This window comes from Coptis chinensis, chromosome 2 (genome assembly GCF_015680905.1).
Source record: "Coptis chinensis isolate HL-2020 chromosome 2, ASM1568090v1, whole genome shotgun sequence".
Taxonomy (NCBI): Eukaryota; Viridiplantae; Streptophyta; class Magnoliopsida; order Ranunculales; family Ranunculaceae; genus Coptis; species Coptis chinensis.
Window position 1 is genome coordinate 19335577 of NC_141457.1, and position 62725 is coordinate 19398301.

At 37.9% G+C, this 62725-nt stretch overlaps 1 protein-coding gene and 4 long non-coding RNA genes across 9 annotated transcripts; 3 read left to right on the plus strand and 2 right to left on the minus strand.

Annotated features, from left to right (window-relative positions):
• Positions 1-9157: 9157 nt before the first annotated feature.
• Positions 9158-10140, minus strand: LOC147515244 (uncharacterized). The gene is made up of 3 exons (XR_015213399.1): positions 10028-10140; positions 9594-9651; positions 9158-9483 (listed from the first exon to the last, which is right to left on the minus strand). It is a non-coding gene; the product is annotated as an uncharacterized LOC147515244 (long non-coding RNA).
• A 4034-nt stretch (positions 10141-14174) lies between these two features.
• LOC147515245 (uncharacterized) lies at positions 14175-15463 on the plus strand. Of its 2 annotated transcripts, none has more exons than XR_015213401.1 (2): positions 14175-14417; positions 15033-15463. It is a non-coding gene; the product is annotated as an uncharacterized LOC147515245 (long non-coding RNA). The 2 variants fall into 2 exon arrangements; XR_015213400.1 differs by lacking the exon at positions 14175-14417 and adding an exon at positions 14428-14959.
• A 7024-nt stretch (positions 15464-22487) lies between these two features.
• LOC147515246 (uncharacterized) lies at positions 22488-25397 on the plus strand. 2 transcript variants are annotated; one of them, XR_015213403.1, is made up of 4 exons: positions 22488-22701; positions 23573-23702; positions 24344-24396; positions 24985-25397. It is a non-coding gene; the product is annotated as an uncharacterized LOC147515246 (long non-coding RNA). The 2 variants fall into 2 exon arrangements; XR_015213402.1 differs by having other exon boundaries at positions 23654-23702.
• Positions 24960-46203, minus strand: LOC147515247 (uncharacterized). The gene is made up of 2 exons (XR_015213404.1): positions 45925-46203; positions 24960-25119 (listed from the first exon to the last, which is right to left on the minus strand). It is a non-coding gene; the product is annotated as an uncharacterized LOC147515247 (long non-coding RNA).
• On the plus strand, positions 25749-29743 carry LOC147515248 (ATPase GET3B-like). 3 transcript variants are annotated; one of them, XR_015210020.1, is made up of 7 exons: positions 25749-25997; positions 26128-26170; positions 27005-27376; positions 27485-27595; positions 28679-28736; positions 29256-29341; positions 29441-29743. XR_015210020.1 is itself a non-coding variant. In XM_086586373.1 (6 exons), the coding sequence occupies exons 3-6, from the start codon at positions 27329-27331 to the stop codon at positions 29273-29275; spliced, it is 237 nt and encodes a 78-aa protein (XP_086442499.1). In that variant the 5' UTR covers positions 25749-25997; positions 26128-26170; positions 27005-27328; the 3' UTR covers positions 29276-29743. The 3 variants fall into 3 exon arrangements, 2 of the variants coding, with proteins under 2 accessions (XP_086442499.1, XP_086442498.1); XM_086586373.1 differs by having other exon boundaries at positions 29256-29743; XM_086586372.1 differs by lacking the exon at positions 29256-29341 and having other exon boundaries at positions 25779-25997.
• Positions 46204-62725: the final 16522 nt, after the last annotated feature.

Here is a 62725-nt window from a genome sequence, read left to right on the forward strand (position 1 = left end):
AATTACACTACTTAATCAGTTAATAGATTATAGAAGTGTGAAACATGTGGAAATAACTTTTTAAACAAGAAATGGCTTTGTTCTTGTGTCAAATGTGTTTGTTTCCCCCTATTTGTATACTTTGTAACTATGCATTTCTGCATAACGGCATGAATGCTTTAGACCAATTCTAGTGTCTAATGTTACCCAGAGTTTGATTTTCCTTTAAGGTGCATTTGCAGACTACTTGAGATTACGTGCTCTGAATCACTGTAGTCCAGAAGCACCTAAGTTATAACTTGTAGACAACATAGGAACTCTTAGCTTTTTCTCCCTTTCGATTTCCATAGAAAACCAATAAGTAGAGTAAGCTCGGCCTGTAAGTGATTCCAAAATATATACAATGGCAAGTACCTATAGACTCTGTGCTGCAATAGCCCTTCTTGTGTATTCTCTATGGTGAGACTTGATGTGTTATATCCAAAAAACATTTTTGGAAAAGAGACCTGAACGTTCTAGTATTTTCTATACATCCTCCATGCCTGGTTTGAAAAAATGAGACCCTATATTAATTGGTCTGCTGGGGCAATAATGAGATCTAGTGTAGTGCTTTTTTGTTTTCGTCTTTTCAGCATTATTATACAAATTTTGCATTTAAAGAAAGAGGGTTAAAGTATCTAAACTCTATGCTCTGTTTGGTTCGATGTATTTACATGCAATTGTACCTAATTCCATGTAACCACCCACAAAACAGTGTTTGGTAGCAAAATGCAAATAGGCGGTTGATGCAACAAGTTGCAATTATATGCACTATATAAGTAGTTTCCATGACATCCACTTGCAGCCAAAAAAGTTGTGTAAATAGATGCAAACACAATAGAGGTACTTTCTCTTATTTAAGATGTGAAAAAAAGTAGTGGGATAATATAACTAACTTTATAAGATGTGAAAAAAAGTAGTGGGATAATATAACCAATTTTACATCCTTTTGTCTTGGGTTTACCAAACACAAGTAAATTGGATGCAATACAATCAGATGCAATACAATCACATGCCATTTGCAACTATTTGTCATTTGCAAGTCGGTACACCGAACCAAACAGAGCATCTAGTGTCATGAATTGGTATAAGTGTACAAGTCGATGAATCTGATAGATAAAGTAACTAACAGGACTACAGGAGTGAAACATGTCATACTAGTCGGATTTATTATTTTATCCAAAGATGACGACGTTGAGTTAATTGCATTTTCACTCCATGAACCCATCAAAATGTTTGATACTTGTGCATTGTTTCACTTTGTAGGATCACCACACCATAACAGCCTTTTTGTGACATTGGGTTTTTTTTCATTATGTGTGCCATTTTAGCGTCACTATATTGCTAAAATCATCACCAATAATTTGATAATTATGTCAATTAAAATTTGAAGACTTTTGAGAAATATAGTGACGGCAAGAGAGCGTCAAGGTGCCTAAGAATGCAAGAAATTACAACTAAGGGACCATGTCTTCTCTTTGAATAAATTTCAACTCAAAAAATCAGTTCTTATCTCTCCCAGTTATGTACATATTTTTAGTTTTAGTTTTATTTATTTCTTTTATATATATATATATATATATATATATATATATATATATATATATATATATATATATATATATATCGGTTTGTCTAGAGTGCCACTCTTATAGTGACACTCTTATCTCACAGTCCTCTTGAACCATCGGATCCACCTCAAGATCTCATGATCTAACACTCCAAATTCTAACCAATCAAGTGAGGGTAAAAATGTCTTTTCCTTCTCATCTTCTCAAAAACAAAAGAAAAAAAAACCAGATCTACAAATATAAATCAGTTCCTTAAGCTTTCCACCCCGGAATTGTTATTAAGGTTTGGTCGTGGATTTGTTTAGTACCGGTTATTAATCTTTGGTGTTGTGGCGGTATTCAAGCAAGAATACATATCTTGCTTTGTCAGATTTGATTTCCATCTCGTGCGACTCTTCTTTTGTTGCATGCCTTCACTGGGTATGTGAACTTACTGGTCTAATTCACCACATCTAATTTAAGAAATGTTTTCCGTTTATGTTGTTAGGTTCTAAAAGGTTATTTTTTTGTTGCGGTGGTATATTTGGTGGCTCAAGATGATTTCGCTATGAAATCAAAAGGATGGAAGCGAAGATCGATACTTCCTTTTTTCGATAGCATTTCATATATCTTTAACTTATATTAAACTGAACCTTGTAAGTAATAAAATTAAACCAAGTAATATTCTTTTTGTTTTAAGAATGAAAATTTGCTTATGAAGTGGATGTGATTCTTTGTTTAAGCCCTTTCTCTTTCTTTGCTTTCTTGTATTATTTGGAAGATCCAAATGCAATATGACTAGAAGCAACAACTAACCTATCCAATATCCTTGAATACTTGACACCACCCCTATTTGTATTAGCTTTAGAGTCGTTTTAACTGCTTTAAATGTGCAGCTACTCTTATGCTTAGCAGTTCAAGGAGCTAAATGTGTTTGATTATGTGTTGCTGCAAGTCCAGTTCAAGGAGCTAAATGTGTTTAATTAGGTGTTAGCATATTCGGTGAACTCTGTCAGAGTTTGGTGAACTCTATCAGAGTTTTGAACTCTGTCAGAGTTCGGTGAAGTAGCATATTCGGTGAACTCTGTCAGAGTTCGGTGAAGTAGCATATTCGGTGAACTCTGTCAGAGTTTTGAACTCTTTCAGAGTTCGGTGAACTCTGTCAGAGTTCAGTGAAGTAGCATATTCGGTGAACTCTGTCAGAGTTCGGTGAACTCTATCAGAGTTCGGTGAAGTAGCATATTCGGTGAACTCTGCCAAAGTTCGGTGAACTCTATCAGAGTTTTGAACTCTTTCAAAGTTTTGAACTCTGTCAGAGTTCGGTGATAAACACATATTCGGTGAACTCTGTCAGAGTTCGGTGAACTCTATCAGAGTTTTGAACTCTGTCAGAGTTTTGATGTTTAAGTTATTTACACTGTTTATGTACATTGGGATTTTTGACTGTTTAAGTTATTTATATTTTTAATTTTTTCGATTTATAGAAATGGAGACAGAGACATCAATGTTATGTTTATCCAAGTTCAAAATAAATAAATCATTAAATCAAGCAATGAAGTTATGAACTTATTGTCTCTCCTGTTGATATCACTAGATTTTTATTTGAGGCCATATCGACTGGAGTACTACTTGCTTGATTCAAAATAAATATATAGCTCGCTTTTCGTAAGCTTTCTATCTTTCTATTTTTTTTTTTTTTTTTTTTTTTATAATGTTATGTTTGATTCAATTCTTTTGAATTCTAGACACCCATTTTGTACATGCAAATCATAGTAGGAGTGCTTTAACTTAACTAAACTAATTAAGGTCCCGACTACCTACCGATCTACCCAGTACGGTCTCTGCATGGTCGTAAAGGCTTCTTTCCAACTAAGAATTTGCCATGAAGATCATGCAAGTACAAAAGATTAAAAGTTTTTGGCATTTTAGTTTATGTTGGACGTCCCAAACTAGCAAGAGAGACGCCAAAATTCATTAATGTGTATCGCCGACACTGTACTTGCGTCAAACTCAAGACCACGTGGCTGCATTTAACTTGCATCTATGCCATATGCTCGAATCCAACTTAATAACTGATAGCAATTTTTCTATAATGCCTCCTGATATATATATATATATATATATATATATATATATATATATATATGCAAAGTAGATGCATTCGACTCTACAGTTTTCTCTGACTTCTTGATCTTGATGTGTTATGTATACAAATATGACTTTAATAGCTTCTACACTCAGTTCATATTCATTAGTTTTTGAGTTAGAGACTTAAGATCGAGTATTGACAGTTGTTCCCCTTTGATGTTGGTCTTTCTTCGTTCCTCCACTCGTGAGATTATGGCCCTTTCATTTTCCCCATCGAGCTTCAGCTCTTATATTGTCTTTTTCTTATGCCGCATCGACTATTTTCGTTTTACAAATGTGCTTCTTTTTTCGATGTTCATTATCTCCATGGCGGCTTTAAAGTTTTACATGAGTCGTTTTCGCAAAGTTTTCCTAGTCGATTTCGCATGTTTGAATTAGATTGGGTTTTTTTTGTTAGTGTGTGGAGGGGGGATTTAATAGAGGAGTATAGTTTGCCTAGATAGCATGCACACCTTAGATATAGATTGGCATGCACACCGCCTTATTTCGTTCTTTGTTTTTTCACGTTGGTATTGCAACAATTTGAATTAGTTGAATGTCTTATCTTTAACTCCTATTTATTTTGTAGCAATGCCTTGAACAAAGAATGTGAATGTGAAGAATGCAGCAAAAAGTGTTTTCACGGGTGCTAAGAAGTTGTTAGGTGGGGGGAGTAGTAGTTCGGGTCGCGATGAGGAGCCTGAGAAAAAGAGAGGAAGGAGAACAACCACTTCGCATCGGTTAAGTAGAGGGATCGGAAAGCAGATGATCCCAGTAATGTTGTAAGTGGTGTAGAGTTAGGAAATCAAAAAAGAAGAAAGGGGACAGTTCTGAGTGATGTAGATGTAGATGTAGATGTATATGTAGATGTATATGTAGATGTAGATTTAGATTTAGATGTAGATGACGATGACGTAAATATGGATCGTGGGAAGAGTGTAGTTCTAAGTCATGCTGATAGTGAAGAAGAGGGTGTTGATGATACAGAAGAGGAGACTGACGAGGAGGAAGAGGACGCGGAGGAGGAGGAGGATGATGAGGAAGTCCATGTACCTGTACCTCCAGTGAATATTGTGAGAAAGTCTAACAATGACATGGAGTTCAAGAGAGGTGTTTATGGAGGTGGCCCTTGTGTGTCACATCTGTTGTATGACTATGCACGATTTGCGTGGCTCGCGATGTTTGGGAGGGGCAGGTAATATTATCATATAGTGTCTATTAGTATTTAAATTTTGTATTACGAAACTTGTGCATACATTAATACTAAGTTTTTGTTGTTTTAGGCGGAGCGAGGGGTGTTGAGTGCCATGGGCACCTAAACAAGTTGGTACAATGGGATATCATCGGAGAGTGTTCAGACTATTTTACTTTTCACGTGGAGCTTCAAAGGATCGGCTTATGTGCTCTGGTCTTAGGTGTATACAGGCATCAAGATCCTGTGTTGGTCTCTGCGTTTGTGGAGAGGTGGCATCCAGAGACCAACACGTTTCATATGCCGTGGGGCAAGATGACAATCACATTGGACGATATTTCCCAACTCGTAGGAGTTCCGATCAGAGGCAAAGCAGTGACTGGGGACACTGATTTGACCTTGGAACAGACAAAAAGACTCCTCCACAAAGATCTTGGCATACCCATGGATAAGATAGATGCGGAGATGAAATCCAATAAGTTCACTTCCAAAGTTAGGATGGATTTCTTGATGAAGCAGTTTGCTGGGAAGGTAACAGATGAAGATTTACGTGATGAAAATGGGGTTATTGTGAAGAAGGCGTCAACCCAAAAAGAGGTGCAGTTTGCTGTGAGAGCTTATATGTTACTTTTCTTTGGATGTACTGCTTTCACCGACACGTCTGGAACTGCAGTTCCCGTTTGTTATCTGAGACTGCTTTCGAAATTTGCCGAGATTAGAGACTATGCGTGGGGTGCAACCTTACTGGCTTACTTGTACAGGGGTCTTGGGACTGCCACAAGTGCGAAGGTGAAGGGTGTTTCAGGTTATTTCACTCTCCTACAGGTATTAGTTTTTTTGTTTTTCTTTTCAATGTCAATTTTATCTATCTATTACAATATTAACTGGGTGTCTATATTAATGTAGGTATAGATTTATGAGTACTTCCCAGTGTTCAGGCCATACCCAAATGAGGACTATCATTTGAGCATGTCCCGTGCTCATAGGTACTTCGATTATTTCGATCTTTTATGCTAGCACAACAGCTGCATTGAAGCATACCCGAGCCACCATTGATAATATGACTTGTACCGATGTAAGCATTTTTGTATGTAAATAGTTTTATTTATTAATTGATATTATTAGTATGTGGTTAATGATTAATTTCCTCGATCATATGCTATTTGACAGGTTAAATGGTATCCCTATGTTGAAGTCCGAGCTACACGGCCGGTGGATGAAATAACATTTTTCGAGGGATTTATATGCTTTCTTGATAATGTCGAGTAGTACAATATTTCGAGGGTTGTGCGTCAGTTGGGTCATATGCAGTTTGTACCTTCAGATCCCCCAAGACCAAAGACCTCGACGCGAACTACTTCCAGACGCGGGTATGATGTGAAATTTAATATTGTGTCTTCCTACTGGAGTAAATGGCAGAATCACTTAATTTAACTTGAACAATGAGGACCCATTCCGTCTTATCCATGGGAGTGTGTTAGTAGATACATGAGTTGGTACGAAAACAATAGTCATATTCGAATGATAAACCCTGATCATCTTAGTCACTACTCCCTACAGAGTCTTCCATATCATAATCTGGTGAGTTAATATCTTACAGTGTTAATTTTTGTTTTGTTTTGTTTTGGTATTTTATAAATGTAAATGTATATACTAATGTAGTTTTTCGTTTTAATTTTGACAAAGACCCGTCCGTCGATGAAATTTCTCGCTTGCTCAATCAAGGCCGCGCAATTGGGTGGATCATGCGATTCAGACGATATTTAACGAAGTTCATGGAGGCATACAATTTAACCTGGTGCAAGTTCATTGGCGGACGATATCGTGAAGGAGCATATGATTTAAGTATGTTGAGTTTTGTTAGTTTATGGTTTAGTGGTTAGTTTGGTCAGTTTACCTACTTTTATCTTGTGTTGGGACGAGTGTTGGAAATAGAAATGGTTTGTTTGTCAGTTATCAATGGTTTATCAGTTCTCAATAGTGTTTATAAGTTCTCAATAGTGTTTATCAGTTCTTGTATTATTTTTTTAGAGTTTTAAGTGGGGAAGTGGGAAGTGAGGGTGGTTTTGTTTTTTGTCTGGTAGATAAAAATGCTCATGCATTATTACCTGCGATCTTCTGAGTTTATTGCGACTTGGAAATGAGGGGTATTGATTCCAAGATTCTTTCTTTCTTAACTCGATTCTTTAGCAGACTGAGAGTTGTAAGTGTACCTGTGTGTCTTGGAGCTAAAGAAAGAGTTAGGAGATCATTTTAGTTGGAATTTGTGTTTGTTTTTTGGTGGGTTTTGCTTTACTTTTCAGTTTGTGTTAGTTGAGATGATGCGGGGGAGTGTTTATTGGCATTTGAGATGATCTTTGGTTTTGCTTTTACTTTTCAGTTTGTGTTAGTTGAGATGATGGGGAGTGTTTATTGGCATTTGAGATGATCACGGGTTTTGCTTTACTTTTCAGGTTTGTGTTAGTTGAGATGATGCGGGAGTGTTTAATGGCATTTGAGATGATGCGGGTTTTGCTTTACTTTTCAGTTTGTGTTAGTTGAGATGATGGGGGAGTGCTTCTGAGTTGTATACTTTTTGTTTGAGATGATCACGGGGAGTGTTTATTGGCATTTGTCTTTCTTTTTGTTCTTTTGAGAGTTGATCATGACTTAAGTTCAAGAGTTTTCCAATCAATGAGGTTTCTAGATTTGGTGTTGGATTTGACATATGTGGTAGTATTTATCTTGATTCATGTGTTTTTATTGGGGGGTAATTAGGCAAATGGTGGTGGCGGAAGATGGTGAACATGAGGAAGCAAGTGGAGAGGTTAGTTTTTCATGGGACCTTAATAAAGCGGTTTGATTTAACTTTGCTTGGTGATCTGTTTATTCAATTTTTGTTTTTGCAGGGAAGGAGATAAAGAACAAAGAGTTAGATATACAACTAAAGTCAGAAAGTTAAATTGGAAATCTCTTTGTAGTCAAAAAATGTTATGTTAGGACTCTTTTGTAAGTGCAAGTTATTGATATGTAGCAATTTAGCTTTATGTTCAGTAATTCAGACAATGTATTTCACATGGTGTCACATTGTTGAAATATGAAATGATAGTGATCTTGCTTTGGACTTGTCATTCTTTTGATGTTCACCTAAGATCCTAGGGTTTTTTGGTGCAAGATCTAGTAAAACGGCATGCCAAAGAATGCCCTTTGGTTATGTTTCCGCTATTAGCAGGCATTGATTTTAATAGGACGTCTGCTGTCAGTGGAGTAAACAGTTATACTACTTACCAGGGCTGCGCGTCTGTGCTTTGCTTAGATCTCAGTTTATATCCATTCAATGGCTCTTCTTGTGCTCTCCGACAACTTGCGCATTTTAATTTGTCACAGCGAAGTATCTCTATTAATAATCTAATGCAGAACACAAAAATCCCAATGTTATCAACAAAAATCCCAATGTTATTTGCCAAAACACAAAAATCTAATGCAGTACGCAATGTTTTTGCCAAAACACAAAAGATCTGTTTTTTTGCCTCTTGAACGGTGTGGTCACACCATTTGGGACTAAGTCCAAACGGTGTGGCCACACCGTTTGGGACTAAGTCCAAACAGAGGCCACACCGTTTGGACTTAGTCCCAAACAGACACGTCATTTTTTTATGCAAGTTCAAATCCAAACGATATGGCCGCACCGTTTGGACTAAGTCCAAACGGTGCGGCCATATCGTTTGGATTTGAACTTGATAAAAAATGGCATGTCTGTTTGGACTTAGTCCCAAACGGCATGGCCACACCGTTTCGGGTTTTTTATGCAAGTTCAAATCCAAACGATATGGCCGTACCGTTTGGACTTAGTCCCAAACGGTGTGGCCATGCCGTTTGGGACTAAGTCCAACTCCGAAACGGTGTAGCCATGCCGTTTGGGACTAAGTCCAAACAGACACGCCATTTTTTTTTATCCAAGTTCAAATCCAAACGATATGGCCACACCGTTTGGGACTAAGTCCAAACGGTTAGTCCCAAACGGTGCGGCCATATCGTTTGGATTTGAACTTGCATAAAAAAATGACGTGTCTGTTTTTTTGCCCCTTGGCCACACTGGTCAAGAGGCAAAAAAACAGAAGTTTCGTGTTTTGGCAATTTATCAGTTGAGCTAAATTTTGTTGATGTTGATTGATGATCATATGAGTTGAGGTAAATTTGTTGTTGACAAACGTTGGCATTATACTGGTGGTATAGTATCTGCATCAATGCATCATATCAACTTACGGAACAAAATTGCAAGTGGGTGCGCTTGTGTAACAACAGTAACATTTATAATAAGCACATCAAAATGCTTTATGCAATCCCAAATATTATTGTTCTGTATTACAACATTTAAGCACATCAGAATGAATTAGCAACAAGTATAGCCTGCCTGCACCTAGCTTTGGCTTGTTCAAGCCTTTCACTCCAAGTTTCAGCTCTCTTCAACTTCTCCACCTTCTTTCAACACTTCTGCTTCTTCTCTCGCTCTTTCCACGACAATTTCTCCCGTTGTAGCTAATAACTCAATTTTGACGCACTTTCTTCGAATGGTGCATAGTCAAGGTGGCAGTGATACTGTGGCATCTTGTGGAACTGTAGCAGTCAGAAACATAACCGCAGAGAATGATGAAAAGACTGAAGATCGACTGATGCAAAGTCGAGGGGCTGGAAACGAAACGAGATGAGTAGGCAGATATTTTTACCTAAAGCAAAGCTTTGCCTCCAGATTCTCCATTTCTCCTTGAGCCATACTTCTCTTTTCTACAACATCAATGAGATTAGAACTCAGTCTAATTAAACTCCCCAAAAGTAACCTAAACTAGCAATATTGAACTTTGAAAATAAAAAGGGAGAAAGAAGTTATCAAAAAAAGCACCGGTCTATCATTATGATGTTTCCTATCTAGAGCCTAGCAAGCAACATTAGATACTATCCAATGGACATAATGATGCAATAATAGAACACAACCCTCGACACAGTTCAACTTAACAACACTTGATAAAACTCTAACAAGGCTGCCATATCTAAACCACTCTTAACAAGTCCAGACATCAATGAAGTCCATGATGCGCAGATAAAATATCATTAGAACTAGTGAACAAATGAATCAAAGAGTTTTGAATAAAGCTATACTTACAATCGACAGATTACGTATTATTTTTCTCCGGACAATTTCTCGAGTCATGGTTAGCAATCTGTCCACATCTGTGACACTTTCTTCCTGAATTGTTTAGGGCTATCTCTTTGGGGATTTCCATCTATCCGCTTTCTTCTTCCCCTCCCTTTTGTTTGAGAAATGTTGGGATTCAAAATCAATAGATGAAATAAAGACCGAATTAAAATAAATATTTATATCAAATTAAACACCGAATTAAACACTAAATTTATATCAAATTAAACATTCAAATAAAAAACTTGTGATGTATTAACCGAAGGTATCAAGGCTCTGCGAATTGGAGGCTCGCAATTTTCTGCGTCTCCTTCAGTAGGAAGTCTCATTAAACTTTGAAATTTCAATAGCCATTTCACCAATCTTTTCAATAAAATATGAATAACCCTCAAAAGTATCACGGCGCGATCGTAAGCCACTTGAGAAGCAACCTTGATAGAATGAGCCACTCTCAAAGGTTCATTTGAGACATTCAGGACCACAAATCCGATTATCAAACTCCGCTCTATAAGTGTTAGCCTTTTGCATCCACCGCGTCATTCTAAAATGGTTTGGAATCTCTTCAATCTCAGTAAGATAAAAAACCTTTAAGATATGACCACAAAGCAAACCCATAAACTGAAAGTACTTGCATTCGCTAGATCTCCCTCTAAGGTTCCTCTATCGAAAACTCACTCTCCAAACAGAATTCTTCAGCCCGGGTCTCTCCATTTCACCATGTAGCTTCCGGTTCCATACTGTCAATCTGTTCCCCATCAATTTTTACTCCATCTTTGCCTTTTCTAGTTGCTCTTTAAATTTATTGAATATTGAGATCATTATAGACCTTCCTCAGCGGCATGCATAAGGAGGAAAGCATCGTTAGGCACAATCCGTGAACTATGCTCGGTCGCGGTAATCGAATCTCTTTCTTTCCTAGCAAGCAAAGCCAAAGACTTCTCATTACCATGTACAAACTGCATAAAGCGTGAGTCGCCGAATTGACAAATTGGTCATAATGAGCATTCATTGATTCACTTCGATTCGTGTGCATACCCAAAAAAAGGTGCCACTGAGATAACAAGGAACCCATTCCTCCCGCATTGAATATATCTCTGTCAACCAAGGATTTTCAGACAACTCATACTTCTCAATGATTATACACCATCTTCTCTCAAAATCAACAATCCTATACGAAAAAGAAATAGTGTTCTTCAACTCAGTTACCAATGTCTCAAATTTGGTAAATGACATCTTCTCTTGGAATTTTTGCATAATATGCCAAAGACAGTAACGATGACGAGTACTAGGAAACACTTTGAATTGGCAATGGCTGCAGTCATCTCTCTATCTTGGTCAGTGATGATTGCAGTTGGCGCACGACCACCCATGGCTGCAAGCCAGGCCTTAAATAGCCATATGAATGTATCTTCTGTCTCATCAAGCAACAATGCGCAACCAAACTGAATCGACTGATAATGATGGTTGACTCCAGTAAAAGGGGCAAAAGGCATGGAATATGCATTGGTACGATATGTGGTATCAAAAGACACAACATCCCTGAAATAGTCATACTGGCATCGAGACCTCCCATGAACTCAGAAAAAGTTCACCGCAGTCCCATTTTCATCTAAATCAATAGCGTAGTAGAACCGGGGATCTTTGGACTCTTCTGCATAAAATATTGCAGCACGGCAGTTGCATCACCTTCTTTAGGCATCTTTCTGGTCAAACCACAATAATGGTTCCAACAATCTTTCTGTGTAAACCCAACTTCCTCTCCATGGAAAATAGATGCCACTTTCCCAACAGATAAACTGTTATCACTAAATATCTCGGTCAAGCACTTCGCTGCTTCAGGCATATGTTTGTTAGTTTTCATGCAAATTCTCTTCAATGGGGTCACCAGACCGTGACTATGGTCATTATGAGCAACGCTGACCTCATATATCTCTTCATGTATTCTTTTCTTAATACGAATTCTAGCTTGGCAACCACACCGGATAGTTGATGTATTTCTTGATCGGACTTCATCTCTCTTGTTAACCCCTTCACGTGAGCAAACCAGTAAACAACCACTAACCAAATCCACCTGATTTTGTTGCTTGGAAGTCTTCCGAACACAAGTCTCAAATCCCTCTTGTTGACCATACTCTTTGTAATAAGTCTTTGCCTCGTCAACACATGTAAAAGTCATTCCTATTTAAGGAGCAGCTAATGTTTGCGTGCCTTGAACAGGGGCTTTAGTAGACGAAGACCCAACTACGTCTTCTTCGATATTGATTGATGCCTCTGTCTCCATTTCTATAAATTGAAAAAATTAAAAATATAAATAACTTAAACAGTCAAAAATCCCAATGTACATAAGCAGTGTAAATAACTTAAACATCAAAACTCTGACAGAGTTCAAAACTCTGAAAGAATTCAAAACTCTGATAGAGTTCACCGAACTCTGACAGAGTTCACCGAATATGCTACTTCACCGAACTCTGACAGAGTTCAAAACTCTGATATAGTTCACCGAACTCTGACAGAGTTCACCGAATATGCTAGTTCACCGAACTCTGACAGAGTTCAAAACTCTAATAAAGTTCACCGAACTCTAACAGAGTTCAAAACTCTGAAAGAGTTCAAAACTCTGATAGAGTTCACCGAAATTGTCGCCGTCTTTAAACGAGGGTATCAATCATAACTATAATCATAGCAACCTAAATTAAATCAAAATTCAAGTTTTTATGGTATAATGACAATCCAAGTGTCAATTAAAACGTTCCAATAGGCAAGCACCATAACCAAAAGTGCATTATAGTAATTACATATCTATCAATTCTATCCACAAAGACAGTCAAAAGAAGTTTAAATTTGAATTGATGCAACTGGTAGTTGAATTGCCAAATGATACCTGTCCCTTCTCTGGCTTGCTGCTGGTGTAATTGAGATGTAACGACACTCCAAAAGCAAAGCAAGGTTGGTTGTTTTGTTGGAACTATCCCATTTGGACTTTGGTTTGCATGTAAAGGTCTGAATTGCCGAACTCGTGATTCAATAGTGTCTTTTCGTTCTAATTAGTTGAACTTGCATCTAAGAACAAAAACTGATCTTTCTCATGCTCGTTAAAATTGGAAAAAGAAGGTTCCCTCAGATTAGTCGATCCCTCTCTTTTTTTTGTAGATCTGGTTTTTTTTTCTTTTGTTTTTGAGAAGATGAGAAGAAAAAGACATTTTTACCCCCACTTGATTGGTTAGAATTTGGAGTGTTAGATCATGAGATCTTGAGGTGGATCTGACGGTTCAAGAGGAGTGTGAGATAAGAGTATCACTCTAGACAAACCGTATATATATATATATATATATATATATATATATATATATATAAGTTTCATCATCTTTTTTCTTTTTCTTTTAATGTTGGCTCCCCTGATTTAAGCTTAGTTACATTGACACGCACACGTGTATCCGTATGTATACGACATAGATTATTTTAAAATATTGCGTGTCAATGTAACATAACATAGGATAAGTCAAGATGGTGAACAGTTCAGTGGACTTTTACTAACAGTTACTAAAAGAGTGCATTGCTTAGCTGTGCTCTAATATGACGATATTTAATTATTTTCGAGCATATATTTGGTTTTGTTACTCAGTAAATGACATTGGTCCTTGGTCAGCATACTGCGGTTTGTCTAATGAAAATTGCTGCTGTGCTTTGAACTAATTATTACTATTATTTCTCTTTAATGCTACTCTACATCAAACCATTATATTTTGCACTGCCTTCACTATCACCATACCATGATCTAGACTAGTATTAATAACAAAAACTAAGTGATGCCCTAATGAAGGAGCATTCCCGCTTACCCAGATACCCTCATTTTAATTGAAGAGTATTTTGTTTTTATGTATACCTCTCTTACCTTATTTTGGCATTTCCTTACTAGTCATATATTTTGTTTGAGTGGCTATCCAGTTTATTTCCCTCCATCACAAGCTACAAGCTAGGCCTTAGAGTCTGAGTCTAATTATTATATTTTGATTTTTGATTTTGATTTGTGTAATGTGAAACGGGGACTTTATCCGCTGTCCTTCCATCCCATTATTTTTCATTTTTTTGTCTCTGGCATTGTATTTAACTTGAATTATTTTCTTACATTTTTGGCTTCGTGATTCTAATTAGGTTTTAATGCTTGCAGGGCCCAAATGCTGGAAAGTTTAGTGGAGTTGCCAGGCCAGCAGTTAATTTGACTGCATGGAGACAAAGTCACAGCTGTCAAGCTTGCTGAGCACGTTGTGGACTACATCCATAAAGATGGACTGCAGTTGAGCAGGAAAATACCTTGAGAGAACCAGACACATCTAAATGTGATCTAGAAGAACTTCAGGTACACAGTGTTTCTGTCAAATTGTTGAATGCACTTGGAAGCATGCACACCTCTCCAGCTCTCCTAGGCCAGAGTATCAGTGCCCGACACGTATAGAACATTGACACTCCGACTCGCATTTTAAGTGTAGTAGATTGTTATTGCTTAAAAAAATCCAAACACATTGACACATGACACTCTGCCTATTGGTTTGATCATTCAGCTCTCCTTTCCCAGATTTAACACCCCAAAACCTTTTTCTTTTTCTTTTCGTTTTCGTTTTCTTGTTTAATTAATTTTTTTTCTCTTTGGTTTTACTTTACACGTTAATTCACTTAATTAATTCTACTGGGTGATTTAAAGCTGAAATTACTACTAGAGAAAAAAGAAAAATTGAATCTACAATTTTTCTAGCTGGGTATATATTTTTTTGTTTTGTATTTCTTTTTCTTTAGTGTTTATTTAGATTTCAGGTTGATTTAGTTTCAGGAAATGAATTAAAGTTTGGTTTTGGTGTTGGGTTAGTAAAAGCTTTGACCTTTGGTTAATCTCTCCTCACGTTGGTTAGTTCTCTTTGAGGATAAATTTAATTAATCGACTGTTTGGCATCTAATTCTTACATCTATGGTTTTTTAGGTCATTTAACCTGGTTGACTAGCTGTTCATCGATGGCCATGCCTTAAGAGGTATGTAAAAGAAAGGGAGAACGAAGTGAAGGCAGTTGCAAATATGCACAAGCGGAAAGCTGAGATTGCTAGGCAGTCAGATGCCCCTATTGGCTTATCTGGATAGTGGAAACTCATTGAAACGTTTACTGAACATTCGACTCAAATCTGTCATGGTCTTCAATTTTTCTAGTTAGTTTTATTGGATAGATAGGTTTGAAGTTATTGAAAGGTTAAGCTATTGTGTATGTGGGTGGTTGGAACTTGGAAGTCTGTGGGTTGAATAGAAAGCTATTGTGCATATAGTTTTTCTGTCAATAAGATTCATTTGTATGAACATTAAGGTGGAGGAAGTTTTTATGCTTGAAGTGGTTCACCTATGAACTGTCATTTAGTTTCCTTTGGGTTCGAGTTCACTAGCACTTTACTAGGGAGTGTTGTGGCACATAGATTAATTAATCTTTTTACAAGAGGCGTTGTCTAGATATGAATATTGTTAGAATAGTTGTATGAACACAAAGAACTAAAAGTAGAAGCGAAGGAACGATGAGCAATAAAGAAACAAGGACGCTGATGAATCGGGAATAACCAAGGCGCGGATTAGTTTGTCCTTAAGGAAAGATTTAGCCCTTCCAATGGTGCGAAAAGGCAACGGTGGCGTCTTCCTCACAGGATTCAATGGTTAAAGAGGCGACTTTGCACTAGAACGGACTACCCTCTAGAAACGAATATAACTCTCTCGGGCGGGCCGGTAAGAAGAGAAGAAGAAAAGAACTGGTTTGAGTTTTCGTTTCTCCGAGTTGAGTTTCGATCAAGTCCATTTTTTCTATAGACTCACAAGTCCTATTTATAGAGGTTAGGAGAAAGAGAGACCAACTCCTAATAGAACACCTGAAACTTGTTTGCTTTCAAGAAAAAGGCAAAACAAGTTTAAGGCTATTGGTCAAACCACTACCCACAACAAGAAGCCCAAGCCGGGGCCCGAACCCTACCCGATGTGGTGGATAACCAATGTGGGACTATCTACTATGCACTAAAGTGGAGAGAACACATATGGTTCATCTCCTCCACTTTGCACACACTCACAAGTATTTCAAATACACTTAGAGATTCCAACAATCCCCACTATTTCAAAATATTAATAGTCCCCACTATTTTGGAATAGGATATTACAAAAGAAATGGGTTAACGAAAAATGCCGAGAGAATCGAAAAAACAATGCATAAGATAATCGGGTGCTTTTCGGGCTTGAACCAGTCATAGGGTAACATGTCTTATAATACGTGAAAGTGGTGGATTAAAAATCTTTGAACCAACATTCCCTTGTAGTAAAATAGAGGACATGCACCCACATTGCTCTTTCATTATATGCCTGTTCTGCGATGTTGCGCTTTTTGGCCCTTGCGCTGCCTGTGTTATGTGAATGCTCTAGAGTACTTGCCTGAATACTCATAAGAACCGACCCAGTTCTACATTCACGTAGGTGGATATCCATCAAGTGTACATAGCAGTTAAAATACACTATCTCATAAAAATAATGGACTATGGATTCCATTAAGAGTAAAATAACTCATCCTTTTCTCATTGCTATTCAAGTTATACAAAGTATATACAATAATGCTATCTAGTCAGGGGGGGACGCCTCAAAGAAAGACAATAGCATACCCGGGCGGCGAGGTGACTTGTTTTTCCCTTTGAACCTACTTCATGGGATCTCCAATCACATAGGTGGGGTTGCGTTGTCGCCGATTAAGCCCTCTATCTAAGGCAAAAGTCCCATCCCCTCGACGATAACCACTTGCCTCCAAAGAAGTGGTGCGGTTAGACATGTGGCCAAACTAAGTCCAACCTAACATAATCTCTAGCATTTGCTTGATTAAGTTATATCTCAACTTACATGTATTCTTTTCCCATTGCACATAAGTTAACATGTCTTAGCTATTGCAATGAGGCGGTGCAAAGCATATACACATCGAGGCATTTTAGAGCCAATGGGAAGATTTGCCAAGAGGTTGCTAACCCACTCAAAGATCATCACATGCCTTTTCTAAGGCGATTAGCTGGATGATATCCAAGACACTCAATTTCCACCAAAGGTAAACACATAAACATTATTGGATCCGGTTTATAACATATTACCCTTCTAACAATGATGGAAATCTACTAAATATCATCCATAATCAATGGCTCTGCTATAGTACTTGGATAATCTGACAATATACATCAAAGTTCCTTATAAGGACACAATGGGTTATCAGCTCAGTATGCCATTAATGTAGGCAATGTCATGTCTCACATACATTATCCATCAAGTACAATTGGCTACCAATGATATTGACTTATTTAGTATGAGAAAACACAATGAGATTATTTTTCATAAGATGGATATTTGCCACAAAAGGTGTTAACACATGCTTACTATCATAATATCCATACTTTTCAATGAAAAATATTTCTACTAAGTGCTATAACAATATAATGAGACCAACATGAGTTTTAATTCCTATATTCACCAGTCATTCAATTCTGTAGTGCCCGAAATTCCCCTATACCATCCGGCCGGTCCGGTTTAAGGATGCTGTAAGTGCTTTCAACCATATTCAAACGCCAACATCTTGACAACCTGAATATAGCAGTTACAGAAATGAGTTTAACAACATAATAAACTATCATTTTCAATGACGGTTTATGATGTGTTTCAAATAGGAATTTCTCTGTCTCATACACATTCTCAATGCTAGCACTCATGATATTAAATCATCTAAACAAAGAGAGATTAACACATATGTCTTGCTTTTGCTCTAAAGAAAATACACATTTTTATCAACAACGGTGCTTTGACATCCATATGACACTAATATGTTGTTGAATTGCTCATGCCATTTATAGGCTTGAATCAACTCATACAAAGATTTAACTAAATTGTATACCTCAAATTTCATCACCGGTACTACTTGGTATTGTAGTTCCAAGACAACTACTCAACTAGAGTCTTTAGAATTTCGTAGAAGAAATTCTAGTTATATGAGCAAGGTTTCAAAATAGTATAAATCTTGTCTCGATTGAAACCCCTTGGCTATTATTATTAGCATTGTATGTTGCAATACAACTATCACGTTTTAGTTTTCTTTTTGAAGATCCAATTCAACCTATAGATCCCCCAATAAATCAAGAGTCCGGTTTAGAGGAGTTGTATCCTTCAAAAAGGACACTTCTCATGTATTGCACAACTTCCTTATAGGTTAATGAATCTTCCTCAAGAAACATATAAACATCATCACCGTGAATGGTGGAAATACTCATTGATAGTCTTCCAAATTTCTTGTGCAGAAATAATGGGATTATCTTATGCAGTTCATTATGAACATTCAACCACTCTATGCCAATTTCTCAGAAAGCACAACCTCAAATAAAATTAGCATATAAGACATTCAATAATAGTGTGGTATCTACAAAATTGTTATCACTCATGACAACTGAAAACAAACATCACTATTATGAGTTTCACCAATGAATATCTACTAGATAATTCTAGGTCTCAAAAAGACTTCTTTTAGATTCATTCACAATAGCCTTGGCAAGACACCCCCCACATTTTGAAACATTTTTGGATAGGCCCAAGACCTTTCCATACTTTATAGTTCAGTGTCTTTCCAATTATCTTGTGAGATGAACTATGGTAAAACAGTGTTATGCATATGGGTCACCACCCCCCACAGTTCAATAGTTACTCAACCTAATCAAACTTACATGCAAAACACATTATACCGCTACAAACACTAAAAGAAACAACAACAATAAAATGCACTCTTATGACAAGAATGTATTTTACTCAAGTCTATGATTCTGGATCATATAAACATAGTCATATTATGTTCATGTTATCTATATGAAAGGAAATCCACAAAAGATTCTAATGAATCTTAAAGAATAGAAGAATCAGATGAAAAGGGTTTTACCCGAGATAATATCATTATCATCCTTCTTTTCATCATTCAACATTCCAACTATCATAGGGAGACAATCCACGCACTTGTACATCACCTTAGCTATTTATCCATAGTCATAGGAGGATAATGCCTAATAAGACAATCCACAAGCGTTACATCTCTTTGTCTAAAATAGTCACTGGAGGATATTGTCTAAGAAGACAATCCATAACCTTACATCTCCTTGACTAAATTAGGTTTAGGAGGATATGATTGTTTCCCATATTGTTTCCTCTCGTAGACAACGATACTCATTACTTAATAATATATGACATGGTTAAACTTCATGTCAATGTTAAATAATGCATTCATGCCAAACATGGTAAATATCATATCATAGGTTCAGGAAAAGTAAACTTTAACTGTACCCCTCACAACAAAAAGTATACGATATTTAAGCAAATCTAGCCACTGAATATGCAAAACAACTGAGGACTTCACCTCCTCTTTTTACATGAGCTCAAGCAAGATAGGATACCCTATTAACAAGACCTCAAGTACTACCACAACATCTAATGGCTCAACCCATTAATGTCTTCAACTAGAAAATTTTACCAATAAACTATTATCAAGTTTAAATTAAATCCATCCACGATGATTAATATCCAAAACTAGCATGCTACACAACTTTAACATATGCTATATTGGATATATGCTACAAGTTACTTCATCTAACATGTATTTTCACAACAGTACAATTATACCCATCGTCTAACAACACGTTCACTCAATAAAGGTAAGCAATTTATGCATTGAATACATTATAATTACTATCTAAGATTTGAGTGTGGTTGATATTAAATATCTTAAGGTCACTCTTAGACCATCTACATACATCTACATATGTACCAAGAAAATAATATCAAACTACTTCTAGTCAAACCAATTAATTCCTCGATAAAAACGATAATTATAATTTGTTGACTAGGTTATTAAAGAAGTTTAAGCTTAGGGATTTCCCTCCTAAGAAAAACTAGCATGCAACTCAAGGCAAGAATATTACCATATAATCAAACCAAAAGAATTGCAATGAGTGAAAGAATACGATACCTAACCGATTGAAAAATCGGATTACCATATTTTCCTCCTTCTAGAAAAAAACAGTTCAAAAGAACTGTAATTCTGAACCAGCTCAGGACGAATTGGGTATCAAGCCTTATACCACTGGAAAGCTCTTTGAATCAGCTATCCAACACAAGAAGCGGATTGCAAAACCGAGCTCTGAGCTGAAAGTTATAGCAGTTTCCGTAACGAGTGACGCAGCTGTCAAAAAGACGAACTTTGACGTTTTTCTTGATAGAAATCTCATATTTGACTCCCACAAACGTAGGAGAAAAGTCTACAACCATATAGGGTTTGATAAACCACAAAAGATCAATAAATATTCAATCTTTAATTGGTTTCCCTATCAAAAACGAAATTATTAGAAAATTTCTAAAGTCATAACCCAATAACACAAACAATAACTCAAAGTAAAAGACTTATCTTTTGATTGTCGTATTAAAGCACTCTCCTTTGTTCTACTACAAAACTCTTTCCTTAAGATTGTTAGAATAGTTGTATGAACACAAGAACTAAAAGTAGAAATGACGAATGAAAGAGCGAAGCAATAAAGAAACAAGGACAAGAATGAATCGGAATAACCAAGGCGGATTAGTCGTCTTAAGGAAAGATTTCGCCCTTCCAATGGTGCGAAAGGCAACAAGCATGCGTCTTCCTCACAGGATTCAATGGGTTAACAAGATGGCGACTTTGCACTAGAACGGACTACCCCTAGAACAAAGAATATAACTCTCGGGCGGCCGACAAGAAGAAGAGAAGAAGAAAAGAACCTGGGTTTGAGTTTTTTTCTTCTCCGAGTTGAGTTCGATCAAGTCTGTTTTTCTATAGACTCACAAATCCTATTTATAGAGGTTAGGAGAAAGAGAGACCAACTCCTAATAGAACACCAAACTTGTCGCCAAGAAAAAGGCAAAACAAGTTTAGGCTATTGGTCAAACCACTACCCACAACAGTAAGCCCAAGCCCAGGCCTGAACCCTACCCGATGTGGTGGATAACCAATGTGGGACTATCTACTATGCACTAAAGTGGAGAGAACACATATGGTTCATCTCCTCCACTTTGCACACACTCACAAGTATTTCGAAATACACTTAGAGATTCCAACAAATATTTGGTTGTATCACTTACATTATCTTTCTTTAATTTATTCTTCCCATGGTCTATCAATATGAAATCTCAGTGTTATGTTTTATACTTCCAAGTCCCAGGAAGTTTATCCTTTGTAATGCCAAGATATACTCTAATGCGCTTAATATCTATTGACCTGTTGGTCTAATAATATGAAACATGGTTGAGTATGATCTTGATTGTTCTCTCTTGATATTCATTATGGCTCGAGCTATTTTATAAGAATGGTATCAACTAGGATACATACTGATATAGTAACTGGCTAGCACCTTGCTTTTGTATATATTGAAGAGACATGACCTGTTGGAGATCAAGAAAATGGTTCTGCCCGTCTAAATTAAAGTGGGGGTGGGGGTGGGGGTGGGGGTGGGGGTGGGATTCATGTTCAACAATTCCTAGGTTCAATCATAATGGGAGATCCAATGGAATTGGCAGTGGTATATGCCTATATTTATACAAAAAGGCCTACGGGTGGGTTAGTGATTTCTTAAAAGTTTCAATTCTTGTAAGTAGATGATACTATCACACATCTCCTCGGCCTTAATGTTGTTAGTATTTGGCTGGGTGTACTTACTGGAAGCTAGATGGCCTTGTGATAAAATCTGAATGAATATATGAAATATTTTGAAACTTTAGTGCCTTGCTTTTTGATTGATCTATATTTCTGTTTTTTCTTTCAATAGTTATTTGCTTGTGATAGCTTATGTACAACAGTAGAAGGTGATAACTGATAAGTGCTATGGAGCAGAAGCCCATGTTTATTCTGGCGCCCTGATCTTTGTTTCATAATAAAATCTTTGTTCAATCCTAATTAACATGGGCCCAGATCTTTGTTGAGATCATGGACCAAAATATCACCGATATATCCGATATATTGCCGATATATATCGGTATTTTAGTACACCAATATCGATATTTCCGACATATATTCACCGAATATAGAACCCTTTTTTCCGATATATATCAGAATTTCCGATATAAAACTTTATATCGCCGATATAATCGATATATCTGATATTTATGATATATATCGGTTGACTTTTTGACCATTTTTTAATATAAATCCGATATTTCCAATATATTTCCGATATTTCTGATATTATATGTCCAATATTTTCGATATTTCTGATACTTTAAATAGTTTGGAATGGTCACCAAAATAATGGATATATCCGATATATCCGAAATATATCGGTTTTTGAGTACACCGATATATTGATCGATATCGATATTTTGGGCCTTGGTTGAGATAACAACACCAGGCTCTTTATTTACATACCGGATTGCAGGCTTGCTTAATTATTTCATATTTACAAGTCTATTTTTTCTTTTCTTTTTTCCAATCTTTATAAGATTGCAAATACTTGGGTCACAAAAGAGTTACAGGGGATGCATTGTGTGAAAAGATATGCTTTGAGGACAATTGAAATAACTTTGAGGATTCGGTACGGAAATGCTGGTATGAAGTTTGGTGTTTTTCTTTCTTTGTAAGTGATTTGTTGATTAATGGTTAAACAATTGATTGCCATGACACTTTTTGAGCTTGGAAGTGAACTTATAAAGCGTGGAAGTATCCTTAGGCCTTAGTTGTAGCTTCTCTCCACTTGAGTGGAAGTGTTATTAGGGACAAGTTGACTCTGGGGCTGCAACATGTATCCAATTAGAATTGATAGTCAATTGTTGTTCTTTGCGTCTGCATTCCATACTTTATGGGTGGAAGCATTTATGTTGTTGCTCCTGATTCCTTTCTCTAAACTGGTTATTAACTTTAATGTAGTTATTCTGGTCTACAACTTGGTAAACTCTAAATCTTTTTAGTTTGGGTGATTGGATTGAGTTGATTCTACAACTTTGGACCCGGGTGCTGATGCACCCGGCCTCCTTTCATTAATATTTTTATTATTTTTTAAATCATTGAAGCTTGCCTGTACTCATGGGTGGATGGACTTCTAATAACTGTCTTCCACCAAGTATTGCATTGGGATTTTTTTTAGTATGTTCTTTGCTGCTACCCTTGCTGGTTTTTCTATATCTGTTTTCTTTCTCTTTTTGTAAGAATTTTTCGATGTACATCATGCCATCATGGTGATCGACATTGCAATGGGATGTATTTTCCCTTTTGTATGGGGTTGAGTATTGTTTCAACATTTGATTTTATATGTTGTTGGCTACCATTTGTTTTTTCGTTGCTTAATTTGCCATGGAACTGCTTGCCTTTGGTATTATTTTTTTTTTACACAAAGTACTTTCTTTTAGACTTCTGGTCCACTATATGTACACATGTTTCAAGTGTTGCAGGACTTAACAAATGTATATTTTTATGTTTGCAGCCTTGTTTGTTAAGTGCCAAAGACAAGGGATCACTTCTCATTTCTTTTAAGATTGTGAATCTTTCTTTTTCTGACCTGCAGAGTACCACACCTATGCCCATCCTGTGTAGCTTGAACAGCCATCCAAGGAGTAAGTGTGTGACGAGGAAAGGAATGTACACGTTGAAATTCAAAACAAACCGGTCCAAGGTGTCTTTGGGTATTATTGCCTGAAGACAGCATAAAAAAACTTCGAAAGTAAAACTTGGATTTAGGTAGGGGCGTAGGGCTAACATTTAAGCTGGTCTGGTTCACTGACAATGACTTGAAGTACACACATACATACACTCTTGTGCACAACACACTCACTTGCACGTATACTTAAGGTTTGGCTTGCTATGGGACCAACTCCAACCCCTATTCCAAAGTGATTCATCACAGTTGGTATTCATAGTTCCAAGACAAGAAACATCTAGAAATCGACAGCGCAGATAGCATCCTTTAGCATTCTGTAATTGACTTTGCATTCTCTAGTGTGACTAACGTTTCTGGTTAAGCAATTGATGGTTTCAATGGTGAAGCCTAAAGACCAGTTTAGAATTAAAGGAAATTTAAGTTTATCTAAGTTGTTTTCAGTTTTGCTCATCTCTTAGTTTCCTTATATTCTAAATTCCATCTACGTATGGAACACCTACTACTGTAGTACATAATGTGAACGACGTTTTTTATGTGATTTATTTATTTTATTTATTTTTTGAGCTTTTTTTGACTCTCCAAAGAACGAATCCACAGGAGGGATCAAATGATCACGTACACACGCTCTCCCCAATTCCCACTTCAATCAGGCAAGGTCTATGATATTGTTTTCATCTGGTCTGTTGTTTGGAATTAGTTTTTCCGTACACTTGTATATTTTGAAATATGTGATTTGGTGCTGGTATGATAATGTGGATAAGAAGTAAGGTTTATGATCCTGGTTTGTGCTTTAAATGTTGAAGTCTAAATTTGTGCTTAAATCAGGCAAATCTGAAACATAGGGAGATCCTTAGCATTTAGCAACACGAAAGTGTTGTTGGCGGTTCATGGTTTCCCTAGCTTCCGTGTAGACTTGATCAGTATGATCATGTGAAAAACCACAAGCATCAAAGTTGCACTTTGATAGCTTTGGAAACCAATTGCTAGAACCTGAACTTACTTGCAGCCCATTAGCGTAACATCCGTACCTTTCGTAGGGACTCACGTAAACATACACTCCCACCTGCACATTCACGTAGACACCCACCTGCATAAATAGCAGCCCCCTCCATACACTCCCTATAATTGTGACCAAAGCTGTAGCAGTCCATAGATCATGACATATATATGAAAAATATTTATTTATTGGTTGTAAAAGTACTGACATAGTCTCGCTAATCTTTTTTTTTTTCTTTCAGGATGAATATATTGGAAACAATTTGAGGAGGCAAAGTCAATATCCTTATCTTCGCTTTGGGCTTTGGGTACTCCAGAACAATGTGGACGTGTTGGAGGTGTAGGAGAAGGAATCACCTCCTGCAACTTATTTTCACCTTGCAAAATGTGGATCGAGTTCAAATTTAGTTTCTGAAGTTTATACATGAATATATCCCGTGCTTGAAACAGCATACGAGTTGAGCGGGATCAGGATGGTCTTTTGCTACTGTATTATGATGTTTCATTTTGCACTTTTGTTTTTTTTTTCTTTCAATTAAGTACAGACGGATTATCCAATTCATGGATGTCTATTTAGAAAGGATTTAGTTGTTCAATTGGATTAGTGTTTGGGATTCTTTTTTTGGGGAAATATAATGGATCATCATTGTTTATACAACTTGTGTCTGGTCGATCTATTCAGTAATTTATGCTGTAAAGAAATGGAGAGCAGGTTGAATTCATTGTAAAATGTCATTTCTAAATGATTACTATTTTTAAAAACTTGTTAGCCAGAATGCCGTTACAAATACAGTCACGCCTAAATTGTTAGAGTTATCCTTCACATGAGGAGAAAAGGAGTTCAGTTTGCGTGGAGAAGTTTGAGCGTGCACGCACTTCTATTGGTCTTGCTCTAGACGTGCCCGCGCCCATGCCATGAAGGACCTCTAGTGTTTTTAGGGCGCGCGCTCGACTTTGGCCTTGCCCAAGGCGCGCCTGCGCCCATGTCTATTTTGGTCAGGACACTACACCAGATATTCGAAAAAAAGACAAAACTACCGACGCCCTTCTTTAGTCTGTTATGAGCACGCACCACGTGTGTCGTTGAAGTCCATGTGAGGCGTCGGATCATAGATAAAAAACAGGAGAGGCCAAAAAGAAAAAAAATCACTTTTCACTCTTTCGTAATCTTCACAAAAATAAGAAAACCCTCGCTCTCGAATCTCAAATCGCTCTCAAATCACTCTCTTCTCAATCACATACCGTCTCTCTTCAGGTAATTTCGATCACTTAAAATAAACGATTTCGATCTTTTGATTTCGATCCCAAATAAACGATTTCATTTTTAATTTCGATCACTTCAATTGATGTTTTGATTGATTTCGATCAGTTTTTAATCATTACAGATTGTTCACTTTCAGCTGTTTGATCATTGTTTTAATATCATCAGTAAGTAAACAAACCTTGCTTCATAGCCCTAAATTTTTGTATAAATGTTAAATGTTTATTTTGGATATGTTTTTAGCTTATTATTGATTGGTATTGGTTTTTTGTGATGTGAAGATATGAAATAAAGCTTGAAATGACTTATAATGTGTTGTGTCCTTATTAGAAAACATTAATGTTATGGTGGAAATGACTAGTAATGGTTACAAAAGTATCAGTTAGTTATAATTCAATTGCATTTTGAGATTCAATTGCAGTTAGTTACACTGTCAAGGATACGTGTGTCGGTGTTCCCATGTCCTATAGGGCTTTAGGTATATTACGTACAGAATGTGTGTGAAATGTGGAGACAAATCCAACACGAATTACTTTTAAAATATGCTGTGTCTATGTAACATAGCTTTGGATCCACAGTTTCTTTTTTTGGCGTTTATCATAATTTTACATAAATTTCTGAGAGGGGCTGGGGTAGAATTTGTTCTTGAAATATTGACTTAGATCTATTTGTCATGGATTCTGGAGTTTGGAACTCAAAACATTTCACTAAATGATGGTACTTGGTAGTACAATATTATTTACGCTGTTTCTGTGTATATTACATATGTTACGAAATCTTTCTTTCTTTTTCCTGAATATTCGAATTGTTTTAGTGTACCTTTTCAAAGGTGGATTAGGAATTTTAGAGGAGTTGGTAGTCTTATTTACGCCAATGCTAGTATAACTTGATACCTTTGAATTTGTAGTTGTTTCTGTTATTATTATTGTTTTTGGCCTATCATAACTGGTTTCATTTCTGTGGAGTGTGTTAATACCCCCCACCTAATTTTCTTTTCGCAGTTCTGCCGGTACTTGTTCTATCTGGGGAAGATTCGCACCATTCAGTTAGAGTACACAGATGCAAAAGAGAGTCTTCTGCAAGCAGCTCGTAAAGCATCTGCCTCAGCACTTGGCTTCCGAGTCCAGTGCAACAAATGGGCTGTGATTGTTCGGCTACTGCTGGGGGAAATTCCTGAGAGGACTGTGTTCATGCAGAAAGGAATGAAGAAGGCTATGCTAGATTATTATTATTATTATTATTCGTGTTTATCATTTCAACAGTTGCCTATGCTAGATTTGTAATGATGAATGTGGTGTCATTTTTGCTAGAATTTGACTGGAGGGATGCTAGTACCAGTTGAAGGTCCAGATTCTCTGATGTTTGCCCTTGAGGTGTGTAGGTAGAGTTATATGTACGGGTGTCTACAACATTATGTATATGTATACTGCCTATTAAACACATATTTGCTATGGTATTTTATTGGAATCTTTCTCTCACAGATAAATCCTGAAAAGGCAAGGGAAGAATTTAGATCAGCAAGTCAGTCAAATGGTGGGACTGGGGTCAAAGATTTTATGGATAGCATGGGCCTTGGGATGCTTGTTGACCAGGTAAACCTAGAAATTTGATAGTTCATACCAAGTGATAAAAATCAGAGTTTGTTAATCTTTCATATTGTCTTTTGTTTAGTCCACAAACGAAGACTTAATGGACTGAAAAGAAAAACGAGTTCTCAGTCAGTTTAGCAATAATGGAAAAGCAAAAAACAGGAATGAATTTCTTAGATTAATTCTATTCTGTATTTCTAAGCATGAAGTCACTTGAGTGGTATAGAGGCTTATTATTATTTTTGAAACAAATAGTAGCATATTAGATTTTGAAACACAACAGACAATATTAACCTTTATAACCAATAAGGTCATCCTACAAATTAGCATGTCAGTAACTATGTCAAAAGAAGTTTGTGTTGTAACAAGTTAGTGCAAGACTAAGACCATCTCCAGTATCCAGGGCCATCCTATAAATTAGCATTTTGTTAACCATGTCAATAGGAACTTTTGTTGGAATAAGCTAGTGTAAAACTTGAGACCATCTCCAGTATGCCCATGTCTTCTTCCCTAAGCATTAAATATGTTGCACTTTGAAATTTATGAATCTTTGATTATAATATAATAATATAGCATAAAAAAAAAATCAGATCGAAAGCGTAAAAAAGAAATGCAAGACTTTTATTATTTTTTTATCTTATATTCTACTCTGTGCCAATCTTTGATTTGAACTGTGGAACTAACTGCGAAATATGATTGTATACTTGTACGACGATGATGTATTAATGCTTGTCGATGAAGTAGTAATTTAGTACACAATGAAATCTGAAGCGATTCCAAGTATGAATAGATTAATGGATGAGGTTGTATCAAGAAGGCCAACATGAGTTGAGAGAGAGAGAGAGAGACTTTGGAGTATTATTTGAGCGTAAGTACATTTATTTGAACTCCAATGTATGTATACTTCTGAAACGCAGTACATTTATTTGATGGTGTATACTTAAACCAATTGTAGTCACATGTTACATTGTTACATACATGACTGATCATCCCGTTGTCACAGATATTGGTGGTCCATAATTTTTGTTTTACGTATGCTATTTCTAAAATGAAGTGAATGCTAAGATTTCAATAATGTTTGTTCAGGTTGTCAAAGTTTCTACTGATCCAGCAGCACCATCAAAACCTGTGGATCAACTTTTCAGTTAAGTTTAAGTTTAAGGACGTGCTACAAAAATTATGCACCAGTCACAATAATGCCAGAGGCTTAATATACAAGAGAGTAAAATCAGCAACCATTTGTTAAGCTGTATATTTCTCCAGCTCTGTTCTCTCATCAAATATTAGACAATCTGAGTGGTGGCCTTAACATATTAGATAGAGGGAAAGATGAAATTTGAGTGAGTGTTAGCTGTGATGAAATTTGAGTGAAGGTGTGCAATGTATTAGCAGTCGCATCCTGAAAGATTAAGTATATATATTTTTTTCTTCCCTGATTGTGAATTGGTTTTATGTGACCCCTTCCATCCGAAGAAGTTAGCTATAACATTACAAGACCTCGTTTGAAGTTAGCTATGCTGTATTTTCTCACAGTCCCATTTTTTACAGTTGTATCACAATTAATTTAACAAAACAGCACTGTTTAATCTTCTAAACATGGAGATAAACTTGGAAGTATTTGTTTTCCCTTGAAGACTCATCAAACTAAGTTTCTTTGGAGCAGAAACTGCGCTTTACGGATAGAGGATCCTCCACCTAAGAAAGCATATGGTATACCTTGGAGGGGCAGTCCTTGCAGGAATCATGAAAGTACATCTCTTTCTTTCTCTCTCGTCAGTCACACACACACTTGATACTTGTACAAGGACTTCTTCTGCCTCTTTGGTTGGCGTGAATCATTTTTTGCAGAGACCTTTAGTTTTACATGGCTTAAATGCGGGATGCACCTGAGTTCTGGATTTCGAGGCAGGATTACCTAGAAGAGGGAGTTGGTTGTTTGAGCAAATGCGGCCAGGCATAGCAAGGACTGAGAGATTCAAAGCTTCTGTGTGCTACTTGCTCCTTACACAATGAAGACTGTACGATTAAGTATTGCTTTAAGAGAGATGTTCCGTTTACATACCTCTTTGAAGTGTCTATTTGAATCAGTACAAATGAGATTGATTGTAAAACTGAACTATACAATTAATGAGACTTCAAACAATAGCTGCATGTGGTGTTTTAAGCTTATGGATGAGGACTGGGCTTTGTCTATTACTGCACACTTCAAAAGTCACAAGTATCTGTTTATTACTGATGCTATTAATGCTACAGAACTGTAGGGGCATTTTTTGGCCCTGATTCGGCCTTTTTTAAAAAATAAATGAAAAAAAAAAAGACACTTGTCAAGTGTTGTAGAAAAAAAAAGACTGCAAAAAAAAAGGGTCACCATACGACACCCAAAAGTGTCTTTTTTTTAGAAAAATGACATCCAAAAGTGTCTTTTTTCAACAGATATGGTGTAGTGGGATTTCTATTTTTGCGAAACCACGAGTTTGCAATATAAGGTTTGGGTTTTTGGCAAAACCTAACACATGCAAGACACGAAAAAGACACAACACACAGAGAGGAAACCCAATCTTGAAAGCAATCAAGATTGAGAGAGAACCTTTACAGAGAAATAACCCTGTAAAGATAAATGAGTGATCTAATAAAGAGAGAGACTGAAAGGAGTGATTGTAATCTTCCTTCCCACTTTATAAAAGGATCAGCTCTTGTGGAAGTAGGCACAATTGGCCGGTATATCTTTGTGTTGTGGTATGCTTTTACTACTTTACATTATTATCTGTTGTTAATAGTTGTTTAGCGAGTTGGACATGTTAGTTTGGTTGTAGGGAATATTTAGATTGTTGTCTGGAGTTGTTATTGTTCAAATACAAGTTATCTGTGTAGTGGGGATCGATTGGTATCGGTGTGAAACCCCAACAAGTGGTATCAGAGCCTTAGTTAGATTAGCCTAGAGTGTTATCCAAATATTGGTCGGAAAGTGTTTGACAAAACTCCTGAGAGAAGATTTGAGTTTAAATAACTTGTAGAGATGGACAATTCCGTGAACACTCACATGACGAGTCTGAATAGAAAGAACTACACCATTTGGAAAGCCAAGATGGAAGACTTACTTTATTGCAAGGACTTGACACAACCCATTGAGAATGGAGGAGAAAGACCGGAATCGGTTGCTGCGGCTGAGTGGAGCAAGCTTGACAGAATAGCAATTGGGTACATTCGACAGTGGCTTGACAACAGTGTCTTTCACCATGTATCCCAAGAGACTACAGCTTTTGGCTTGTGGAAGAAACTCAAAGACCTCTATGAGAGGAAGTCATGTGAAAACAAAGTGTTGCTCGTTAAGAAGTTTGCCAACACGAAGTACCAAGAAGGTTCTTCAATGTCTGAGCATCTTAACGAAGTACAAAATACCATTAATCAGATGCATTTAATGAAGATTAATTTGGGAAACGAAGTTGAGGCTTTGTTTCTATTAGGCCCTCTACCCGAAAGTTGGGAGACGTTAGCAGTCTCTCTACACGAATCAGCCAAGGATGGAATCGTTTCCAAGGAGATGGCTACCGCGTCTTTGTTGAATGAGGAGACTAGAAAGAGTTCAAAAAGTAGCTCCTCTCACTCGGAGATCCTTGTCAAAGAGAAACGGGGGAGAGGTAGAAGTAGAAAACCATCTCATTCTAGAGGTGATGACAGAAACAAATCTAGGGGTGAAGCTAGAACTCTTAAGGTAGAGAGACAGTGCTACTATTGTGCCACCAAGGGCCACTTCAAATATGAGTGCAGAACACTGAAGAGTGATGAGAAAAATAACTGTGTACATGAAGACATGGTAAAGAGGAACAGAAACTCAGGCAGAGATACTACCGCACTAGTCGATGATGGTCTAGTGGGAATTGTGTCAGATTGTGGTGAGTGTTGTCTTAGTACCTCATGCCAGGATATAGAGTGGGTGATAGATACAGGAGCATCCTATCACGTCACACCTCACAGGAGATTCTTCACCACCTACAGCTGTGGTGAATATGGTGAAGTGAAGATGGGCAACAGTGGAGTCTCGAAGATTGCAGGGATTGGGGATGCTCACATAGAAACCAATGTCGGATACACCTTGACACTCAAGGATGTAAGACATGTCCCTGACATTCAGCTAAACCTAATTTCCGCTGGGAAGTTAGATGATGATGGCTTTGTAAACTCGTTTGGTAACGGGATATGGAAACTGAGCAGAGGTTCCATTATATCAGCCAGAGGGAAGAAAACTTGCTCTCTTTATAAAACACAGGCTAGTTTGTGTAAAGCAGAAGTAAATGTGGCAGAAGAAAAAGTTTCCTCCGAACTGTGGCACAAGAGACTGTGTCATATGGGCAAAAAAGGGATGAAAGTTTTTGCCAAGCAAAAGGCCATGTCAGACATTAAATGTACACATTTCAATAGATGTACTCACTATTTGGTAGGAAATTAAAGCAACACAGGGTGTCTTTCCAAAGATTCCCGTTTCACAGAAAGAACAATGTCTTTAAACTAGTGCACACAGACTTATGTGGTCCTATAAAAGTAAAGTCCCACGAGGGAGCTTTATACTTCGTGACCTTCATTGATGATGCATCAATAAAGGTATGGGCATATAATCTGAAGACCAAGGATGACGTACTTGGTGTGTTTGAGAAATTTCATAGCATGGTGGAAAGAGAGACAGGGAAGTTGTTGAAGTGTATTCGTTCAGATAATGGGGGTGAGTACATTGGGCCGTTTGAAAAGTATTGCCAGAGTCATGGGATTCGTCATGAGCAGACCATTCCAAAGACACTGCAACAGAATGGAATAGCCGAGAGAATAAACTGGACTATTGTAGAGAGGATGAGATGCATGCTGTCTCACTCTAAGATACCTAGAAGCTATTGGGTAGAAGCAATGCGCACAGCCGTACATGTGATCAACCTATCGCCGTCGAAGCCTCTGAATAGTGATTATCCAGAGAGAGTATGGTCAGGCAGAGATGTTGATTATGGATACTTGAGGGTATTTAGGTGTAGGTCATTTGTGCATATTTCGAGGGATGAGAGATCCAAACTTGATGACAAAGCCAAGCAGTGCATTTTTCTGGGTTATGGGGATGAGAAGTTTGGCTACAAACTCTATGACCCGATTAACAAGAAGGTAATCCGAAGTTGAGATGTTGTGTTCTTGGAAGACCAAACCATAGCAGACTTTGATGAGGGTGAGAAGCTACAGGATTTCACTAATGATCTTGTTGATTCAGAACCAGAAGTTCCTACTGTGGAACGTGCAGAAGGCATTGAGAATGTAGAGAACCATGAGTTTGAAGCTCATGATGAGAATCCTATTGCTCATGATGGGATAGAACATATTGGTACAAAAGATGTAGATGAAGTGCATGAACCACCACCTGAGCAAGCAGAAGTGCATCCTCCTGAGGCACCAACAGATGGGGCAAGGAGGTCTAACAGAGAGAGATAAGCTTCAACCAGGTATCCACCACATACGTATGTTTTACTATTTGATGGTGGAGCACCTATGTACTATCAAGAGGCTTTTGAAGGTACAGACAAAGAGAAGTGGTTGAAGGCCATGCATGATGAGATGGATTCTTTGCATAAGAATCACACTTATGAGTTAGTTGAGAAACCGGAAGGAAGAAAAATTCTCAAGAATAAGTAGATCTACAAAGTCAAGCATGAGGAGAATAATCTACACCCAAGGCACAAAGCTTGCCTTGTTGTGAAGGGATTTGGTCAAAGAAATTGAATTGACTTTGATGAGATTTTCTTTCCTGTAGTGAAGATGACTTTTATCCGGGTGGTATTGGGTATGACTGCAAGTATGAACCTAAAGGTTGAGCAACTAGATGTCAAGGCATCTTTTCTTTATGGAGACTTTGAAGAAGATGTCTACATGGACCAGTCAGAGGGATTTGAGGTCAAAGGCAAGGAGCACCTAGTATGTAAGCTGATAAAGAGCTTGTATGGGTTGAAGCAGGCATCGAGACAGTGGTATATAAAGTTTGATTCCTTTATAGTGAACCAAGGATACAAGAAGTCTGCTTCTGATCATTGTGTGTTTGTTCAGAAATTTCCAGACGGGGATTTCATTGTGCTATTGTTATATGTGGATGATATGTTGATAGTTGGCCCAAACATCAACAAGATATCCAAGCTGAAGAAAAACTTGAGTAAGTCCTTTGAGATGAAGGATTTGGGTCAAGCAAAGCAGATACTTGGGATGCAGATCACTCGTGACAGAAAGAGTGGGAAGTTATGGCTTTCTCAAGAAAGCTACATTGAGAATGTGTTGAGGAGATTCAACATAGATCAAGCAAAGTCAGTCAGTTGTCTACTTGGTGGCCAGTTCCGCATGACCAAAGAGATGTGTTCAAAGGGTGAGCATGAGCAGAGTCAGATGGAAAAGATTCCTTATGCATCTGTAGTGGGCAGCTTGATCTATGCAGTGGTGTGTACAAGACCGAATATTGCTTTCGTCGTTGGTGTTGTAAGCCGATTTCTGTCAAATCCGGGGAAGGAGCATTGAGAAGGTGTTAAGTGGATATTGAGATATCTCAAGGGCACTTCCAAATTGTGTTTGTGTTTTGGTGGAAGTAAGCCCTTACTTGAAGGCTACACTGATGCAGACATGGCAGGTGATGTTAACTCGATGAAGTCCACCTTCGGTTATCTAGTTACTTTTGTAGGGAGAGCAGTTTCTTAGCAATCTAAATTGCAAAAGTGTGTTGCCCTCTCCACTACAGAAGCCTAGTATATTGTAGTCACTGAGTTTTGCAAAGAGATGCTATGGATGAAGAGGTTCTTCGATGAACTAGGGATAAAGCATAAACAGTTTGTAGTTCTATGTGATAGTCAGAGCGCCATCCATTTGAGCAAGAATCCGAGTTTTCATTCTAGATCCAAGCACATACATGTGCGTTATTATTAGATTAGAGAAGTACTCTAAGATAAGCATTTGTGTATCGAGAAGATACATACCGACAAGAACGGGTCGGATATGATGACCAAAGTCTTACCGAAAGGTAAATTTGATATTTGCTATGCTACCGCTGGAATGGTAGCAGACTCCTCCTGTTGATTTGGAAATTGCATGGAGGTATCCCTCCTCACTGTTCGGGAGGGGGAGATTGTTGGAGTTATCCCTCACATGAGGAGAAAAAGAATTCAGTTTGCGTGGAGAAGCTTGAGCTCGCACGCGCTCCTATTGGTCTTGCTCCAAGCGCACCCGCGCCCATGCCGTGAGCGACCTCCAGTGTTTTTAGGGCGCGCGCGCTCAACTTTGACCTTGCCTATTTTGGTAAGGATTTCTATTTTTGCGAAACTGCGAGTTTGCAATATAAGGTTTGGGTTTTTGGCAAAACCTAACACATGCAAGACACGAAAAAGACACAGCACACAGAGAGGAAACCCAATCTTGAAAGCAATCAAGATTGAGAGAGAACATTTACAGAGAAACAACCCTGTAAAGAGAACGGAGTGATCTAGTAAGGTGAGAGACTGAAAGGAGTGATTGTAATCTTCCTTCTCACTTTATAAAAGGATTAGCTCTTGTAGAAGTAGGCACCATTGGCCGAACTACGGTATATCTTTGTGTTGTGGTATGCTTTTACTGCTTTATATTATTATTTGTTATTAGTAGTTGTTTAGCGAGTTGGGCATGTTAGTTTGGTTGTAGGGAATATTTAGATTGTTGTCTGGAGTTGTTATTATTCAAATACAAATTATCTGTGTAGTGGGGATCGATTGGTATCGGTGTGAAACCCCAACATAAATGTCATACACCAAAATGGCGTCGCGAAAATTATTTGTGACACCAAAGTGGCATCACAAAAAGACTATTATGGTGTAGTGGCGATGCTTTATTTTATTATTATTATCTACATAAAAAATCTACGAACGCAGAACAAAGTCTTCAATATTTCATAAAGGAGAGACTGAACAAAGTCTCCGATATCTATCTAATAAAAAGGTTTGGTGTGGGGCTCACAGGGCCCTGTCCGGCGGCTACTATTGTATTTCACAAGTTGTGCAGATCTAAAGTCTTATAGATTATGTGCAGTTTACAATATTAATTTGAAAGAGTACTGGATCATTATTGATTTGGTCAACAATGAATGCTTTGTGGGCTGGGCTTTTATCATTTGATTGGTTAGGGTTGGGTTTAATTTGTAATAGTGCCTTGGGCATAGGCTATTACTAGTTTCATTTAAAGGCTCTCTCTCTCTCTCTCTCTCTCTCTCTCTCTCTCTCTCTCTCTCTCTCTCTCTCTCTCTCTCTCTCTCTCTCTCTCTCTCTCTCTCTCTCTCTCTCTCTCTCTCTCTCTCTCTCTCTCATTGGAGCTTATTGGGTTGATTACATCTGTTAAATCATAAGCTTATAACCTTATACTTCTAGTCAGGAATAGTGGAGTTGTGCCAGTTTTATGTGGAGCTGAGTTTATTGTTGTGTTGTGAATTGTGATTTTTAGCATGTCATATGGACAACACATTTTGGAGATTTCTTTGTGATTTTGTTTCCTTTATTGCATTGACACTAGATTTTTTGGCCCGTTCAACGAACGGGGACCGTTTTTATATATATATATTTTTCATTTTATTATTATGTATCAAAAATCTTTTAAACTATATTGAAACTCAGACAATAAATTAATTGATCAAAGTTCCCAGCGCCAATAATTTCTTAGACTAAAAAGTTGTTTTTTTGTATCAATGGGCCTTTAGATTTCATACCCGTTCACTGAACAGATGCCCTTAAATAAAATGATTTTTTGTTGTAAGACAATTTGCAATAATTTGTAATTAAACATAGCGTGTATTGAAAAGAAGTTAAAGAACAAAATTTTAAACAATTTCACTTGTGTAAATTAGATTACCTTTCTTTAGAATTCATTGTATTTTCGAAAGACAATAGTCTCTCTTTGACAATCAACATTAATCGGCTGCAAATAAATAATAAGCCCAGCCAACGGCTTGCTACACTTGACTTTATCATCTTCAGACCAATGAACCTTAACTCTATGAATAAAAAGATCTATTCAAAAAGAATGTACTAATGCTTGTCAGCTTAGTAAACTTGACGTGTAATTGTAGTTAAATGTAGATGTAGTTTCGAATTGGAATCTGCAAAAAATCTAAATTTAGTTGGTGACTTGGTGTAGAGGATAGTAACCATTATTTCAACAACTTTCCTACATATAGCATCCTCTTTCATATATGATTGGGTAGCTTTTATGTATTGGATAATGTAATCATTAAGAAGATTGGGCAAATAAGAACAATCAAACTTTTATTAAATCAAAGAAATTGACTTCTAGTGTACCTCCTCCTTTGTATCCTAAGTGGTGCGTTGGAGTTAACTCAATAGGTTACATAAGATATTTACACATAATATATAATTCTTAACCTAACTTTGTAAAGTTGGCACTTATCCCAACGCCATTTTCCTTCTCGATCTTGTATTGACTCCTCAAAGAGTCAATTATCTAAAGCAGATGCCCATAATGACCTTTTATCATCTACTTCTATCCACTTCATTGAAGTGCTTGCACATCTTCTCTTTCATTGAAACTCTTTATCCTTTAAAGTTCTTACAATTTCGCTCTTGCAACGTTGTGAACACAGCACACTATCATTCCCACTTTGCAAATAACATTAAACTTCAAGCACCAAAGTGTCTATATTGACATCATCGTCCATTACAACCTGCAAAGAACATAGAGCAACATAAATATATACAAAGAAAAAAAAATTGTAGTCTCCTTCCAACTTAAATTAATGATTCAGTCCAGAAAAAAGGGAACTAACCATCTTTCACAACAAAATTCTTTTTGCAACCAATATGCTTGATCATATACTTTAATTTAAAGAACTTAGACACACTTGAAACCATTCAAAAGCAATTAAAAATTATTTTGAATTAAAAACTAAAAAAGTAAGAAAGAAAATGTAAACACCGTACCTAAACCATTGAGAAGTAATTAAAGTCTTGGTACTTGGGGAGGCATTCTTGAATATATAATATGACATCACCTGAATCTGCTCAACCACCTTATAGCTATTGTGCTCAATGAGACACATAACTTCCCAGAATGACAAAGACCATACTTAGTATATGTAAACAATTAAGCCATATCTAATTCTATGGCGATATGATATGTTTAACGACAGCACTACCCGAAGATAATCACATTCTACCTATGCTAAAATCAAGTTTGATGCTTTCATCATTTTTATCAAATAGTAAAAACAATCCAAATTAAACCAAAAGTAGCATTCCAACTTTTTGTAACTCTATGAAACGTAACTTACAAAGATTGAATGACGGGCCAATTGCATTTCTTGAGCTCAAAGAAAACTCTTTCACAACAAATTCAAGTTGAGATATCGAACACGAATTAATTAAAATTTGCAAACTCTGCAACACAGATCATTTGGGACATGACAAATAAGCAGATTGTGTAGGCAATGTTTGTATGGGTGGCAGATAAAGAAATGCTTACAAAAAATAAGTCAAGGATGGAATGCTTACTAAGACGTACAATAGAAATGTGGTTAAGGTTAAGAAACAAATAACCTTTTCAATATTTTATGATTGAGTAGTGATAGAGCTTCTGACCATTTTGTCATGATGCAAGAAAATGCATGGGTTTATACTAAGTCCTGTTAATATCTATATAATCAACATTGAGAACTTTTAACATCTATGCTTCACATATTAGAAAACAGTAAATATAATCTTAGCATTTAACTTTAATCTATAAAATCCATCTAACAAAGAAGAGTGTCGACATTAACCTTAAGTTATTGTTATCCCGTAAATTTACCTTTACGAATAATTTTTTTGCAATGGTGGCTGACGTTGGAATACTGACCTTAAGTGTCTTTATGGAGTGCCCAATGTGTTAGTCTTGTCATGGTTAGGAATGTTTTTTACACAGACGCGTCCCATGTAATTGTGTTTAGCATTATATTGTCAATACAAAAGATATTAGTAACAGTTAGATACATGTGCCTAAACAAGTCTAAATAAAATTATATTCAGTAATGTATCAACACTAATAGAATGATCATGATCAGGTAACCAGTAATAATCCAATTTGAAGCACAGTGATTTCATATACGCATGGTTAATGTGAAGACGATGAGCAAAAAAACCTAATATCCTTTTGCCATTTAATTTTTAATTTTCTTCCGTTTTTAAGAATATAGCAGTTTAGCATGGAGAGGAAACTTACGTGTAAATAATTAGAAAGATGTGACATTAGAAAGATGAAATAGTAAAAAAAAAATCCATTGACATTTATTTTCATTATTATGTTTCATAACAAATCATTATTTTAACATGGTAGCTAGCGTTATGAGATGATGAAACAGAGTATGCTATCGATTCACATTAGAATATATATTCACACCCAGTGCCGGCTCATCCTTAAGGTGAAATAGGCGACTGCCTAAGGCCACACTCTCGAAAAGGCCTCGTAAAGTTTGGTATGTGTATAATTACGTACTATCAAAAAAGAAATTTTCTAGAAAATAGGAGTTTGATTCACACAAAAGCCTTAAATTCCTGAAAACATGGACTTTAATTTCAATCATTCAACTAAACTCTCCTGATAAATAGGCCTCTCTAATTCAGTCGAATCACTCTTAAACATCTTCTGGTGTATAATCTACATAGAATCCTATAAATTAGGCATTCATAGTAAGTAATTCTATAAGAATCTTCTTATAGAAGAAGTCTCATTTAGATTGTTCAAGGCTTTTTTATTTTTTTTAAGGCCTCACTTGGGTCCCTGCCTTAGGCCTCGAGTTGGGTTGAGCCGGCCCTGTTCACACCATGCAACCATTGGGAACTACAAACATGAATGTTTTTCACATTAACTAGGGACTTGAACTGTACTCAGCTCCTATTCAAACAACCCCAAATCTGTGAGCCATAAGCTCAACTGCCAAAACCAACCCACCAGGGATAACAAAACATATGATATGGCAAAAACTTAAAGTCAATGAAAGAAGATGATTACCTATAGTTTAGGTTAGTGCTTCGAGCTCTACTAAACATGCTATTCCTCAAAGTCATTGTTGTGTCAACATGTCAATGCCTAAGGCTCATTCTGCTTGTGCTTGCACATTGCTAAATAAAAGTTTTTGGTCCCTGATATCCAAAAGTAATGAGCATTTGTGCATTATCACAGGAGAAGAAAAAACACACTATAGCATGTATCCACAAACCACCAATGTTGCTATGTTGATAGCAATGTACCAAATAATATGTTCAAGCATGTCAATGCTTGGCTAAATAATTCACTTATGTGACACGTTAGAAAGAGATTTTTTTTTTTTAATATTTGCGGTTTTTCCATTGATTCTGCCTTAGCCAATCTCTTAATATAAAAGCTAGAGAGATTGCAAATCATGAACTTACATATGCATCCCAAAACCAAAAAAGAAAAATCCCAAATACCTATCTATTTAGTAATCACAGGCAAAACCCAAAATTTATTAGCGAAACTGGGTTGCGTGCAGTGCTGAGGTTACGGTTTTTTATTTTTTGGAACTCCTATTGAGTTTCCTTTTTAAGCTCAAGGTGCAAAAATAATATATATACTATGAGAAAATAAAGAAATATTAAGAAAGAAGAAAGAGTAATAAAGAAACAATCGTATCAAAGAAATATTTTAAAGGCTTTTGATCTTTGTAACTTGAGCTATTCCAAAGAGACCTATTTGGAGGTGGCAATAGTCTTGAGTATTAGATGGTATCTTTGAAAGTATAAATGATGTTGAAGAGGTGTAGTTGAGATTGTGTCAGATTATCCCAATCTAAAACAAAAAAGATAATAAAGAATTAAGTACGTGGTTGGGAGGAAACATAAGAATTTTGATTATGTACGAAAAACTAACTTGCAAATCAATAGGTAAGAGAAGCCAAGCTATCTTATGCAAAAAGTTCAAGATAATAATGGATTTTTGTAACAACACTCCAAAGAGTTCACTCTATCTATTGCATGTATATATATATGCAATAAGCTAGTAATGGTGGGTCTTGCTCTTGCAGAGCCAAGCTCCTATAGATTTGGCTGAAGGTTTGGGCTACTAATTATTATGTTGTGAGCAAGTGTAGCTACAACATGCAAAGCTCCAAATAACACTACTATGTTCCTAAAGTTTAGTCCTATACATATTGTAGATGACCATTAAGGCCTACAATAAGTTTATAACAAATTCATTATTACGGGTCATTTTTTAATAACCATGTGTGATGAAAAGAAGCTAACTACGGTGTGCCGGGTTTATACCAAAGTGAATCCTAAACACTACATTATCTAAAAACAAATGCTCTTTCAAACTAATACGATAGGGTCAATCTTGTTGTTAAACAACTTAAGAAATATTGCGTCGCATATGAGTTGAAAGGAAAAAATATAAATATAAAATGCAAATCAGTTGGAACATGCTGAATAAATCAATAGCTTGTATAATGCTACGAAATAAGCAAGCTCCATGACGAAATGCCTAACCAAAATTATATATACTCAACTCCAAAGAAAAAGAAGGAATAGAAAAATGAAGTAATTAAGCAAGTTAATGTCCCATGTTAGAGCAAGTAATCAAGCTAGTAACGCTATCGTTAGCAACTCAATCTAATCAAGGCAGCGAGCTATTAAAGTAGTATTAGTCGTACGAACATCATAAACAAAAGAACACATTATAAATCCTATGGTGAATGCAATGACATTCTATATTCTTTCTGGTTCAAACCATTAACAAAACTTAAATTCTAAATGAAAGAAAATGCAAAAAAGAAAAACAAATTAGTTACCTTAAAATGAATGCTAATGTTGGTTCTTTCCAGAATCATGTTGTGTCCATGGTTGAATTGAGTATCTAACCATTTGATAAAACCATATTTGTAAGGAGTTTTCCTACAAAGAAGAGAGTAAAATACATAGAAGAAAAAGAAAGTTAGAAGTTGAAAACTAAAAATATTAGAATAGAGTTTTCAGATAAAAGCAAAAAATATATGTACTGGTTAATGAACCATCTTAAAAAGCCAAAATGTTAGAATAGAGTGTGTATCATGAAGTGTTTCACCGCCCAATATACCACTCTCATCCTGAGTATCAGATTATAGACACTCATATACTATCATGGATCGGACAACCATACGATATCAAATATTTATCACTTAACTTGGTATGCACTACTAATATCCTCAATACTGTAACTCCGATCCTAAAACTATTTGTCATTCATAGAAGCTAAGAAGAGGCATCACTTACATATTAGTCGAAAACATTTTTATAAATAAATCGGTGAAGGAGAAAGTATGAACACTAACAACTAAGCTTTGTAGCAAACTTGGTCGATAACTATACAACAAAATCTTAAAATGTAGAATCCAAGTTCCTAACCAGCCATTTTAAACAAACATAAAGTCTCAAAGTCGCATCATACTCTAATTGCAAAAAAAACAACATGACATCCAACAACTCGTATAGTGGACATAGTGGGAAGAATCACTATAAGCTAAACATCATTGTAATAAGCATTGGTTGTTCCAACAGCTTTAACAAATAAGATAAAACATTTTTTGCATTTTGTTGGTATTAAATCCATAACTACAGACCTATAAGTAATTGGATGAACTTTAAACAGTCCACTTGCTTTCTAAAACACTCGATGAATCAAAAATCAATTGCACCAAAATAATAATGTAATCGGTGTAAAACAACATCATTCGGTTCTGGTAGCATGTCATTATGTTCACATGAACATGGTGAATCTCCTATTCATAAGACAAAACACAAAAAAATAGTGGCAATTTTGTTTTTCTTTTTTGTCATTGTTCTCTAATTTTTAGATCACTGTACACATGGATATGTCTACCAAACTATCATCATTAAAAGGCTAGTGGAGTGATTGGAGTCTAATAGTTTTTCAGATTGATATTAAGCACATGAAAAAAAAAAACTAAATGAAAAATCTAGTAAATAATAAAGTTGGGAATCACTAAAGCAAAAGAAAATAAAATACCTTCATTGTCTGAGTTTGTTGAGAACTGTTTGATCACTTCTGTGTTTTAGAAATAGAGCAGTCATGTATCACTCAAGTGGATCTTTTGGAAAAAATCAACTAATAATCGTATCAATGTTTTGTCATGGATTTTTACACCAAAATTGATTAGCTGCAACTACTTGGAGAATAAATTGACAGATGCAAAAACAACCACATTTAGAATGCCTGAAAACTAAAACATTTGAATAAGGTTAAACGGAAAACTCAGAAACACGTACATCTTCAGTTCAATAGAAAAACTCACCCTCTCTTTCTAACCCTACACCAAAAAAAAATGGAGAACAAAAAATGAATTGGCGTGTAAGATAGATTACTAGATGATTGCCAGATAAAGAATGGGATGTAGGAAAAGAGGCGGGTGGGAGGTTGCGCTAACTTTTGCTATAAGATCTGCACTAGAAATACTTCCATTAGTTCCTCGTAGATTTGTATAGTATGTCAACTAAGAAGTATTGTCTGATGGCTTGGACACAAATAACTGCAAGTATAATGTTATCAACAAATAAATAAGTCTTGGACGCATTATCTATCACTTTCTACTTAATAACAATATGAATTTTTCGTTGTTATAATAAAAATTCTTCTTTGTCTACTTATATCCATGTTAAGATTTCTTCGTTGTTATCTTTTTATTTTTCACTAAGAGCATATCCAACGGCTAATCTTTTTGGTGTACAATCGATTTCGTTAAAAGAATGTATGCTCAGGCTAATTTGTCTATTATGTTAATATATACATGATATGGGCAAAGAAGCTGCCAAGTGACAACAATATTTAAGTGAATGACCTACTTGAACTGACACTTAACAACAACAAAATCATAAATACATAAATCCTTCCAACTCATTATTATAAGCAATTTTCCTCCTTTAAATCATAACTATGATATAATATGTGAATTTAAATAAACTTGGTTTAAATAGAAGTGCTGATTCACAAACATTTTTGAACATTTTTAACAAATCAAATAACATTTTTGGTACCTCCGTTTTTTTTTTTCAATCAAAGCTTTGTAGTAACCTCAATTTATGAAGAAAACTCAAACCAACCTATACCCATTTAATGAACTATTAAATGAATGCAAACCAATAGTGTGTTAGGGACTTAAGGATTCATGAAAGAGAAATAAACAAATCAATGTTCAACAACAACATATGCAAGACCAGAATATGAAATCCAATAATTGACCGGTTAGAAATTTTATATCTTTGAGTTCCAAAACTTGAGATATGGAATTCATGGTCCTAGTGTCAAATAATTAAGTATCTCATTAAGCTCAACCGTCTCATTTTCAGTAAAAAAGTACTTCTGCATGACGCCATGTCACCATAACCCACCATTATCGAAAAGTTGACAGAGCCCTTAAAATTTGATCTAATAATTAACGCAGACTATCAATCGAGTATATATTACAGTAATCAGCACGACATTATTCTTTGAAATATATATATATTCTCTATATTAAGTCTTACCTCATTTAATTTCTTATCCATTTTTGCCACTGGTGCCAATGGTACTGACTACAAACTACTGAACTACATAAATTAAAAGTTCTTCTAGATACTCAACTTTGTGGTTAGTTATGTGAGGTTAATTAACAGTCTCATAGTTGTCTTTTTGGTAGAAACTCGTAAGTTCTTGCAGAATAACATATATAGTGGACAAAAACTCCTACTAGAACTCTGTAGTAGTAGTAGTAGTAGACAGTGTAGTGGCTGGTGCATGCAATGTTTTGATGAAAAATGAAATCTTGCATCTCTATATATAATTTGGTAAGCTGTATGCCCAAGGGCAGATCTATTCATGGACCAACCTGGGACTAGAGATGCAAGATTTCAATATGTTATTACAATCACCCCTTGAAATTTGGATATATAAAAAAAATTAGTATTACAATCAACCAATTATTTCTGCACTCTAGCGTAATCCACCATTCTTATCTTGTGAAACCCTAAGAGAGAGAAACTGAGAGGACTATTTGTTTAATGTTTACATTAGTAGTAGAGTTTTGTTGTCTCCTGGCCTCTTTTTTTTAGCTTTGAGAGAAAGCCTATAAAAACTGAAAAAAGAATTACGTTTGGTATCTAAGTTGAGGTGGCATATTCCTTTTTATGGTAAGTGGTTGTGTAGGCTTTTTATAATGGCATTCTAGTTACTCTCTTCTGCAACTACTCACATAGTGTAATGAACCACCAATACATATTAATTTTAGGTTACTTTATTTATATCCATGACACTTTTGCACCATCACTGGATTGTTAGCACCAACCACCCTCTCATTATTCACGTCCCTCGCTACTTTAGGAAATTTATTTGAGAAGAACGAATCAATGTCGCACATAACTAATTAACTAACTATATGACACCAAAAGGGTGCTCATATGGTAATTTTTCTCTCGTTTTTAAAAAAGTTACAACCCAAACCCAAAAACAAAAAAGGCCTAATTGAAGTGTGAAAAAAACCTAAGTGTAAATGACCTATGCGTTGCTAACAGACCGAAAAGATTGTTTCTGCTCCTGATTATTTCCTAAGGTAATTTCTTATGTTCTTTTATACTTTACAATATGTTAAAGTAATGATTCAATTGTTGTTTTTCTGAAATTGGCTTGTTAGTTTATCTGTGGATTGTGTTGTTTTGGTTATGGAGGTGCAAGAATATATGTTCATACTGTTAGAATGATGTTAATTGGGTTGTGCAATATTATATTGTAATTATTTGAAAGGGGAATTATATAATTATCAATTAAGAAAAGGTTGTGAAATTAGTTTGGATGAAGTTGATTAAAATATTGGATTGTAGTAGGCAGTTATGTGGCTATGCTGTCTAAGGCTCAATTTTAGTATCGACGACAAACAATAAGAAATATCCAAAGTTTTATGGTGCCCTACCTGGATTAAATTCCTGCTGGCTCCGCCACTGCTTATGGCAGTACATAACCAGACATACTAGCACACTATGCATTTAGCATATTGGTGTTACACTATGCAAGAAGCAGTCTATACTTAATCATACCAAAGTAATTCTTAATTAATGATCTTGGTGTATTTATTTCTTAATATCGAAGGTCTAAACTTTTCCTTAGAAAATAATTTTTTTCTACCAATGGTAATAAGATGGAAGCAAGACACGATAGAAAAACTAACTAAAGATTTAAAGAAACAAATATATCACAGTAGATATTGAATTAATGACATATATGAAATTGAAAAGAAATTGGAAATTAAAAGCAATCAAAAAGAGAAGTCATACCTGATTTGCAAGTAGAAGCTATGAATGGATTGTTAGCGTATGGTGAAAGAGATTCCGAAAGTTTTTCTTATCTCTTCTCATGGGTAATACTTTCTTTTTTTGATCGATATCACAGTTGGAAAAAAGTTGACCTGAACAATTTTGATGATGAGGGATTGAACAATCTTGTAAGAGATGTTTTCATTTTGATGGGGAGTTCTAGGGTGGAAGACTTGATTAAATTTTGTAGAAAGCAAGGGTTGCTGAAATGGTTGAGTAAGACCTTTTTTTTTTGCGAGTGTTGTGTGGGTGTGTTAGGGTTTACCTACGATTTTCAAAACTTTTTCTTATTTTTTGTTTTTTTCGGTTTTATTTAGGGAGGGGGTAGTAATTAAAGAATAGATTAAGGAAAATTAAGCAAATGCAGGGAGGTGTTTCTAATTATTAGCACCTTTTTTTTAAGAGCCTATAATATTGCTCGGTTTGGAAAATATAGCGATATGGTGAGGAGAGAGAATATGCACGAGTTTATATATATATATATATATATATAAATCTGTAGTAAGAACACAACATGTTATAACGAAATTTATATGTTGTGTTCTTCTTGCAAATAGGTCACATAGGCAGAAAGAGAGAAGATCGACTAGGTGTTGTTAAACCCGCTTCTTGAGGATGGGAATTGTTGGCTATTGGCTAATTGTATAATGTTGCATATTGTAATCCTACCTACATTAATATCCATTCTCCCAAGATGCTCATAGTGAGCCACGTCAGCCAAGTTTTTAAAATAGTCCATACTTGAAAAATAATTACTCACCTTCTTACCAAACTAACCTTGAATTTGGTCTGCTCTCTAATTTAATATAAGTCAAAATTGTTTTTTCATATGTTATGTAAAAACGAAAAACAAAGCTACGCCATTATTTCAATTTTATGTATGGGCTATTTTAGTAATTAACAAATAAAAAAAGAACCCAACCCTTCGTTAGGAAAAAAAACCCCAGTTTCCAAAGCTTCGGCAAGCAAGAGAAGAGAAAAAAGAGAGCAGAAGGGTTTGGAGAAAAAAACTTTCGGCAAACCACACCCCATCCGTCTCTTGGAAACCCTATTCTCTTCAAAAAAAAAAAAAAAAATCATCTCCTTCCTCCAAAGTCGAAATCTTTTATTCGATCTCTTTTGCTATGAAAAACCAAACAAAATGATTTTGAATGATTGTTTGAAAAAATAAAAATAAAAAATCACGATTTTTCTTAAAAAATTGAAGATCTTTCACTGATGAAGAAGGAACTCTCATTCACGAAGAAGACGAAGAAGGAAGCCATTGATTTGTAAGTTTTTTTTTATTAATTTATTTTTTCACAGAATTTTTGGATTTATTTTCTTTTTACTGATTTCTAAATTTAAATTTATAGTCCAGTAAACAAAGTAATAGCACATGCAAAAACATGTAAGCAGATCCCTTTGTTCTTAACAAGTCTTTCTGATTAGGTCTTCTGGAATTCAATAGGGTTAGTTTTGAGTTGGAATCTGGAGCAGTTGGGACTTTAAGGAAGCAAATAAGAAACTTGAATGGGGCTTGAAGAAGGTATGCTTACTAGATATTGAAGATTGTCCTTCCTTTTTCTTTGAGGGTTTTGCTTAACAAATAGGTGCGCCATTTATATTTGAAATTAATTTTTGTGTGCATAACCTTTTAAATTTTTTGATGCAATATGTTGCAGATTGTGGGTGGATCTGAACATACTCTACGTGCAAAGCTCACATTTTCACAAGAATCACATGGTATTGGATAGTAAGTTACTGGTTGTGGACCATTTGCTCTTCTTTTCCTGTTTAAAGAAAAAGAACAGAGAAACATTATATATATATATATCTTCATTGGATCTATTGAATAGTACAGAAAGCTAAAGTGCTTCTCTTTTGCTCTTTTCAAACTTTTGGTCTTATTTATCTTTGGAAACAGGAAATATCATGAAGGATGCAGGACCAGTGAGCATGACTTTCACAATTCCTATGTACAACGCATCAAAGCTTCAGGTATTACATCTCTGGTGTTATGATGTCTATCCGTATGAGTGTGTATGACTAAGTTTTTCATAATTCAAAAACTAAATGATGGAGCATCTTTTCTTTTTCTGGAGTTCATCTCTTTTTGTTCACCCTACTTAGTGTTTCCTTCCTTTGCTTACTACTGATCTCTGTAGTAGCGTCTCATTCCATTTTTGGCATAAGCACCTTCTCCAACCGGTGAATGTGGTTTTGTTTAGTGGCATAGTATCCGAACTCTATCTTCTATTCCCGTTAGGATACGTGTGCATCCAGCTAATAGAAAGGGCTGCCCTTAGCCTAGTATGGAGGGAAGGGAAAGAAACCGATGCAACTACTTCTTCAGCAGGGTTCTCCTTCCTCTGCAATAGATCGTTTCAATCCTACCATTTCTTTCACATTTCTTTCTTTTTTTCACTTAATATGTAATATTCTATTATATAGCATAATACCAATGAAGTAAGCAACCACAGCGATCGCTAAAGCTTTGACTCCCATCCTAACATTGATCTTACTCACATCCCTTATTAGATAGGGGCTTATAGCTTTAGTAAATTCTTCATGGCTGTCATTATTTGCTCATATCTTATTGTGAAATCTTCCGGTAAGATTTGAGTTCATTTTTTTTGTCAGATTCATGTATTTTAACACTGTCTTCATTCGTCTATTTGTAACTATGGATATTTCTTTCTTATACACCATTTCGATTGAAGCATGTTAGATTTGTATTGATTATTAGTTTTTCATAGGACTTATGACTCCGGTGGTGGCCAAACGATGGGTTTTTATTCTTTTTAATGAACCAATATGGTCTATTAAACATAATTGGTGTAAACAAATGGAAGAGAAAGCTTCACAACGTCATTCGTTGTTCAAGCTACAAAAAAAAGGTATTAATCATCCAAATTTGCCTAAAGCATTTTGTTGTATAAATTGTTTCAAAGAACTATCATAAAAATTAGGCAACTTATGTTAGATATAAATTATTCTGTTACATTGGATGGATTTAAAACATAGCTTTGATGAAAACTAACTCTTTCATGCATCATTTTCATTACTTTGTTGCTTTTTACTATTCCCCCTTTATGATTTTTTATTTATGACTTTGCAGCAGTTGGTTTTTTTGTAGTAGTATTACATGATGTATGGATAGTTAGAACAATATGGAGAAGGGGAAATTTGGAGGATATTAGCATAAGCGAGAGCTCTTTTATATTACACTGATTTTTGTGCCCTTTTGCTAAGTTTGGTCAGATGAATTTATTTGAATAATTTGAATGAGGAGTGTAGTTCATAACTTGCTTTTGTGCCTAGAACTGAGAAGCTCTATTGTAGGCATGTTAGATGTGAATGAGTTTATCATACTGTTTTGTAGGGGAATGTTTAATGTCTTTGAGATAGCTCTATGTTGTTACAAACTGCCCAAAGAGGCAAGGATCTGTCCATTTAATTGGTGTATTTTAATTAGACTTATTTCATTTTTATGTGTAAGAATCCTATAAAATTGTGGTGGCATGGTGATGCTATTAAGAGTGTAATGATATCAACCTAAAATATTTCCATTATTGTCATATATCCAGGGGATGAAGCTGCACGGTTGTAAGATGTTGGTCTCTATTCCAGGCGGATATTGTTGTTTTGCTAATCTTTGACATAAATTGGCTTTGTGGCATCACTTAGCTAAGATTTAGATCAAATACAGACGCATTTGTTAATGATTGATTTCTCTTTTTGCTAGAAAAGAATGTAGGTTTTTTTTCAAGTTTCGACAGCATAAACCTTCATTCAAGAATTTTAAGTTTTCATTGATGGGCTGGATACTCCATGCCATGATAAAGTTGAAACGATATTGGTTATCAAAAAAAAAAGTAGAAAGTAGAAACGATATTGAATATTGTACAACTTCAACTTTCAAGTGCTTTATTAATTGTTTTTTACTCTAATTGTTGGTTTAAAAATTAAAGAGACCCAAATTAACGGGCCTTAAATATAGGCCCAGACATGATGGGTTTAAAAATAGCAGGCCCGGCCACAGGTCAGGCTGCATGGCTAGTGATTACATTGTGATAGAGGTACTAAAAGTAGGGTTGTCAATGGGCCGGGACAAGCCCGAAGCCTAATTAAATCCGAACCAATAAGATAAGGACTTAAACTTTAAATTTAGCCCGAGAAGATTATTGGGCCAGGTCTGGACATACCTATGTCCGATCCGATAATGGCCCGGCCCGAAATCTATAATAGTTTTATGTGTTTTATATTTAATATTATTAATATATCTATTATATTTACTGAAAATTGACATAGAAAATTGGAAGCCATATTGGTTAGTATTGTGTTTGCCATACAAGAAATGTTTCGATTCTTGCTACTTACAAATTTGATTAAAATTTAAACAAAAATAACAGTTTCCATGTATTGCTAACGGACCTAGGCCTGACCCAAATCCGAACTTGCCCAATAAGACCTAGGTGTGTCCTATTCAGGTCCGGCCCGTTGATAGCCCTAACTAAAAGCCCCATAACTTTACGATATACCAAAGAGAAAATTGGCGAATTTCCAAGTTGTGAGTGTAAGAACTTTTATAAACTTTTTTTTTTTTTTTTTCAAACAATGGGCCATGCTCCCAACCCAATTAGCTAATTCATGATAAAAAAGGTAACAATATTACAGAGAAAAACTCAACCCCGCCATTCAACAAAAGTACTCCACGCACTACTCATGTGAGAGGACATTAGTTAAATAATTGGAGTATCGATCGATGTGTTGGAGGCATTCGAAGCATTGTCTAGTAAGCCAGTAATCAATATTCATCGGAGAATTCTTCAGCATTATCAGATAGATCATCATAGTCCAATCCTTCCAACCTTGTTGGCATAGTAGAACTTGTGCAGTCATCATCGTAGCTATATTTTGTTTCTTTCTGACCCAACAAAAAAGGTTCGTATAAAAAGAAAGGGTCTCAGAATTACGAGACAAATGATCTTCCCAGTCTACTTCAGATTCCATTTCTTGCATTGTAAAGCCATCTACGAAGCCATCACCCTCAACACGATACACTCCATAGGTGACATCATTAGCAACAATTAAATTATACTCTTGAGATGAAGTATCCCAGATTTTAGAGACCTTAAACGTCGAGTAATACAGGTTACAAAATCCAAGACGTCTAAAAGCGACAGCGAAAACCACACACAAGTAACCATTTCCCAAAGCACACACAAGTAACCATTTCCTAAAGCAAAGACCTTTGACTAACTCATACCTGCTCTCTACAAGAATTTTTAAACCTTGCACTGGTTTTTGAAACCAACAATTTGTAGACATGTTATATGCAAACCCATTGCCAGGATAATACACAAATAGTATACCATTAACAAGTGCAGTTCTCAAACAAGAATCCCATTTAGATGTGAATTGAAAAGAGAAAAAGAAGTAAGAAACTAGTCCCATACTCCCATATCCGGCCATCCAATACTCTCTATATATATCGGGTCAGTGACATACTATACTAACATACTATCTTGACATACCTAGCCAACCATCAAACAAAATCTAACGTCGGATGTGCTTCTAATACCCAAACAAATAATTAAAAAAAAGAGCAAAAACGACAATTTCTTTTCACAAACGAAAAACATTTTCTTCTTCATCATTCACGTAGCTTTTTCTTCTTTCTCGTTTTTTTCTCCACTAAAGAAAATACACCATAGAAAAACAAGAGTCGCATCGTTCTCCCTCACTCAACTTCTCTCTCTCAAATTTTTGTTCAGTTGAGATAGCATTAGTTCTCTCTCACTCAATCATCTTCATTAACATTTTTTTTTGTTAGACTGAGATCGCTCTATTGGAGGAGATGAAGATTAGATTTGAGGCTCTCTTTGTCAAAGATTAAAAAAAAAAAAAAAAAAAAAAAAAAAACTAACTAGGACTGTGAATTCAAAAATCATCCATTCCGCCCAATTTGCTTCTATTCTATGAAAAAATCACATTGAAGGACGACCAAATTTTCGACATTTTTTTTTAACTGTGTTTTTGTGAAAAATGATTTTAGTTAACATCAATTGTAAAAGTTAAATTTTTGTGAAGAACAAAGGAGTATTGCACTAAGGAAATTCCTAGTTGATAGTCCGGAGATTATGATGAGTGACGATAACTCATCTCTCCTGTAAATGCATGATTCAGCTTTTCTTTACATATACGGTTGAATGGGAACTGGAAATGGTTATTATTGGGACCAAGTTCGGCTTAGGAGCGAACTGCCTACGTATCTTGCTCTCGATTTGGAGGGGAGAGAAGAATCAGGTCTGGCGTAGTTCATAGGAGGGGTATTTATAAATGTTGAGAGTGAATCCTCGCCCTCCACGTGTAAAGTGTATCACAAACGTGGGGTCTCGATTAAGGAGGCGTGGGAGTACTGTCTTTATAGGTCTGCTGTGATGATGTGGATTGTTAGTCTGGGCAAGTAGCTTGCGGCAGTGGTCAGTAGCTGGTGGCAATGATTTGTACATGTGCATCTCTGTTCATGATTGCTTCTAGAAGATAAGCTGAGTTACGTTATAGCCTGGTTCGCGTGCTGGCGCGAATTGTTCTGGAACGTTCTCTTAGCTTGGGGATGCAATCTAATTCTATAGGTCGGTGTGGTATTTCCATCATGCTGAGTACGCACCTGATATTCTTGAAAGAGGATATCACTCCCTTACACAGCCCCCTCTCAGTAGGGCGTGTTGGTCATGGAAGCGGCTTGCTGAGAGAAAATGGTAGTGCGTGCGGAGCATGTTTAGAGTTGGAAATACCTGACGAGTTAAGGAGAACGACCTGTGTTATCCTGTGAGCTGGTGGGCGTGGATGTTTGACACGTGTTCATCACATGAGAGGATCTGAGCAGTTGCAGAGAAAACATGCCGCCTCGTTTTTTCGGGATTTGAAAAGACAGGACAACTTGTTGGAAGTCATGTGCGGTTAGGGCTAGGGTGTAATCATGGTGCCTTGGAAACTGGAGGGGCGGTTGTTCAAAGATTACGCTTGCGATTTTTGAAATATCACTTTGCTGCTTTGCCTTGTAGAAAATAAGTCAGTACCGCAACAACCTTCAGATTAGTTTTCTGCCATTGTTGAACTCCTGCTTCTTGCTTCGTGATTAATCTTTGCTCTAGAGTTGTTAGGACGTTTGCTTAGTTACTAGTGGCTAGAATCGTTAGGGCGAAAGAGAGATGTCTGACTCAGATGATACGCGATCTCATGAGGTTTGCGAAGTTTCTCTTGGTTGGGCTGATGAGGAGGAAGAGAAAGATGAGTCGGTGTGTTGGGTGAGTGAGGCTGGTGATGAAGATGAAGCAGTTGAGGAGGCTAGAAGTGGGGAAGATGAGGCTTGATCTGCATCTGTGGGTGCTGAAGTGAGCATTTCAGGTCGCTATGAGGGGTCGACGTCCAGCGGGCTGCCACCTAGGGCTAGGGGTGGGAATTTGGCCCTAACGACCCTAACCCGACCCTGACCGACCTGACCCTAAGCCCTATAAAGCCCTCACAACTAAAGCCTTCACAGAGTTTAGGGCAGGGCCGACTCGACCTTAAGGCCTTCTAGGGCAGGGCTAGGGCTAAGGTTCTGAAACATAGGCCCGACCCTAATTCAGCCCTAACCAAGCCCTAGTTATAGTTTCACGTTTTCACTATAAATACACGTACCATAATTGTCCAACTTTTTGTTAAATATTTTAAATTAAAATAACATTGTCCTTTGTAATTTATCACTTACACCCAAGGGTACTTTTAATAACTTGTCTTATATAATAAAAACTTGTCAACCTATCTAGCAGCCATGAAGAATAATGAGCACTAGCCTAATAAAAAATTAAGACTTTATTCCTTTGATCATCAAATCAAAGTCTAGAACTTATTATTCTCAATTTATTTTCCCACTTACTTCTTATAAATTATATTTTTATTCACATCCAAACCAAGTCTAGAACTAAAGACTTCCGTCCACACCATTAAAGCGAAATATAAAGTAGAAATTTGTAACACAGAAACCAAAAAAACAACATTTGTCTGCAAAATGGCATTTGTAAAACGAAGAAAATATATAGGCCCGACCCTAAAACCCGGCCCTAAAGCCTTTAAAGAGGGCTTAGGGTAGGGTCAGGGCTTGAGATTTAGACTTGTGACCCAGCCCGACCCGACCCTATGCTAACTTTAGGGCTGGGCCGACCCGGCCTTAATATCTAAAAGGCTTTTAAATGTTTAGGGCCGGGCTAGCCCGACCCGGCCCATTGCCCACCCCTACCTAGGGTTGTGGACAGACACGCTTTGAGGGCGTCCCCCTATTTAAGGAAAAAGTATGGGATAATCGTAAGCGGTCTGGAGATCCATGAGCCCGAACAGCATGCTCTAGTCTTTAGCAATAGGTATACCCCACCAAACTATGGGGTTATCATCTGTGAAGGGCAGCTGAGGGCGCATATGATGATACCGTTCTCTAAGATGGTTTGTGAGTTCTTGAACCGCTGTGGCAAAGCGCCTGTTCAGTTTGTGGGTGACACGTGGCGGTTGTTCAAGGTGTTTGACCTGCTGAACGCCAGTGGTGAATACCGAATAGAGGTCGCTGATATTATTGAGCATTACTCCCTAAAGCGATCTCGGTCGCTTAACTTTAGCTTGCAAACCCGAGCTAAGCTGTCGAGTGTCCTGGATGGTGTGAGTAACGAGTCTTGGGATAAAAGACCGTTTCTACTTATGGGAAACTACTGTGTGAGTGGGTTCAGTGTGGAAAATAAAATATGCGACTTTACTGGTGGGTACTAGTACGCTCTTTGAGAATATTGACCTTGCGTTAATTAAGCTGTACTGATATTGCTGTTTTGTTGTCTTTGCAAATATCCTCCTAGAAAAGGAGACGAGCCGAAAGGTGATTGAGAAGTTCGTTAGGTTGACTCGAGCTGAGAAACAAGCGAAGCTTCCGGAAGTCGCACATTTCTTTAAGGAACGGGGCGGACCTACGATTAGGGAGAAGAGGGAGGTGCAAAAGAGCAGGGCGTGGGGTAAGGTGAGCGGGAGAACGTCGAAAAAGCCTGTGATGGAAAAACGTCGGAGTGATCTGGTGACTAGGGAAGATAAGAACCGCGGTCGTACTAGGGTGAAGCGACCCGCCGGAGGTGCTGGTGCGTCTGGGTCGGGAGTTGGGCAGGGTCAAGAGGACTCTCCATTCGATTTGGAGGACTCTCTGTTTGAAATCCCTGAACCTCGCTTGTTGACGGGGAAGGGTAACGACCCAGAGTCTCGACCTTCCAAGGTTGCGAGGGTAGCTGAGAGCTTGAGACCACACTGGGGGGTGGTGAGGGGCGAACTGGGGGAAGGGAGGCTCGTAGCTTGAGAGCGAGACCAATGCCCGACTTCAACGTTCTGGGTGAGGATGCCCCAGAGGTCGCTCCGACCAGGGTTGTTAGAGATGCTCCTGGCAAGATGAAAGGGAAGGTTGGTATGAGAGAGACTGGTAAGGGGCACTCCAGTGCTGGGAAATATAAGCTGGAGCGCAACCTGATGTATGTAGATGAAGTAACTGGGAAGAAGTGTTATGTAAGGAGGTCGGACTGCAGCTACAAGTCTGCACCCATAGTTGCTTGTTTGCTGGAGAGTATGATGCTGGACGGTGATGACAGATAAGTACCGTGCGGCTACGGATGAGAAAGCTTGTTGCAGCGATGACTGATCTGCAAGAGAAGTTAGCGGAAGTCACCGAGTACGCCAAGCAATGTCAGGGGGTCGCACGCAGCTCAAGATGCGTATACCACGACCTGCGCTTAGTATGCCGAACTGGATGAGAAATACTTCTAGTTGAAAAAGGCACAAGGGGACCAGGGTACGGGTATGTGCGTTGTGCTGAGATCGGCAAGGCACCCTCCGTCGACCAGTGCTGCCCCAGAAGATAAACATGTTGTGGTTGCTCCTTGATGGTGATTTCTCATCTTGTTTTTGAAAAAAGTTTAAGTTGGATAACTGCTTTGTGTGTTCTCCTCTCTATGAGAGTTAAACAATAGAGTTGTGTTTTCAGGCTTGCCTGAACAGCTCGCCTTAGTTGATACTGAGAACTGGCTTCCACGGAAGTGGCAGTTTGTTAATTTTGCTCTCATTGTTCAAAGAACTGATCTGGATTTTCTGGGTAGACCCAGCAGATCGGTGGATTGGAACTGGTTTCTTGGCCTTGCCCGGGCAGTTCGATTGGTGAATGTATATGTAATGCCATGTTTTGCTTGCCTGCTTGTAGTTATTATTTTGTGTATGGCGCTTGTGGTACGCCTCTGAGATTTAGTTTAAGAAAGTGTTATGCTTGTGAAGTATTGCTCAGGAGAGCGACCTCCCTGAGCTGATCTTATAGGTATAGGTCCCTAACTAATGAGAATTAGGGAGGCCATGAGCCGGTAAGTTCCTGAGAGCATTCTGCTTGCGAAGAGCGTATTAAGCCGCTGGAGGCGTGTTACTCGTTGAGAGCGTTTGTAGCCCCTGAGGGCGTTCTGCTCACTGAGAGCGTTCTCACAGAGTTGATCCTAGAAGTATAGGTCCTCAACTGAGTGAGGTTTGGAGAGGCTATGAGCCTGTAAGCTCCTGAGAGCGTTCTGCTCGCGAAGAGCGTATTAAGCCACTGGAGGCGTGTTGCTCGCTAAGAGAGTTTGTAGCCCCGAGGGTATGCTTCGCTCATCGGAGGCGTTCTCCGTGAGTTGAGCCTAGAAGTATAGGTCTTCAACTGAGCGAGGTTTGGAGAGGCTATGAGCCTGTAAGCTCCTGAGAGCATTCTGCTCGCAAAGAGCGTATTAGGCCGCTAGAGGCGTGTTGCTCGCTAAGAGCGTTTGTTGCCCCTGAGGGCGTTCTGCTCACTGAGAGCGTTCTCACGAAGTTGAGCCTAGAAGTATAGGTTCTCAACTGAGCGAGGTTTGGAGAGGCTATGAGCCTGTAAGCTCCTGAGAGCGTTCTGCTCGCGAAGAGCGTATTAAGCCGCTGGAGGCGTGTTGCTCACTGAGAGCGTTTGTAGCCCCTGAGGGTGTTCTGCTCACTGAGAGCGTTCTCACGGAGTTGAGCCTAGAAGTATAGGTCCTCAACTGAGCGAGGTTTGGAGAGGCTATGAGCATGTAAGCTCCTGAGAGCGTTCTGCTCGCGAAGAGCGTATTAAGCCGCTGGAGGCGTGTTGCTCGCTGAGAGCGTTTGTAGCCCCTGAGGGCGTTCTCACGGAGTTGATCCTAGAAGGATTTAAATAGAGTGGTTGACAATACGAATGTAACTAAATTATCTGAATTGACAAAGATTAAGAACATGACTGTGTCCAAAACTGAATTTTTATTGATAAAATCTCTTTAACAAGTAAGTGTTCTAGGGTCGTGGAAGTGGTTTCCCCTCTTGTGTCTTGATCCAGTAAGCCCCATTGCCAACAACTCTGTCCACTATGTACGGTCATTCCCATGTTGCTGCTAGTTTGGAGTCATCCTGTGTCTTTTTCAGAACTAGATCACCAGGCTGGAAGGATCTAGGATGTACTCGTTTGTTGTAGGACCTCTTTAGAATCTGTTAATATGATGCCACTCTTATAGTTGCCAGGTCGTGGCGCTCCTCTAACAAATCAACCTCTCGGGCTAGGATTGAGTCATTATGTCCTGACTCGACAAGCTCGGATCTAGTTGTTGTGATTGTCAGTTCGGTGGGAATAACAGCTTCTATGCCATAACATAAGGAGAATGGTGATTCGCCTGTGCTGGAGCGAGCTGTGGTGCGATGAGCCCACAGAATGTTCTCTAGTTAGTTTGGCCATTGGCTCTTGTTCTTTTCAATCTTTTTCTTTAAGTTTTCTAATATGGCCTTATTGCTGGCCTCTGCTTGACCATTGTTTTGAGCGTACTGTGGAGTGGAGAATACGTGAACTATCTTCCACTTGGCCAAATATTCTTTGACCGTTTTGCCTTTGAACTGGGAACTATTGTCCATCACCAAGGTGTGTGGCAGACCAAATCTGGTGATAATGTGAGTCCAAATGAAATTTCTAACATGTGACTCCTTGACATGTGCCAAAGGAACTGCTTCGATCTACTTAGTGAAGTAATCGGTTGCAGTTAAAACGAAGCGGAACCCTATGCTTTTCTGTGGGATGAATGGTCCCATGATATCCATGCCCCACATGTGGAATGGCCAGGGACTTGCAATACTGATCAACTCGCGAGCCGGTTGGATGATGTTGTGGCCAAAGGTTTGGCATTTGATGCATTTGAGAACATATGTTTTGGCGTCGATCTGCATGCGAGGCCAAAAGTATCCTTAAGAGATTGCTTTGTGGGCCACGGAACGACCTCCAGCATGATTGCCGCATTCTTCTTCATGAATCTCAGCCAAAATCAATTGACCTTGAGTTGGACTTATGCACCTCAAGTGAGGTCCTCCAGCAGATTTTCTAAACAACTTGTTATTCAAAACACAATAGCGATGTGCTTGATATGGTATCTACCTGGCTTTGCTCTGTTCTGTTGGGAGTGTGCCCCTCTGAATGTACTCTATGATGGGCTGCATCCATGTCAGGCTTATCTGATCCTCAGAGAGTGGGCATAGGTCACTGACATCTAAGACGTGCTCTACTTGGTAGGCAGGTCGGTCAACTACTTTAATAAGGAGTTGTCTCGGGGCGCAGTTCGGTATTTGAGTAGCCAAGTAGGCTAAACTGTCTGCGTGGTGATTCTCGTCGCGCAAAAAGTGCTGCATGGTGGCCCTTTTGAAAGATAGAAGTAACCGATTAACAACTTTAAGGTATTTAGAAAGGTTACCTTCGTGGGTATTGTACTCTTTAGTAATTTGGCGAACGACCAGTTGCGAGTCACTAAAGACTTGAAGTTCTTGTACACCCAGCTGTAGCGCCATTCTAGGCCCCATAATTACTGCCTCGTACTCCGCTTCATTGTTGGAGGTCGCAAAGTCGATGCGAACTGATTTCTCCATTACTGCTCCGGTTGGCGATACTAACACGATGCCAACGTCACTTCCGCGGGGGTTGTTGGAACCATCTACAAAGAGGGACCAAACAGTCTTGTCGTTGTGCTTGGGGGGTAGGATGTCTGTCTCTGGCTCCCAATGTAGATCGTCCACAGGGAAGTCGGCAAGGAAATCAGCCACGACTTGTCCCTTCTGCGAGGTGCGTGGGACAAACTCGATGTGATGTTCACCGAGCTCTTCGGCCCAAACCGCCATGCGAGTTGTCTTGTTTTCCTTGTGAAGTATTTTCTTCAATGGGAGGTCGGTGAGTACTTTGATTGGGTGTGCCTGGAAATATGGCCTGAATTTCCTTGCAGAATATATAGTGCTAAAACTGCCCTTTCGATGTAAGAGTAGTTCTTTTCGGCTGGAGTTAGTGTCTTACTTGTAAAGTAGATTGGTTTCTCTGAGTTGTTGTCATCCTTGAATAGAACCGAACTAATAGCAAAGTCTGATATTGCTAGATAAATCCCCAGCGTTTCGCCGTCTGTTGGTTTGGCTAAGACGGGAGGTGTTATGAGATACTCTTTGAGAGTGGAGAAGGCCTGGTGACATTGATCGTTCTATAAGAACTGCTCGCCTTTTTTGAAGAGTTGTAGGAATGGTCGGCACTTGTCTGATGCCCTGGATATGAATCGGTTGAGTGCAGCAACCATGCCTGACAGCTTCTAAATCTGTTTCTTTGTCTGCGGGTCGGGCATATCCAAGAACGCTCGGAATTGATTTGGATTAGCTTTGATCCCACGCTGTGAGACCTGATAGCCCATAAATTTGCCGGAGGACGCTCCAAAAAGGCATTTTTCTAGGTTCAGCTTCATGCGAGTTCGGCGTAACCTAGAGAACGCTTGCTCGAGGTGAGTGAGGTGGTCACCTGGTTTTTTGCTCTTGACGACCATGTCATCAATATATACTTCCATGGTATCGCCTAACATGTCCTGGAACATGTCAGTTACCATTCGTTGATACGTCGCTCCAGCGTTCTTGAGGCTGAATGGGAGAACGTTGTAGCAATAAACCCCCTGTTTTGTAATGAAGGACATTTTCTCTTGATCTTCCTCAGCAAGTGGTATTTGGTTGTACCCACTATAGGCATCCATGAAGGAGAGTAGCTCGTGGCTGCAGATCTGGTCCACAAGCCGGTCGATCCTTGGTAACGGGAAGCTATCTTTGGGTGTTTCTTGGTTGACATTGGTGAAGTCAACGCAAAGGCGGACCGTGCCATTCTTTTTTGGAACAACCACTATGTTAGCAATCCAATCTGGGTAGTCGACCTTTCGGATGAACCCGACTTGCTTGAGTTTATCGACCTCATCATTGATTGCTTTTTGAAACCGTAGTGATAGTCTCCTAGGTCGCTGTCGAACTGGTTTGGCACTAGGGTTGACATTCAACTTATGGCAGACAACACTAGGATCTATACCTAGCACGTCAATATACGACCAAGCGAAAACATCTTTATTCATGGACAAAAAGTTTACAAGTTGGGCTTTGAGTGTGGGGTCGAGGTTAGCCCCTACATAGACGAACTTAGGGTCGTCTTCCGTTCCTAGATTCACTCGCTGCCTTTCTTCAGCTGGTGCCATAGCTTGTGTTGGGAGAGCATCCTCTGGGGGGTTGAGCTCTGTGGATGCGTTGTTGGTCTGATGAGTGATTGGAGTTGCTGCAGGAGTTGGGCGTTTTTACGTGGTTATGACCACGAGTGCAGGATGACTTCTGTGGTTATGACAACAGAAGCTAGAGTATGCTGCAGAAGCTATTTTGGTGGTATGGGATCTGGTGGGGGCGACCTCTGGGGTTTGAACAGGTGGAACACTGATTGCGGGAGCGATCTCTGGTGTCTTGACGAGTGAATTAGTGGCTGCCTTGGCGACTTTTGGGGTCTGTACAAATGGATAGGCCTTCTTGTTGGAGCCTCCAGCGCTCTGAGTTGGTGCGTTGCCTCTGACTTCAGCGACCAAGTCTTTGGCCATAATGTAGCTGGTGGGCTCATCTTTTATGCTGATTGGGGCGTCAACGGTCTTATTCGCTGAGAGGATTTGATTATAGTGATAGGCTTCGAGTTGATTGCTACGAAGCTCCATCATGCCCCGGGGGCCTGGAAAACGAAGGACTTGATGCAGTGTAGACGGTACGACCTGCATTTGATGAATCCAACGCCGGCGTTGTAGTACGACTTGATGTCCAAGACGCTAAAACGCGTATTGAAGCTGACTTTATCCTCTCTTGATCCCACTAAAATTGGGAGTATAATGTCACCGATTGGGTCGGCTCTGGAGTCATTGAACCTATAAAGAGGAGCGATAGGATCTATGAAGACTGACTTGGGTAGGTTCATCTCCTGAATTGTGTGGTAGAACAAAATGTCGCATGAGCTGCCAAGGTCTATCGGGGCCGCTTTAATCGTCGGTCGCTGATCTTGGCGTGGGCGACAATTTATCGTTGTGAGGGAGGCAGACCTTGGTGAGGTCAGCCTCTGTGAAGGTGATAGCCCCTGAATGGCGACCCGAATGTCGCGGGGCGTGTGCTGCTTGTGAAGAAAAATGATAGACTTCTTGAAGAGCACCGACACACCTTCGTTTCTCTCTGGAAGAAGTAACAGAATCATCTGGGAAAGTGATCATATAGATGGTTCTGCCGTTGTCACGATCTGACGAGTGCGGGCGGCGATCATGATGAGAACAGTTGATGGGGCGTCCTCTGCTGCGGGAGCGAGCTTGGATGCTTTGGCGTTCCTGGCGGGGTGGAGATCTGCTACGCACTCGGTGGGCCATAAGCTTGTGGCGCAAGTCGCTGTCAGGAATGTTGGTGTACTGTTTTATCTGTCCGACTTCAATGAGATCTTGGAGATAATGTTTGAGCCCCCAGCAAACGTCGGTCTAGTGACATTTTGCTTTGTGGAATGCGCAGTAGGGCATGTCAAGTCGGTCTGCGGGTTGCCGTATGTTAGGCTGGAAGTATGAGGCTCGCTTGATCTTTTCGGTATGATAGATGGGAGCGGCGACAAACGAACTCTCTGTTGTTATCCAAGCGGTTGCCTGATTTGGGTGCTTGCGACTTGGACCGTTTTTTGGCAGGTGGAGTGTCGTCAGAGATCGTCGTGACTTCTTGGTCGTCTGATAGACTGTGGTGTCGCAAACCTTCTTGCTGCTTAATATATTTGTCGACCCGAGCATACAACTCTGACAGGGTTTCTGGACGCGACCTCATTAGCGACCTGGAGAGGTTTGTGTTACGCACCCGACAGGCGTTGGAGAATGCCAGTGTGGCAAAAGACTCTTTGAGGTCACTCTCCATGCATAACAGTTTGGCTTTGAACCGACCTAGGAACTGGAAAATGCTTTCATCCTCTCCAAATGATAATTGGAAGAGTGAATCCAGATCTGCTTTTTTACGTCTGTTGTGCACGTACTGGTTGACAAACAGATTAGTGAACTGCTCGAAAGTCTTGATCGAATCTGACTCGAGTGAAAAGAACCAATCAAGTGGGCCATCTTTGAGGCTGGGGGGAAAGAGCCGACAGTGAAGATGATCAAACTCCGGGGAGCTGTAAAGGGCCAGGCTTTGAATGTAGCAGGCTACATGTTGACCGGGGCATGTGCTGCCATCGTACATTGGGAAACGCGGCTGGACAAAATCTTGAGGAGAGGGTTTACTGAGTACCTCTGTGGTGAACGGGGAAGCGCGGTATGTCTTGAACATTTTCTGAACGATCTGGGATGCGTCTTTGTGTACTGCGCTCTGGTCAATCCGTTGCGACAACTCATTAATCTGCTGATTA

Bases quoted from the DNA above. Each gene is read 5' to 3' on its own strand.
- LOC147515248 (XM_086586372.1), top strand. From the start codon at position 27,329: ATGCTAGTACCAGTTGAAGGTCCAGATTCTCTGATGTTTGCCCTTGAG. The intron at 27,377-27,484 runs GTGTGTAGGTAG...TTTCTCTCACAG, and splicing joins CTCTGATGTTTGCCCTTGAG to ATAAATCCTGAAAAGGCAAG. The intron at 28,737-29,440 runs GTTAAGTTTAAG...CATTTTTTGCAG, and splicing joins ACCTGTGGATCAACTTTTCA to AGACCTTTAGTTTTACATGG.